Source organism: Pelophylax lessonae, assembly GCF_965119305.1.
Source record: "Pelophylax lessonae genome assembly, chromosome: 7".
Classification (NCBI taxonomy): Eukaryota; Metazoa; Chordata; class Amphibia; order Anura; family Ranidae; genus Pelophylax; species Pelophylax lessonae.
Window position 1 is genome coordinate 76,601,076 of NC_138774.1, and position 72,089 is coordinate 76,673,164.

At 45.1% G+C, this 72,089-nt stretch overlaps 1 protein-coding gene across 1 annotated transcript; it reads left to right on the plus strand.

Annotated features, from left to right (window-relative positions):
- Positions 1–17,254: 17,254 nt before the first annotated feature.
- PSMD8 (proteasome 26S subunit, non-ATPase 8) lies at positions 17,255–38,161 on the plus strand. Its single transcript, XM_082264680.1, has 7 exons — positions 17,255–17,417; positions 26,722–26,794; positions 30,248–30,350; positions 31,245–31,410; positions 31,529–31,629; positions 35,924–36,035; positions 37,725–38,161. The coding sequence occupies exons 1-7, from the start codon at positions 17,289–17,291 to the stop codon at positions 37,860–37,862; spliced, it is 822 nt and encodes a 273-aa protein (XP_082120806.1). The 5' UTR covers positions 17,255–17,288; the 3' UTR covers positions 37,863–38,161.
- The last annotated feature ends 33,928 nt before the right edge of the window (positions 38,162–72,089 follow it).

Genomic DNA, 72,089 nt, shown 5'->3' on the forward strand with positions numbered 1-72,089 from the left:
GTGGGGACACTACCTCAGACCACATGAATCACACACTGAGCACATTGAGCAGACCTAACTCACAGATCCTGCTCCCTGTTAAGCAGAGAGAATTTAGAATTTACCTGCTGCTCCTCCAATAGGCAGACAAAGCCAAAAACTACACTCGCCCCCCGACAAATGTCCTCACTGGCTGTGGAGCAGCTGCCCCCTACAAAAATTCTTCCTCCAACATTTTCTAAAGGAGTATCCCACAAACCTGGAAAAGGGGAAAAGGGAAAATGTACAGAGTAATAAGTTACATAGAAAAATATATATATTCACTGTATAAGTATTCACAAAGAGCATTTATACACATTAAGCGCATTAAACTCAATGCACCCCCCGCCAAACAAAAATCTGTTCAAGCAGTTAAAACATATCATTCTATATGACTAACTGAACACAGTAGTTACATTGTAAATTATGGGGGGCCTAGCCAGACCCGGATATCCAGTGCAAGCCTGCAAAGGAAAGAACAAAGGTTAAGCATATCACAAACATTTCTACCTGAACTGGTGAGACTGCCCTCTCCTCAGAGGCGACCTTTTCACTCAAAGTCCCTAACTACATACTTTGGTAGATATCACTTCTGACATACTTGACTCAGCGTTCAGCTGTTACTCCTGGACAGGTGATGACCAAACCCTATCAAGCTAGCTATCTACCTCACTTCCTGTGTCACAATTTCTTATGACTGAAATAGGCACAGTCCCATTAGCTCAAATCCACAAGTCCACAAGAGGACATGCAGAGTCCACCCGACTGATGCTCACCTGTAGCACCGAGGCAACATGTCTTCTTTTGGACAAGTCGTTTGCTGGAGCCTGAGCAAACTTGTCCGGCTTGTGGGGGTTATCGGTCTCTTCAGGGGCCCCTCACATTTGGGCACCCCCCCCCCCCTGCCAAAGAGTCCTCAAGCCACTACCTGCTCTCCTGAGGTAGCAACCTGCATAAAGTTCCTTTTAACTGGCCCACTGGCCCGAAAGAATCTTCACAAAGTGTCTTTTTCAGAAAAAGTCTCTCTGCAAAAAATCCTCCTCTATGGCCTGATGGCCCAAACTCCTTTGCAGAGTGTCCTTTTATCTCTGAGGTGGTGAGTGATACTGGCCCGATGGCCCAATGGATCTCCATTTTAGCAAAGTCATAGAGTTACTAGAGTCCTTCTTTAGCAAGAGTCTCTTTGTAAAGGGGTGGCAGTTTTGCAGACTACCCAATCCCTTTTGTAAGGATAGAAGGGAAAGGGGTATTGGGAATAGGGCATTGGCTCTAGCAACAAATTTAAATTCTGAACGGTAACTTTTTTCTTTAACTTTGGGCTTTCCAGCCCCTCTCTTTCTTCAAACAAGCTTTAGTACACAGTCTCTGAAGAAGGGTAACATCCTGCAGCCTCAGCAGTAGTAGTCGGAATGTGGGATCCGGACAACCTTCCCCTCTTGTCTCAGACGCTAATGGACCAAGCCTGGCCAGATCCGTTTGGGCAGTGGACCTCCACGCGGTCAATGTAGATAGTCCGCCCTAAGTTCCAATCGGCCTTAACAGACTAAAAGGTCTTCCACAGTTCAGGTTTAGACTGGTTGCGGTGAGTTTCAGGATGTAGAGAAAGTCCCACACACCCTCGTCACACCAAGCCTCTCTCCTGGCCTCTATCTCCAGCATTATCTCCCTAGGTGCATAAGGATAGTCATATCCGTATTGCAAGGCCACCTTTCTCTGTATCAGCTGTTGCAATCTGGAGAACCTGGGGAGGGTTTGTCTGTTGCCTCTCCCAGGCGGGGAATACATGGTCTCCTTCCTTGTGATGAGGGGGGCATAGGCCTCGTTTTGTTCCCAAGCCTGGGCGTAGGTTCAAGGTGGGGATAGGTCTGGGACCCGTGTAGCATAGGCCTCGCAGAACCCCAGATCCTTGGCACACTGACCATGTACCACTGAATCCCTGGTTTCCTCATCAGGAATGCTAGGACTGGCTGAACTGCTCCATTCATCCGCTCCCCAGTCCCACTCTGTCTTCTCTTCTGACTTCCAAACATCAATACCCTCCTCCAAGGATCCACAGCGATGTTGAAAGCTAGGAGACCCCACGTCAATGGCCCCGACCTCTTCCTCTCTACTCACACTCACAGTCTTTCCCACCACAGGCCATCGACTCCCCTCTGCCATTGTTGGAACGGTGCTGGTGTCTGCCACTGCAGTCTTCCGTTCATCAGGTGGCTGCTCCTCGGCCCTCACTAGCTGCATACATATTGCCTCTGTAGTGTGGGTCTCCCTTACTTGGCACACTGTAAGCAGGTGCTACTGGTCCCGGCCCTAGCAACATCTTGAGTACTCCTCTTCCTCTGCACACAGGGATTCCTGGCTCAGAAGCCGACAGGACTCGAGTGACCCCAGTCTCCCACAACACATTCAATCTTCTGGGCTGACTGTCACTCTTCTCCGCCCGCAGCAGCAGATTGCCACAATGCCCGCACTGGCCCCACACTTGCAGCCGCATGGTAACATTCAGACATTCAGACACTAATTACATACCAGGCCCAGATGTTTTACACCAGCTCCAGTAAACAGCGGCAGTCGTCCGTCAGGCACAAGTTGCACCCCAGTGTCCCACAGGGTCGGCATTCCAGTCCGCCCTGCAAGAACTCCACCGTGGGATAGCTTCCGCGTTCCGGCTCACTCCTGCACCCACCATCTTGCTCCTCCACACACATGTCTCCCTCTCAGCTACACCCAAGAGCGGAAGTAATTTGTAGGCTCCCTTCCTCCTTCCGGATTGGATGTTCGTGGGCAGCGACTCCGCCCACAACTCCAGATTAGCTGATTCTCTGGCGGTGGCTCCTCCTGCTAGGCAGATCCTTTCAGCGTGCGCTTTCCCGCGCGGTACTGTAACCTCTTCACTGCCGCTCCAACTCAGCTCGGCCAGCATGAAGATCACTGTACAGCAGATCGTGCTCCTCAATGCGCACGCATCCGCCATCCTTGTCTGTACCTGGGCCTTAGTTGCACCTCCATCTCGCCAGGCCAACTGATCTCCCTTGCTATTTTGGAAAATTGTCCCTACTGCCAGGCATTGTCGGCCGACATTTTTCTTGATAGCACATGTACAGACAACACTCTGCCCTTCTACGATGAAGTGAGCTGCCACCTAGATAAAGGTAAGCCTGTGGATGTGGTGTATCTGGACTTTGCAAAGGCCTTTGACACCGTTCCCCACAAACGCTTACTGTACAAACTAAGGAAGGTAGGTATGGACCATAAGGTGAGTACCTGGATAGAGAACTGGCTCCAGGGGAGAGTACAGAGGGTGGTGATTAATGGGGAGTACTCGGATTGGGCGGGTGTGGAAAGTGGGGTCCCCCAGGGTTCTGTCCTGGGACCAATCCTGTTTAATTTATTCATAAATGATCTAGAGGAGGGGATATCTAGTACAATCTCAGTATTTGCAGATGATACTAAATTAGGCATGCCAATATCTTCTATGCAGGATGTGGAAATCTTGCAAGCAGACCTGAACAAAATAACGGGGTGGGCAACTACATGGCAGATGAGATTTAATGTAGAAAAATGTAAAGTAATGCACTTGGGGGCCAGAAACCAGAAAGCAAGCTACTCACTAGGGGGGGAACCTCTGGGGGAGTCTAGGATGGAAAAAGACTTGGGGGTACTGGTAGACAACAGGCTTGGCAGTGGCATGCAATGCCAAGCAGCTGCAAGCAAAGCCAACAGAATACTGGGATGTATAAAAAAGGGGATTCACTCCAGAAATAAAGAGATTATTCTCCCGCTCTACAAGACTCTGGTCCGGCCACATCTAAAACTTGAGGAAAGGCGGTTTAACCTTAAAGTGCGTATCAGCGGGGAGCATTGATAGTTTCAAAAAACTATTGGATGGACACCTTAAAGACCACAACATACAGGGGTATACAATGTACGGTTAAAAGCAAACACACACACACATCATAGGTTGAACTGGATGGACTCATGTCTTTTTTCAACCTCACTAACTATGTAACTCGCCATACAGTCATGGAAAATTGTCCCGCTGTCATAAATTGCACGGTTAACATTTTTCCTCTACAGCATCTCCTCCAGTATCATTCTCCTCACTACTAATGAAAATTATATGACATAAATTGCACGGCCAACTATTCTCTTTACTGTACTGTATAGTGCATGTCAAGACGTGACCCCCGGCACATTTCCGTCCACACTTGAACCGATCACTGTAAAGCAGACACAGTCCTTTTGTACAGTATGATGCATCTCCTCTTCTCTAACTCTCCTGCACATTTCTTGAAAGAACAGTTTACATTTCTGACAAAAGTCCATCCATTGCTGTTGGCAACCATCACTGTGAACTTGATTCTTCATCCCACTCTCCCTAATCCCTGTAGAGCAGGCATCACTCTCTTCGATAACACTCCAGCACATTCCTTGAGAAAGCATGATGCTATTTTGCAAGATTTCTCAGCCGTTGCCATTAGCAACTGTTGCGGTAACCCAGGATGATATCCCAGGCGAGCCTCCAAATGTAGCACTTCCCCCTGGGGGCTGCTGGATTTTCACACTTTTAGGTCCCCCTGGGTTATCGGTAGCAATTGCATGCAGAATCTTAACACTTTACTTTCTTGGCTCAGTCAATGAACAGTCTAGGGGTTGTTGTTTTTCATTGTTTTATTTGATATGGGGATGGGAGAAGGGATGAGTGGGATACTCCAACACTTGAACTAATTCACAATGTTGAGGACTTCTATCTGAGAATGCAGAAAGGCCGCAGTTTCATCCTGCCACATGTTCTTGAGCACTTATCTTCAGGGCACTCGCCTAGTATCCCTTTTCTATCCACCAGCTGACACCCGTCCTCTCACTACTCTACTCTGGAGTGGCCCCCTTCCTGGTCAGGCCCTTGGACACGATCCCCTGTACTCATGATACTGCTTTCCAGGTTCTCCAGTGTCTCAACTCCTTCAGTCAGCTCTTCTGGACCTCTGGGTTCAGCTCATCACTTCTGGCTCACCAGGCCTGTGACCATACACCAACCACTGCAGAAGAGGAGGCAGCCACCACCCTCCTTTCGGGACTCTGCTCACCAGCCAAAGACCTGGCAGCACATGTGCTCTTGGCTTTTATACTACACCCCACAACGCACCAATACATTTGTCTGTGCCAATCCCTGGGGCTGTATCAAAGCATGTGTATTCATTGGCCAGGTTTTCTCCACTGTACAATGTGCCTTCCTTATTGGACCAGTGGGGACACTCCCTCAGACCACATGAATCACACGCTAAGCACATTGAGCAGACCTAACTCACAGATCCTGTTAAGCAGAGAGAATATAGAATTTACCTGCTGCTCCTCTGATAGGCAGACAGAGCCAAAAACTATACTCACTCTCTAGCACCTACCTAGGAGGGTGCTACAGAGTGATTCACCTTTTATATTTGTCCTGTTTACTGTTGTGACCAAAAGTAAAAGCAAATCCCAAATTCTGGATTTTCACCAGAACAGCAATAGAGGAGAAATCTTCCAATGGGGACACTAGTTCTGGTGACACTCCCTGTTTTGGATATGGGACAGGAAGTGAAGGGAAATCTCCCCAATGGGACACAAAGGGCACTAACTCCATTGCAGCCAAATGGGGACTGTCCCTTTAAAACAGGGGTGGGGGGCAGGATCAAGAATCCATGTATATACAGTCCAGTAAGGGTGCCAAATAATAGGGCCACTGATTTTTTTTCTTTTATGGGGGTTTCAGCATTGGGGACTGACTGGAAAAATATTAGGAGGTGTCCCCCCCCCCCTTCCTCAGTAATCCCCCTCCCTTTCCCTCCCTCCATAAAACGCATATACCAGACCTAGGGTTGCAACCTCATCCCTTTAAACCAGAACACATATTAATTACACAGGTTCTGGGGTGGATTAAGGTGGTAATTAAACTCACTTGGTGCCTTATCTGCATTAAATTAGCCTCAGAACCTGTGTAATTTATATGTGTTCGGGTTTAAAGGGATGAGGTGGCAACCCTAACCAGACCATGTGGCTGGAGACGGAGAACAGCAGCTCTGAACGGACAGGCTGCAGGAGCGGCTCCTGCTTTGGGTGCCCAGTGCAGCTGTCAGCACTAGTTGCTGCCCCATGCCAAAAACGCTCTGGGAAAGGGTTGGGCCCCCTTTTCCCCCCTTCTACCCCTGCAAAACAATTATCCAAGAGCTCAACTATTTTAATGATAACATTGGTTAATAGTAGAAAAAACATGCATTTCAGGGGCCAAACAGACTCCCCCTTCATTAGGGTTTAGGGAATTTGGCTGTGCTTGTATGGACTCAGATAAGCAGATACAAGTTAGATCTGACTTGTTTGATAGAACGGTTTCAGAAAACAGGTTATGCAAGTGCAGCAAAGGAGAACGATGTCCCCTTGTGGTGATTTTAATAGAAAAAATGGCGCTGAACGCTCTCTGTAAGGCTGTGGGCACCAGCTTGAGCTGTGCAGGATCAAAGCTTGCCTTTTCAGCTGGCTTTTTTTGGCTTGCTGTGTGGTGGTGGAGACTTGGGAGTGCAAATGGGGTCTCTTGCTTTCATGTGGATTTTTTTCCTTCCCATGCTGTTGGAGCTTGGTGCCAATATATGTCCTGGAGGTGCTCTGGGCTGGCCAAGCTTGGAGAACTGTGACCGTTTTCATCCCTGCTCAGCTACAGACTACTTCACCTTACATACACTTTTCAGTGTGAACAGTCTCTATTCCTTTTGTAAGCCAACCCATTTGTTAGAGGAAAAGACTATGTGTAAATGTGGTTAATGGGCACAAAATCAGACAAAAAACATGACACAACAAAACAAAACAAAAGAACAATAAAACCATGAGCAAAAACTAATTAGATCCAGTTTCCGACTAACGAGTAAGTCATGTGTCCTCCAGGACAGAGATCATAATTAAAACAATTCACACAACATTTTAAGGTTTCTCAACGAAATCTACTCTGGCCTGCCCCTTCCTTCGGCCTCTGGCCACAGGGTCTCTCAGCCTCTGGCCTGCCCCTTCCTTTCACCTCTGGCCTGCCCCTTCCTTCTGCCTCTGACCACAGGGTCCTTCAGACTCTTGCCTGCCCCTTCCTTCAGCATCTGGTCTGCCCCTTCCTTCCACCTCTGGCCTGCCCCTTCCTTCCGCCTCTGGCCTGCCCCTTCCTTCCGCCTCTGGCCTGCCCCTTCCTTCCGCCTCTGACCACAGGGTCCTTCAGCCTCTTGCCTGCCCCTTCCTTCAGCCTCTGGCCTGCCCCCTTCCTTTAGCCTCTGGTCACAGGGTCCTGCAGACCACTGGCCTGCCCTTTACTGTCTGGGAGCAGGAACCAGACTGCCTACTAACTATTTTATGAAAGTGATAAATCTCCAAAGCCAGCCATAGGGGGTTCGAATCTCGACTGGTGCAGCAAGACCGGCCGACAATTGAACCATGTATGGGCAGACTGAATAGACCCAAGATGATCGATCAATCAACTTGGGTACAAACAGCCTGTCAGATATTCCATGCGATTATTGCCAGCTGCAATAATCTCTGTGTGTCCTTCTGAACGGGACAGCTCCCCCCACTGGAAGAACACAGGGAAGGGATTCTCCCATCAACACTGTTAACAGTGTTAATAGGGGAATCTAGCAATTTTCGTTCCTGCAACCTGCGGTTGCAAGAAAGAAAATCAGATCATCTATGGACAGCCTTAAGCCAGACTTTTTCACTGTAGAACATATCTCCCAACTTTCTGACATTGGAATGAGGGACACCTATTAGCAGAAGTATGTAGGCATAGGACACACCCCCTGCTGTGACCCACCCCCCCTCAAAGGAAAATTATGCAAAAAAATTTTTTGGTTAAAACTACAAGTTCTTTTTTTGCCACTACTATTCCTTTATACTGGCTTTTGGAATTTACAAATGCAGCAATTTAGAAATTGGATGAAATGTTTAGCACTGGGAAACATTGTTGGATAGATAAGTAGTGCATTTTGTATACAATTATACAGATCATATAAGAGAAAAATAATATCGGCGCAGAAGGACAATAACAAATCGAAAAGCAGCTGCACTCCTCAGGTCAAAATACAATTCCTGTGTAAATAATGTGGTACAATAGGCAGCGCTAAAAAACACTAATAACAACATAAATCATAAGGGAGAAAAATCAGAGTCCATGCACAAAGCCCGTGATGAGAAGTGAACACACTTTCTGGCAGGATCAACAGGTGCTCTAAGTGTTAGAATCCACCACCGAGTGAAATGGCCTCTCACCTTAGGCTTATTGGATATAAGCATATGACTCAAAAACTCTTATAGCGATCTCCCCTTGGTGGATGGGATGTACTCCTTCTTGTACTTCACCTCCAAGAGACCTCACACTGAACAGAAGCAACACCACAAAGTTCCCAAAGCGGACTATGTTCTGCTCACAGATAGGCTTCAATCAGCAACTCCCCTTGAAACCATGGAATAGGGAAAAACACCGGGCAAGCCCATAGCGTGATACTGATAAACTGTTGTATGGTAGACTCAGAAATGGGGCTGAGGCATAAGCATAGTCAGGCAGACTGGGTCAGCAACAATTCTGGCAGAGGCACAAAATCTGGAACCGGAAGAAATGTCAAGGGCAGGCAGAGGTCATACACGGTCTAGCAGAGGAAAGCAGAATCATCGGGCGGAAGAATAGTCGATAAATCAGGCAGAAGTTCAAAACGCTGTTTGTGTGTATTTGTGCCCCAGGTGTCTGCCTTCCTGTGTGAACTGCTGAATGGCTGGTTTTGAACTTCTGCCTGATTTATCGACTATTCTTCCGCCCGATGATTCTGCTTTCCTCTGCTAGACCGTGTATGACCTCTGCCTGCCCTTGACATTTCTTCCGGTTCCAGATTTTGTGCCTCTGCCAGAATTGTTGCTGACCCAGTCTGCCTGACTATGCTTATGCCTCAGCCCCATTTCTGAGTCTACCATACAACAGTTTATCAGTATCACGCTATGGGCTTGCCCGGTGTTTTTCCCTATTCCATGGTTTCAAGGGGAGTTGCTGATTGAAGCCTATCTGTGAGCAGAACATAGTCCGCTTTGGGAACTTTGTGGTGTTGCTTCTGTTCAGTGTGAGGTCTCTTGGAGGTGAAGTACAAGAAGGAGTACATCCCATCCACCAAGGGGAGATCGCTATAAGAGTTTTTGAGTCATATGCTTATATCCAATAAGCCTAAGGTGAGAGGCCATTTCACTCGGTGGTGGATTCTAACACTTAGATCACCTGTTGATCCTGCCAGAAAGTGTGTTCACTTCTCATCACGGGCTTTGTGCATGGACTCTGATTTTTCTCCCTTATGATTTATGTTGTTATTAGTGTTTTTTAGCGCTGCCTATTGTACCACAATTATACAGATCAGCCCAAAATGAGGGAATAACAAGGAGGAAAGAGGGACAGAAGGACTTTGTTCTGAATGAGGGACAGTACCTCAAAATCAGGACAGTTGGGAGCTATGGTAGTAGCATGCAGGTCTTCAGGTACAGCCTCCTCTCCAGCAAGGAGAACAGCGAGAAGCACTGTAGGGACATCGCCACATTACTCTAAATTTCATGAGACTAGCAGTCAGGGGCACAGTGCCTTGGAGGATCTCACACTGCAGATTTGCAGCATTGAGGCTGGGCACAGGAACATTGCTATTTTTCAGGAGAAATTTCAAACGAAAAGGTACATTTTTCAGGGTACTGCTTAGGCAAAATAAACATTTCTGGGTGTTAACTATGAGATGCCCCTGTGCATCCTCCTTTTCCCAGGTGCCTTGTGTCATAGGGCCTGTCACTTCCCACACTTTCGGTAGTTGTTAACACACAAGAATATGCATAGCCCACTTTAAACGACTTTGGCAAGGGGCTCAGCAGCTTTGTTGATGATATCTCACTGAATTGGGGACAAGTGAATATAGCAATGCAATCAGACCTACCGTATGTGTTGTGATAACCTCCAGTAAATCTTTACTTTAAATGCAATCTCAATGCATTAGACCAGGGCTCTCCAAACTTTCTAAACAAGCGGCCAGTTTACTGTCCTTCAGACCTTAGAGGGGCTGCACTGTGGCCTGTGGGAGACAGACATACTCCAGTGTCAGTGGGAGTAAAAAAGATTACGTAGCACCTGTGGTCAGTAGGAGGAAGAATAGTACCCCATCATTGGCATCAGTGGAAGGAATAGTGTTCCGTTGTAAGTGCCAGTGGAAAGAATAGTGGCTCATCATCGGGGTCAGTGGGAGGAATAGTGCCTCATCATAGGTATTAGTGGGAAGGATAATGCCTCATTGTAAGTGTCACCGTGCGGACTAGTGCCCTATCTTTTGTATCAGTAAGAGGAATAGTTCCCCCCTAGTGTCAGTGGAAGGGATAGCGTCCCAATATTGGTATCAGTGGAAAATAAAATACCCTGTCGTTTCGTTATGGAAGGAACAATGCCTCAGTGTTGGTGTCAGTGAAAGGAATAATGCCTTATCATTGGTATCAGTGGAAGATAAAAGGCCCTGTCATTGGTGTTATGGAAGGAATAGTGCCCCATTGTTTGTGTCAGTGGAAGGAATAATGCATCATCATTGGTATCAGTGGAAGATAAAAGGCCCTGTTGTTGGTGTCACGGAAGGAATAGCGCCCCATTGTTGGTGTCAGTGAAAGGAATAATGCCTTATCATTGGTATCAGTGGAAGATAAAAGGCCCTGTCATTGGTGTTATGGAAGGAATAGTGCCCCATTGTTTGTGTCAGTGGAAGGAATAATGCATCATCATTGGTATCAGTGGAAGATAAAAGGCCCTGTTGTTGGTGTCACGGAAGGAATAGCGCCCCATTGTTGGTGTCAGTGAAAGGAATAATGCCTCATCATTGGTATCAGTGGAAGATAAAAGGCCCTGTCGTTGGTGTCACGGAAGGAATAGTGCCCCATTGTTAGGGCTCTTTCACATGGGCGGTCCGATCAGATCCGACTGTCAGTTTTTTAGGCGGATCTGATCGGATCCTCCATGCAGCTCTATGGGCAGCGGGTGTCAGCGGAGACACCTCCGCTGACACCCGCATCCGTTCCTGTGCTGAAATCTGGACAGATGGAAACCCTATTTTTCCATCCGTTCAGTAATTGGAGCGGAGCGGATCTGATGAGAGCGGACAAGCAGTCCGCTCTCCTCCGATCCCCCATAGAGGGCAGCGGGTGCTGAGACACCTCCCTCTCCGCTCTGCAAGCGGAGACGGAGCTGTCATCCGCCCGGCTCAGCGGGGATCGCGGATCGATCCCCGCTGAGCAACACGGATCCGCCTGCGGAGGCGGACCGTGTGAAAGAAGCCTTAGTGTCAGTGAAAGGAATAATGCCTCATCATTGGTAACAGTGGAAAATAAAAGGCCCTATCGTTGGTGTCATAGAAGGAATAGCACCCCATTGTTGGTGTCAGTGGAAGGAATAATGCCTTATCATTGGTATCATTAGCATAGGAAGACATAAACTTTAAAAAGTGCAAATTAAAAATGTCTGAAGGTCTATGTTGATCCTTGGAACTTTTCAGAACAATAAATATGTAAATACAAAAAGGAAAAGAAAAAAGATGAGGTTATATTATTCAGATCAGATCAGGATTCCTTACATGGTCTTTCCACCTTACAACACGTTCTTTATATTACATTATGGAAATTCACCCTCTCTACTAATCCTGTTTACCGTTTTCACCGAAAGTAAAAGAAAATTCCCAACCTTTTGAGGTATCACCAAAACATGAATAGAGGGAAAATCTTCCTTCACTTTGGGGGCAATTTCCTCTCACTTCCTGTTTGGCCAGGGGACAGGAAGTCAAGGTAATCTTCTCAATGGGCTACAGATGGCAAAAAAAAAAAATCTGACAGGGGTTACAACCCTCCTTTTATCTATCCGAAAAAAAAAAAAGTTTTGCCTATAGTTCTACTTCAAAGTGAAATGCTGAGATCAGGGCAATATACGATTTCAATTATTATTTTTTTTCTCTGGGGTTCCAGTTGTTTTTAAATACATTTTATAAACATTTTGCATCCATATTTTACACCTTGTATTTTTAACCACTTCAGTACCAGACACTTTTACACCCTTCCTGCCCAGGCCAATTTTCAGCTTTGAATGACAATTGTGCGGTCATGCAGCACTGCACCTATATGACATTTTTATCATTGTTTTCACAAAAATAGAGCTTTCTTTTGGTGGTATTTAATCACCACTGGATTTTTTATTATTTGCTAAATAAACAAAAAAGACTGAAAAGTTTGAAAAAAAATAAAAACTAAACTTTCTTTGTTTCTGTTCTAAATATTTGCAAATAAATAATTGTAGTTCATGAATTAAGGTCAAAATGCTACATTTCTTTGGTGAAAAAAAACCCAAATCAGTGTATATAATTTAGTCTGTAGGAAAGTTATACAGTCCACAAACTATAGTACATATATCTGAAAATTGATCAATCCTAAAGTATTGATGGCATATCTCATTTCTTAAGGCTCAAAAACACCAGGACAGTAAAAATATCCCCCAAATGATCCATTTTTGGAAAGTAGACAGTCCAAGATATTTCGTAAAAGGCATGGCGAGTTTTTTTAAGTTGCAATTTTTTGGAAAATTAACAAAATTTTAAAAACAATTTTTCACAATTTCTTGTTTTTACATACTGTCACCGGTGCAGTACAGTGTCATCATATAATGGGATTGGTGGTAATTAGGGACACTGACTAGTAGTAGTGACAGTATGTAAAGAATACAAATTTTAAAAAAATTCTAAAAAAAAATGTATCATTTTTTAAATATTTTTTTCTTTTTTTACATTTTACATTTAGACCAATCACAGACATCAATATAATGATTAGCATGAATTGAAGCCATCCATTGTGTACAATTGTCATGTGATCTGCACACCATACCGGCAGTGGCCCGGTACACTGATCTGTTATCTGTCCGGTGACAGATCCTGCCATGGTCTACCAAAGTGGTTGAGTGCAGGTGCTCAGCGTCATATCCAGAGGTTGTCTTTGGGAAATAGATGTATGAGTGCTGCCAGCATTGCTGCAGAGATTAAAGGGGTGTGGGGAGTCAGTCTGTCAGTGCTCAGACCATACGCCGCACACTGCATCAAATTGGTCTGCATGGCTGTCATCCCAGAAGGAAGCCACTTCTAAAGATGATGCACAAGAAAGCCTGCAAACAGTTTGCTGAAGATAAGCAGACTATGGACATGGATTACTGGATCCATGTCCTGTGGTCTGATGAGACCAAGATAAACTTATTCGGTTCAGATGGTGTCAAGCGTGTGTGATGGCAACCAGGTGAGCAGTACAAAGACAAGTGTCTTGCTTACAGTCAAGCATGGTAGTGGGAGTGTCATGGTCTGGGGCTCTATGAGTGCTGCCGACACTGGGGAGCTACACTTCATTGGGGGAACCATGAATGCCAACATGTACTGTGACATAGTGAAGCAGAGCATGATCCTCTCCTTTCGTAGACCCTCTCACCACTTCTAAAAGTGACCCAGCGGCAAATCTGCCACTCAGACCACTTTTATTGGTTAGCGAATCGCTGGTTGAAAAAAACAATACCAGGGTTACAGCCCATTCCTGCCGCCATAGCCCCGGTATTCCACTTCCGACCGAGGAGGTCTTTTGTCTATGGCCTGGTAAGCAAGTGGTAAACCGTTTTACGACCGCCCCATAGAAGATCTACTGCCACAGGGTGGCCGCTCTGCGCAGAATCACTTATATAAACATGATTCTGCACTTCTAGGTTTTGGGTGTGACTTAAAGCGGAGTTCCGGCCACGAAAATGTTTTTTCAATAAAAATACCCCCGGGACAGTCAGGGCTAGTACATTCCACAATGGATAGCCTCTGTACTGTCCCGGGTCGCACTTACCTTGAAAATTTCTTCTCCAGCGCTGCCATCTCGGATGTGGGCAGCTGAAGCCAGCGCGTCCTCTTCTCCCAGAATGCGCCTGCACCGGCCCCGCTCGTCATTTCCGGTGTGGGCGCGTCATTCCCTCAATAGCTTCAGGGCATGCCCAGAAGCTGTTTAGCAGGGAATGAGGCGCCGCACCGGAAGTGACGAGCGGGGCCGGTGTAGGCGCATTGATTCCTGGGAGCGATGACGTTCAGCTCCCAGGAATCAATGAGAATAGGAAGTGATGGCGCGGGCCGCGGGTGCAGAGGGAAGAAGTGGAAGAAAGGAGAGTATACTGTACTTTTCTTCAATAACAAGGTAAGTAAACAAAAAAAAAAATATTGTAACTATCCATTTCTTTTTCAGGTGATCAAAAGCAAGCAGATGGCCCAAAATAGATTATGTCGATTTTGTGGCTGGAACTCCGCTTTAACCCTTAGATCACCCCTGATATGGATTTTCCCGCATCCAATTTGCATGTCTGGAGACTGTGACAGGCTGTCAATGGAGCCGGTTCAGACAGCTCCGGGACGGCTGCGGAGCGGTTTGCACAAGAGTCCTGTGCGTCTTCTGGTCCGTTTCAGGTCCGAATCCAGCCAAAACATTGGGCCTGATTCATCCCTGAAACAGAGAACACGGATGCTCCAGGCCCCCTGCTGTGAGCAGCTCCGCACAGCGGTGTGAACCCAGCCTCAAGTAGTAAAAGCACCTCCCCCACAGTTAGTAAGCACTCCCAAGGCACACCCTTTGATTGCCCCTGATGTTAATCCCTTCCCTGCCAAGGACATTATTACAGTAACAGTGCATATTTTAAGCACCGATTACTGTAGTAATATCACTGGTCCCCAAAAAAGTGTCAGATTTGTCCCCTGTAAAATCGCAGTCCTGCTAGAAGTCTCTGATTTCCATTACTAGTAAAAAAAATGAAATAAAATAATCCCATAGTTTGTAGACGCTGTAACATTTGCGCAAACCAATTAATATACACGCAATAGGATTTTTTTTTTTACCAAAAACATGTAGCAGAATACATATTGACCTAAACTGATGTAGAAATGCGATTTTTTACATTTTTTTGGATGTGTTTTATAGCACAAAGTAAAAAATATATATATTTTTTTTTCAAAATTGTCAGTAGTTCTTTGCTTCTAGCGATAAAACATAAAAACCGCAGAGGTGATTTATCACCACCATAAGAAAGCTTTATTTGTGGAAAAAAAGGACATCATCTTATTTGGGAACAGTGTGGCACGACCGCGCAATTGTCAGTTAACCACTTGCCAACCGCTCACATTGAGGGTACTGCGGCAAAGTGGCTTGTTATCGTCCAACGACGTATACCTACGTTGCTGGATCCCGCCCCCTCCCCGCGGCGCGCGCGCCGCCGGAGGCTCTCTCCCGCTGTATTTAGTCACAGTGGGAGTCGGGCCAGGGGAGGAGAGGCGGTGATGACTGCCGCTCTTCCCCGATCGTCGGGATCGAGTGAGGAAATCCGCCCGCTTGTGTAAACCAAGCGGGCGGATCTCCTATGTGACAGGTAGGTACGGATTACATGATTCAGCATAGCTAAACCTGCGATCTGTGTCTGTGTCACACAATCACCTCCCCCCACACATGTCAGTAAGCATGAGGCATACATTTAACCCCTTGATCACTCACAGTGTTAACCCCTTCCCTGCCAGTGTCATTATTACAGTAACAGTGCATATGTATAGCACTGATTACTGTAGTAATGTCACTTGTCCCCCCAAAAGTGTCAAAAATGTCAGTTAGGGGTCCGATCTGTCCGCCGCAATGTCACAGTCCCGCAAAAAAAAACGCAGTTTGCCGCCATTACTAGTAAAAAAAATAAACAATAAAAATGACAAATCATTCCCGTAGTTAGTAAACGCAATAACTTTTGCGCAAACCAATCAAAATACGCTTATTGTGATTTTTTTTGCCAAAAATATGTAGCAGAAAACAAATTGGCCTAAAATGTTAAAAAATTTTAATTTTTAAATTTTTTTGGGGAATGTTATATATCAGAATGTAAAAAATATTGTTTTTTTTTTTTTTTTTCAAAATTGTCGCTCTTTTTTTCAAAAAGTAAAAATTGCAGAGGTGATCAAATACCACCAAAAGAAAGCTCTGTTTGTGGGGAAAAAAAGGACATTAACTTAATTTGGGTACAGCGTCGCATGACCGCGCAATTGTCCATTAAAATAACGCAGTGCCGAAACGCAAAATATGGCCTGGTCAGGAATGGGGTAAAATCTTTCAGTCTTAAAGCGGTTAAAAATACACTCATTGAGGATTTTTTTTGTCAAAGATATGCAGCGAAATACATTTTGGCCTAACTATATGACAAAAATTGAATATATTGGATATTTTTTAACTGTCAAAGTAGAAAATGTCAATTTTTTCGCAAAATTTTAGCTCTTTTTTTATTAATATCTCAAAAAATTAAAAGCGCACAGGTGATCAAATACCACCAAAAGAAAGCTCTGTTTGTGGGAAAAAAAGGACGTAAATTTAGTTTGGGTACAGCATCGCACGACCGCGCAATTGTCAGTTAAAGTCGCACAGCGCCGAATCGCAAAAAGTGGCCCAGACGTAAGACAGCAAAATCCTCCGGTGGTAAAGTGGTTAAAGTAATGCCGTGCTGTATCGCAAAAAAATGGCCAGATCATGAAGAGGGTATAAGAAGTAATGAGGTATAGCGGTGTAGCTGCCTTCACCCATTTATGTCTATGGACACACAGCACCGGGGGTTACCGGACAATAAAATAAGCTGTTTTTTTACACGGCACAGCGAAGGCGCCCATATTCATGAGCCGTAAATGACTGTTATTGCTTCTTCTTATTCAGCAATACAGTATACGGCCTCCACTCATTGTTCACACTGACAGTGAACTCAGTCCTCCTTGGTTCCAGTACCTGGCAACTAGCTGCTCCTCCCACGCAGATAACTCCTCCCACGCAGATAACTCCTCCCACGCAGATAACTCCTCCCCTCAGAAGTGTTCCGCTCATACAAACAACCAAGGCGGCCATCTTTGTTGAGGAAACCGTCAGCACCTCAACCTATGAGCTGATTAATGGCGGCAACCTGGTGGCTGAAAACAGAGCGAAGGTCTATTCTGTGCGGGATCATAAATCATTCGTTACGCTGGTTTTGCACTCTGCAGGCGTACCTGGCGGCATCCTTGTGAAGAACTGAGGCGTGTTTCCTCCGCTGCCCTTTCTCAAAATGGCCATGTCCGAGCCGGCGGACGTGACGCCAGGGCGTAGAGCGAGTACGGGATGACGCACGGTTGCGGCATGCCTTGTCCTGCAGTTGCCGATTCATTGTAGAGATGGCGGTGAACGGGGCGGACGGAGCAGGGATCAGACAGGTGGCCGCCATGTATGAACAGCTGAAGGCCGAGTGGAATAAGAAGAGCCCTAACCTGGGCAAGTGCGGAGATGTGCTGGGCAAGCTGAAGGTGAGCATGGAGGGCTGATTACCGGGGAGGGGGGGCAGCTGAGGCTGGGGAGCAGCTCAGTGCTTGTGTGGACACACATAGCAATAGTATGATGGGGGGAGGGGCCAGATACACATGTAAACAAAGCATTGTAGGTCTAGTAAACTAAACCCCCACCCTAAGGGGCTCATAGACATGAAGGGACACTCGGCTGGGTTGTACTGTGACCTCACGTCACCTCAGCACCCCCTACCCTTCCCAGCAGGGCCGTCTTACCAAATGGGCACACTGGGCAGTTGCCCGGAGGCCCCACTTACCCAGCCAAGTATTAGTCCCCATTCTCGTGTGCATCCTGCCGCCAAACTTAGCAGGAGGCAAGCGACTGTCGGCCCTGTGCTGCTGTCTGGCCACTTGGGCCGCGGGGGGGGGGGGGAGCCCACAACTGCAGGAATGCCTGTCAGGCACACACAGGACAGTCGAGTCTGACTCCCATCCGTGTGTGTGTTCACCGGACCCAACCACCCAACTTGGAAGCTGCCATTAGCCTGGCACTGCTGTACCAATAAATATCGCCTTATCAATAATTAGCATTTTTATTCTGGTGGGTGATTGTGAAGGCCGGGCCCCAGTGCACTGCATTTCCCGGGGCCCTTTAATGCACTTAAGATGGCACTGATTCCCAGTAATATGGAACATCAAACAGGCCAGGATTGCTGTCATTCCTGTAAAGGGGAGCGGATGGCGCTGCTCACCTCCCCTCCTCCGCCTCTATGAATGATCTGTGTTTCCTGCTCTGTCCCTTTTTACCTGGGCTATTACACCTGGGAAGGTCTGTCTGATCACATGACCAAGGTGATAGGCGGCCATCATGGTCACATGATCGGGCCTGCCGACACCTTGACAGCTTGGTTACTGCACTCTGTGTGCGCCTTCAGTACAGAAAGCTCAGCTACCCATCCACACCTATGTACAGTGTGTGGGTCTTAGAGCCCACCCTACTTAGGCCTCATGCACACGGGGCGTTAGAAAAAAGGAGGTGCAAAGCCAGTTCTGATGCCAGGAAAAAGCAGCTGTAAAAACGGCCTTTTAGAAGCACTTTGTATTGGCGTTAATGCACGTTTTAACCACGTTTAGCAGCCTTTCTCTGCCTTCTATTTTGCAACCCTCAAATCCAACGACTATGGCTTAAAAACGTCTGACGTGGCCAAACGCTGTATGCAGCTTTTAGCAGCGTCAGGCGTTTTTACAGCTCAATGCTGCTGCTCCACAACGCACGTGCCTGTTTTTTTTTTTTTGTACAGCTTAAAAATGCCTATGCCACTTACAGCTCCTAAAAGCCTGTGTGTGCGCTTGAGGCCATAGAATAACATGGAGGGGAGTTTTTCAGCTGCAAAAAAGTCTGACGCTCCTAAAAGCAGCCGTAAAAATGCCCTGTGGTGCTGTCTGCACTGATCCAAATCATTTGCTGGCGGGTGGATTATGGTGTGGGGTTGTTGGTTGTTGGGTTGAGCTTGGCTCCTTCGTTCCAGTGAAGGGAACTCTTAAAGCAGGGGTCCACCCAAAAGGGGAAGTTTCGCTTGTTCCCTCCCCCCCTCTCGCTGCCACATTTGGCCCCTTTTGGGGGGGCAGGTACCTGTTTTTAACAGGTACCCATCCCCACTTCCTAGTGACCTCACTATTGCGAGGTCACCTAGAAGTTAGCAAGGCTTCACTGCAGGTTTTCCTAAGGCCCCTTTCACACAGGCGGAACGTTCAGATCCGCCTGTCCGTTTCTTTGGCGGATCTGAACGGTCCCCCCATGCATTCCTATGGGGCATCAGATGTCAGCGGAGACATGTCCGCTGACATCCGATCCATCAAATCTGGACGGATGGAAACCCTATTTTCAACTCCTTACAAAGGAGACTGCAGACTGCAGAAGTGATGTCATGTGCTGGTTAACTTTCCTTGTCTTTTTTTTTTCTTTTCTGAGCATGCCCAGTCTTGCAAATCTGCTGTCTGTCGGCCGAAATATGTACTGACTGGCGAACAATCAGCCGTTCTGGTGTCGGCATACAAAAATTTTAATGCTTGCACGACAGATTCTGTTCGGCCGAAAGTGCGCTGTCGGAAGCATCGTACTAACAAGCCGAAAATCGGTCGTCGGCCGACTCTTTTCGGCCAACAATCTGCACGTGTGTACGGGCCTTTAGTGGTTAAAAACGCTTCCCAGATGCCAATTTTTTTTGGCTGTTGTGAACAAGACGTAACCCGCCGCAAACGTGTGCTGCCCCATTTATGGAGCGTTACCATAGACTTAAATGAAAGGAGTGGAGTTTTTTTAGGAAACGCAACATACATGTGTCATGTTATAATGTGCACAGCGCTGTATCCATATTATTACTTACAGACTACTTTTCTAGGAGTTTGAGGAGAGTTAAAAATGCACCTCAATCTCCTGCTTTGTAAGGAGTTGAAAAGTCAGAAGTTTGTTTTTTTTTTTTTATCTTAATGCATTCTTTGGATTAAGATAAAAAGCCTTCTGTGTGTAACAGCCACCCCATAAGGCCCCTTTCGCACAGGCGGACCGTTCAGATCCCCCTGACCGTTTTTTTTTTTTGGTGGATCTGAACGGTCCCCCCCCCCCCCCCCCCATGCATCTCTATGGGGGATCGGATGTCAGTGGAAACATGTCCGCTGACATTCGATCCGTCAAATCTGGGCTGATGGAAAACCTATTTTCCATGCGTCCAGCGGATCGGATGAGAACGGACTGATGGTCTGTTCCCATCAGATCTTCCCCCATAGAGATGCATGGGGAACTGACAGCTGTGTCCGACGGACGGATAGTGTGAAAGGGGCCTTATACTTACCTGAAGTCCTTATCTGTCCAGCGATGTCCACGAGGCCGTCAGGGACTCTCCCTCCTGATTGGCTGGGACACAGTTGCAGCGCCATCAGCTTCCAAGGCTGTCAATCACAACAGTTAGCCAATCGGGAGAGAGAGAGGGGCAAAACCAACTGCACAGAGGCGGTAAGTAATACATGTTTTTTTTTTTTTTTTTTTTAAACGCGTCTTTACAATCACTTTGATGCAAGTGTAAACAGAGCCTTATGCCCCGTACACACGTTCTGATAATCGCACGATAAAACTCGCTTTCGACCTGATCGCACGATAATCTGATCGTTGGTACACAGCTGTCGACAGCCAATCACGACAGTTGGTCCAACAAAATCTGAAGGGACAAACAGGAAAACTTCTGTCGTACGATAGCACCGCAAACGACAATCGTTTCATCAGTACACAATGCGTCCGCTAAAAATCGATCGACAAAGACCGCGCATGATCAGAAACACTAAAATAGCACGGAAAAAGCCTGGCTGCCATTGTTTTTGTTTTGCACCATCTGATACGTAGCTAAGCAACCAGGAAGCTTTTCCAGAATCGTACGACAAAAATCATACGGTTAGTACGCATTGTTGAATTCGATGTTAGTCTGATTATCTGAACGTGTGTACGGGGCTTTAAGCTGGATACACACTATACAATCTTCTTTAGTTTTTTTTTCCTTTAGATTTACCAAAACCATATAATATGTCAGACCTAAACACTTTTAATTTGTATGCAATCAGGCAGGCCCTTGCACTACATAGTTGAAGGTAAATCTAAAGGAAATCTACCAACAAAAGTTGTATAGTGTGTATCCAGCTTTACTCTCTCAAAATGGGGGAAAAAGTTTTGCCTTTAGTTCTACTACACATTGTGACAGTTGTGTATATGATAAGCTCAGTGTAGTATGGTGCCTCTTGGTGCTCTGCATTGAACCCCCACAATGTAAATAGGAAGGGTCATGACTACTTCTGCAGGAGAGGTTGATGGAAGAAGCCTCTTCTCCAGCCAGTGAACTATGTGACCTGTCATTGAAGTGTCCCAAGCTAGGTAATCCCTTGACGCTGACATAGCGCAAATATGTGGCCTTATACTTTTAGAGGTTGTATCGGGGTGATGCCTGCAGCTAGAGGTATCACCCCGGTACCGTATATGCTAGAGCCGACGGTCGGCTCTCTTGTAACAATAACCGGTTCGGCCAAGCAGCTGCTCTGCTTTTATTACAAGCAGCAGGAGGGTACGTCCCCCACCGCTCAGCCCAGGTCTCTTGTCCCACCTGGAGACCCAACCAGCACAAAGCCGGAATTTGCTTTGAATCGCCGCTTCTCCTTTGTAGGAACCCGGAAGTAATGGCACAACATCGCTTCTGGTTTACTGAAGTCTTAAATAGTATTCAAAATGCAGATTTTTTTTGGGCATTTTGAATCCTTTCAAGTGCAGAGGAGGAGTTTAGGGTCTTAAAGATCCCTCCATAAAGAGTACCTGTCACTGCCTATTGCTGTCACAAGGGAAGTTTACATTCCTTGTGACGTTAATAAAATCAATCCAAAAAATTAAAAGGACAGTGTAAAAATAAAAACTATGAAGTAAAATAAGAAAAAAAGCGCCCCCATCCCTCCGTGCGCAGAAGCGAAGGCATACGTAGGTCGCACCCGCAAATGTAAACAGTGTTCAAACCACATGTGAGGTATCGCTGCGATCGTTGGAGCGAGAGCAATAATTCTAGCACTAGACCTCCTCAGTACCTCTAAACTAGTAAACGTTAAAACTTTTTTAAGCACCGCCTATAGAGATTTTAAGGTACTGTAGTGTGTCGGCATTTCACGAGCATGCGCAGTTTAAAAGTATGACATGTTAGGTATGTATTGGAGCTGCACGATTTTGGATAAAATGAGAATCCCAATTTTTATGCTTAGAATAAAGATCACGATTCTTGGCGTATTAGTCTTTGCTAAAAAAAATATATATATGTTTGGGGGTTCAAAGTAATTTTCCAGACAAAAAAAAAAAAATTTTAACTTGTAAGCAACAAGTGTCAGAAAAGGCTTGGCCTTTAACCACTTCCCACCCGAAGACATGACTGTAAATCCTTGGGTTTTAGTGGTTATACCAGGATAATGCCTGCATCTACAGGCATTATCCAGGTACCATTATTTTCAGCCGGCGATTCTTTACAAAGCCACAAATTAAAGCGGTTGTAAACCCGAAAATGAAAAAAAAAACCTGCAAGACAAAGCCATAATGAGCTAGTATGCATCGCATACTAGCTCATTATGCATTACTTACCTTAGAACGAAGCCCCGACGCGGGCCCCCGGACATCGCTGCGGGCGCCGCCATGATCCGGAAGCGTCTCTTCCGGGTTCGGCGGCTCCAGCTCTGTGATTGGCCGGAGCCGCGATGACGTCACTCCCGCGCATGATTTTCCGGCAAGCTGCCGGCTAGGAAAACTGAAGGTCCCCCCGGACCTTCAGAGCGCATGCACTGCAAATATCTCCTAAACCGTGCCGGTTTAGGAGATATTAATTATACCTACAGGTAAGCCTTATTATAGGCTTACCTGTAGGTAAGTGTCAAAAAGCGGGATACTACCGCTTTAACCACTCGATCACTTCCGTGGATGGCGGAAGGGGGTCCCACCCCCCTCCTGCTGCTGCCTCTCCCGGTCTCTCCGGTCCCATTGCGCAGGCTTGAAGCGATGCGGCGATGGCTACATGGGACAGAGAGAGAGGAACTGACGTCCACCCCCCCCCCCCCCCCCGGAAACTGGGAGCGACAAGTATTTCACTTCCTGTTCCAACCCCTTGTTTACATGGCCACCAGCGGGCAGAGAAGCAGCCAATCGGACCGATCTTGGTCCGATTGGCTGCATGAGGGGCCAATGTTTGGTTAGTGGTGCCTCTTGCTTAGGTGTTGCAGCCTCTGGGGCCTTTCAAAAAAGGTATGTATATGTAAAGACCGATCATGTGACACTTTGATTGCACACAGGTGGACATCATTTCACTAATTATGTGGCTTCTGAAGGTAATTGGTTGCACCAGAGCTTTTTATGGGCTTCATAACAAAGGGGGTGAATGACTATTGTGTTCTAATCCATCACATAAAATTCAGATTAACAAAACATTGAACTTCAGGCTGAGTGGGAGTAAATACTTTTTACAAGGCACTGTATAGGGTCTCTGCTATATATATATATATATATATATATATATATATATATATATATATATATATAATTTTATAGCAAAAAAAAAGTAGATTTTCACATGTAGGAGCGAAGTGTCAGAATAATATTTTTTTCAATAAAAATAAACATGTTTTACTTCTGTGCAGTTGGTTTTGCACAGAGCAGCCTGGATCTTCCTCTTTTCAGGTCCCTCTTCGGCTCTCCCGGCCTCTCTCTTTCTTTAAGTGCCCCCACAACAAGCAACTTTCTATGGGAGCACCAGCGCCAAATCACAGGTGTATTCATTCACACAGAGCTGTTGTCTGGCCCCACCCCCCCCCCCCTTTCCTGATTGGCTAGCTGACTTTGACAGCAGCAGGAGCCAATGGCGCCGCTGCTGTCTTAGCCAATGAGTCTTGAAAGACCACTGCGTAAATACAGTGTGACCTAAAATAATGCCACGACCACCATTTTATTCTCTAGGGTCTCTGCTTAAAAAAAAATTGTGGGTTCGAAGTAATTTTCTTGCAAAAAATAATCATTTTAACATGTCAGAAAAAGGCTTTGTCTCCCAAGGGGCTAAGCAGCATCTTGGAGGATCCTCTTGCAGCGTCCTGAACATATTTAGGGCCATGTCACATTGGCAGCGCATTGCCAGTGATAGAATAAGTTGACTGCAACTGATACATTCCCTAAGACACCTGATTGCGGGTGGAATCGACAATTCTGCCCATGATTTCAAATTGCTGCAAAACGCAGGACTCGTTTGCGACGTCACTACTTCTTAAGGGCACCCTAATCATGCCGCAATTTGCACTGCAATTGCAACGCTCGTGGCTCAGAAAAGGAACATGAGCTTCTTTTGGGCGACAGCATTGCGTTTTTTGCCGCAATTGGCTGTGAATAGAGCCTAAAGCTGAATACACACCATACAACTTTTGTGTTTTTGATTTCCCTTAGATTTACCTTCAACTATGTAGTGCAAGGGCCTGCCTGATTGCGTACAAATTTAAAGTGTTTAGGTTTGACCTCATATTATATGGTTTTGGTAAATCTAAACAAAAAAAATCTAAAGAAAATTGTATAGGGTGTATCCAGCTTCTAGGACATCTTTCCCTCAATGGTTGAAATGCTGTAAAGTTTCATTGAGGGAGCAATGATATGATGCTGGTTTGCTGGAACCTACGCCTGGTTTACACCTATGTTTTTTTGTTTTGTGCATTTTCAGTTGTGTGAAAACACACTACAGTCCTTTTTTCCATCATGTTCACATCCGTGCGGTTTTTGTAAAGGGTCAGGGACTTTTTTTTTTTTTTTTTTTTTCATAGCAGGTTGCGTTTTTGGGTTCCATAGACCTTAATCGCAATACATCAAAAATGCAGTGCTTGCAGTTTTTATGCATGTCTGCTGGGTTTTTGCTGGTTTCTCCTGCAAGACAACAGATCCAAAAATGCATAAAAATACATTGAAAACATGTGAAAAAAATGCAAAATGCCCTGGGAAAGTGCATTAACCGCAGCCTGCTTAAATGTGATACATGTGCATGGGGCAGGCTGCAAGTGGTTAAAGTGGTTGTTTACCCCGCTTTGTGTGTTTTTTTTTTTTTTTTACCTACAGGTAAGCTTACCTGTAGGTAAAATGAATATCTCCTTAATGTGCATTGTTTAGGAGATATTCACCCTGAATGCAGCTGCTGATGTCAGCGGCGCATGCGCTCTGAAGGTCTGGCATATCGTGCTGCAGCCGAGGGCTCTCGCGCACATAAGCAGGAGTGATGTCATCGTGGCTCCGGCCACTCCGTTCAGTGAACCTGGAAGAAACGCCGGGGGAACATGTCAGCCACTGCCGGGGGCTTTGTTTGAAGGTATTTCTTAATGTGCTAGTATGCAATGCATGCTAGCACAGTGTGCCATTTTCTTGCATGATTTTTATTTTTTTGGGGGGTATACAACCGCTTTAACCAATAAACTACAAGCAGGCAGCTCTTTATGGTAGAAGAGGCATGCAATGTCTCTTTTGCAATAACCAAACTCTTTTCCTCATACTCTTCTGTTGAATGCGCACTGCGGGTGCAGCCACTGTTCTTGTCAGTCCTGTTTTCAGTGAGCGATGATGTCATTATGTCCCTACTCACTGTAGTGGGTGGACCCGGGAGTCTTAAGCCGGCTAAAGACAGTGCAATTTTATTTGGTTGCAGGAAAGAAAATCGCTTGATGTTTCCCCCCCCCCCCCCCATCAACACAGTGTTGATGGGGGAATCCCTCCCACAAAGCTGTTTTCTCACGGCTGTCGAGATTTGAATAATCTATGGCTGGCTTTGGACTCCTGTTCTTAAAACCACACTGGAAATTCCTGGTCTGTCCCATCTCCTAGTGTGACTGGTGGGCCAGGGGTGTGATGGTCTGCCACGGCCCTCTTTTGCAGTTGGCAGGCTATGCAAATAACTCCCTTCAATACCTATGGTATAAAACTGTAGTGTCTATTGGCCGATTTGAGAGAAGAACAGATGTGATACGTCCTCCTCCATTATACTTCTTCTTCCGAGTGCTCAGCTGAAGCGTTTTTTTATGGAATTGCAGCGATGACGTCACTGGAATAGACGGGTTGTTTAGTAACTTATTAGCAGCATTTGTAACTATAGCTGGTGCTACTGTTAGGTGAAATTTACTTACATCCCATAGTTCAGCTCCAGGTTCCACATTTTTAATCAGTAATGCTAAATGAATGTTTCCTTTATTGAGGCACAACTTTGAAGCTGTTGTAAACCCTTTTTTTTCCCCTAAAATAAATAGGTTTATACTCAGTTGCTCTGGGCAATGTTATTGCACAGTGCAGCCCCAAACCACCTCCTCTTAGGTCACCTGCTGGGACACTTGGCTCCTCCTTCTGTGAATGCTCCCATAGCAAGCCACTTGCTATTGGAGCACTCGTACCGGCGTGCTCCCAAGCCAGGTTGTGTATATCCATTGACACACACAGCGTGGCTTGCTCCTGCCCCTCGCTCTCTCCTCATTGGTTTTCCTCACTCTCTCCTCACTGGTTTTGACTGACAGCAGCAGCAGCCTATGGCTGCCATCGGAGTCTCCTGGGAGATCAGGAAGCGGAGAGAAGAACTGCAGCAAACAGGCACACCGCTGGATCGAGAATAGGTAAGTGTTTAGGGGGGGGGGGGAGCTGCTAGTAAATACACTTTAGAACCTCTTTAAGAAATAAGTGCATCCCCAGAAAACCGAATGGATCCAGTTATTGGTATACAGACCTCCTAATGTTTTTAATTTCCTCTTGTTACAGCTGTCTCTCCTGGAGCAAAATTTCTTACCGACTACAGACACCAAGTTGACCAAACAGCAGCTTGTCTTGGCTAGTAAGTACACTCAGCCTTAAGGCCTCATTTACACGGGGGAATTCTGGATGGTGCACTCATGAAGGGCTGCATTTTACCTGCAGGAGGATGCACAGATTTGCAGGCGGTCACACTGATGTCAGTTGAGACCCAGTGGCTGCATGGACACGGATGATGCTGCTGCCAATCTGACTTTAATGTGGGTGCACTGCCCTGAAGGCAAACGGATGTCAGATTGGTAGCAGCATCTTTCTTTACAGGCTGCGTCCAAATCGATATCATGCGTGAAACACCTGTGCATTCCGGTGTGGGTAAACACAGCCTTCCACAGGCGTTTGCTTTATGCCCAGCAAACCTTCCTTTTTTTTTTTTTTTTTTCTTTACCAAAACTTCTTGAAAGGTGATGGTGATAACATTTGTACATCAAATATAATTTATTGTAGTCTTTTAACTTGGTTGATTTCATTTAGGTAAAGGGCAGTTGCAGTAACCTGCAGTAGCCAATCAAAATTCATCTTTTACTGTTAAGACAGCAGGAAGTAAACCTGGTTGGAGTTGGCCACTGTTTTAATCTTTCCTTTTTGCACTATTTTTTTAATGATTTCCCAGAGTATCTGTTGTGAAAAACATCCCAGCACCTGTTATGCGCACATATATTATAATTTTTTTGTAATTAAAATTTTTATTAAACAGGGTGTTTTTTATACAATTTCTATATACACAAAAAAGAACAAACAGCTTATTGTCCCACATTAAAAAAAAAAAAAAAAAAAGTAAAAGGAAGACCAAACCCCTCAAAACATTGCTATATATGTTTCAAATACATTAAAACAAAAGGTGTGTGCAAAGTCTTGCGGTTTTCTTTTATTAAGAAAGTAACCACAGCTGGCATAGAAAGCCTGCTTTCCCCAGTCATCTTCCAGGATAGCCCCCGAGAGATGGAGCATCTCCTACTGGGACGGGAAACTCATTACCTCCAGCTATTTCAAAGGCAGTCCTACAGGAATGTGGCCAGTCATTGGTGTTTCCTCCGGACAAGGGAAGCACATTGCCTGAAGGAACCATCTTTTTGCAGGAGGGTCTCCATGTCTCAGGAGCTGCCTGGAGACAATCCCTTACCTGTGCTCGTTTTCTTTGTGGCCTGGATTCCTTCCACAGTGTTAGGAGTGTACCCGCTCTCACCTCTTTCCAGTGCCTGGCGAAGAAGTTGGACAGAGTGCCGTCCATCCTTGGCCGCACTGCATCTGGTAGCGGTGAAGTCTGTGGGCGCGTTCGCTCAGGGCCCATGTTCCTTTTGCAGTATGGCGGAAGGCTGGCCGCATTCTCATCTGTGTTCTGGATGCAGTTAATTTCCCACTGCTGTGTCAGACCTGTAGTTCCACTGTCGGCAAAACTCGTGCAATTGCATAGTAAGTTCATGGTCCCATTCGATTGGATAGCTTAAGTTCTGACTCAGTAGGTGGGGTAGGGGGTGCAGAAAGAACACAATTTCCACACAGAGAGCTAGGATCCTTATTCTCATCATGCTAGCATAGGACAGGTTTTCTAATTTAAGAAAAGTACAGCCAAAGCTTGTTTGGCTGTACTACTCCTGTGGATCACAGGAGTGCAGATTTTCCTGCTTTACGTCCAGGCCACTTTTTGCAACTTGGCACAGTGCGACTTTAACTGACAATTGCGCAGTTGTGCAACGCTGTACCCAAATTAAATTTACGTCCTATTTTTCCCCACAAGCAGAGCTTTCTTTAGGTGGTATTTGATCACCTCTGCGCTTTTCATTTTTTGCGATATTAATAAAAAAAGAGCGACCATTTTGGAAAAAATAACTATTTTCACTTTTTTTATATGAAATTTCCCCCCCCCCCCCCCCCCCCCCCAAGAAAATGTAAAAATCTAAATTTTTTTTAACATTTTAGGCCAATTTTTTTCTGATTCATATGTTTGGTAAAAAAAATCGCAATAAGCGTGTTTTGATTGGTTTGCGCAAAAGTTATCGCAGTTGCTAACTACGGGAAAGATTTCTGTCATTTTTATTGTTTTTTTCTTTTTAACGAGTAATTGCGGTGATCTGCGAGTAATTTTTTTTTTTTTTTTTGCGGCGGAAAGCTTGGACCCTTGACTGACATTTTTGACACTTTTGGGGGGACCAGTGACATTACTACAGTAATCAGTGCTATACATATGCACTGTTACTGTAATAATGACACTGGCAGGGAAGGGGTTAAATTTATTGGTGATCAAGGGGTTAAATGTATGCCTGGTGCTTACTGATGTGTGTGGGGGGAGGGGACTGTGTGACACAGGCACAGATCGTAGGTTCAGCTATGCTGAATCCTGTAATCTGTCCCTGCCTGTCACATAGGAGATCCGTCCGCTTTGTTTACACAAGCGGGCGGATTTCCTCACTCGATCCCCGACGATCGGGGGAAGAGCGGTGGTGATCACCACCTCTCCTCCCCTGGCCCGACTCCCGCTGTGTCTGAATACAGCGGCACGCGCGACGGGGACGTCGCTGGACGGAATCGAGCCACTTTGCCACAGTACGCTCAATGTGAGCGGTCGGCAAGTGGTTAAGGTGGTATTAAAGCAATTGCTTTTCTATATTCAATACAAATCACACACACACACACACACACACACACACACACACACACACACACACACACACACACACACACACTTGATGGTAAGTGTTTTTTTTTTTTTTTTCTTCTTGATTCTAAATAGGCCCCAGGCAGCGCTCTTACTTTACTGTTGTGTGCCCACTGTGTACCACTGGAACTTATGGAATCCTGCAGGAGTCTTTTTCACGCTTTCAACAACTGTACATCCAGAGTGCCACACACACACAGGCTGCAGGAGAGGGACACAGTGCTGCTGTGGAGAGGCGCGGCTTTTGCTCTGTGTTCCTCTTGCGCTGGCTGTGTGTGCAACACTCTGAACAGTTGTAGTTCAAAGCAGGAGTGCAAACCTTGAGAAGACTACTACAGAATACTATAGGTCCCTGCAGTACGTGGGGCACACATAACCACCGCAATGTAGCAGAGCGGCTAGTGGTCAATTTCAAAAGGAATCTCCAAGGAGGAAATTTTATTAACTTAACATAGATTTGATTTTTTTTTTTTTTTTTTTTTTATATTTTAATACCAGGAAGAGAACTTTGCACATATAATAAAAGTTTAGTTTTAGTTTAGCTGTAAATTATGGTAGGTGGGAGAAATTATTATAGTGTCACTAGACAGCTGTGATCCTATAGTAATAACCTGAAGTTAATCAGTTTAATTCCAGATGGGTGCTGATCATTTTATGACTGCCACTGATGATCTGAACCCTGCCAATCTGATGTTGATTGACAATAGGAGTTGTTGCTCTCCACACAGAAATTTTATTTTAGATTTTGTCAATTTATTGTCCTAATCCGCTGAGATTATTCATGCTGTTTTTATGCATCCAGTTCTACCATTTTGTTTACAGGAGATGTTTTGGAGATTGGCGCACAGTGGAGTATTCTTAAGAAGGACATCCCATCATTTGAAAGATACATGGCACAGCTGAAGTGTTACTACTTTGATTACAAGTAAGAATAGGTTGCCACATCCAAAATGGGGTGAGAAAGCAAGCATGTAAGCCTGACTCTGTACATCAGGCACCTTAAAAATGAGCTCCAGGCTCCACAAACAAATTAAGTCAGCAGCTACAAATACTGTAGCTGCTGACTTTTGATATAAGGACTCTTACCTGTCCAGGAATACAGTTCTCACCCGTGCCGATTCTTTAATCGGCTTCAGGTACAGGCATCTTCGGTAAGGGAATCTGGCAGTTAAGCCTTCCAGCTTCACAGCCGGTTTCCTACTGTGTTATTTGCAAGCCGTGCTGCGCTTTGTGAATGGTCTCGCAGATTTCTGGGACCTGTAATGTGTACCAGAAGGCTGGGGGGGGGCAGCAAACATCCGCACAGATTCCGACAGCGGTCTGACTGGAAGTGGGAGCGGGTACCTGTCAAACCGTGGCAGGGGGGAGGATGCAAAGTAGTGTAACTTTCCTTTTTGGGTTAATGTGCCACATGCACCTCAGGGCTTCTATTACATAGAAAGAATGTCAGTAAAACATACCTGAAGTACATCTTACTCCATAGGGACACGGCACATGAGGGGGGGGGGGGGGTCTGCGCACCTGAATGGGACAGGAAGGGACAATTATACATTTTGGCTCCTCCTCTAAAACTCCAAAGAAAAAACAAAGTGCCTATCTGCTGCCCCTACTTCCTCTCATTTTGTTTGGCTTAATACAATGTCCATATATATTGCAATGCAATATTTGTCCAAGAGAAATTGGCATGTCTCTTCTTTTTTTAGTCTTTTATCTTTACAGATATCTTGTAATATGATAAAGCTAAAGTATCCATTGTTCTTTATTAACCAGAGCACTGTGTTTCTTTAAAATGTTGGTTGTTCTGTTTTTGCTGTTGTAGGGACGAGCTTCCAGAATCTGCATATAAACACCAGCTGCTCGGATTGAACCTCCTATTCCTATTATCACAGAACAGAGTGGCTGAGTTTCACACAGAGCTGGAACGGTTACCTGCTAAAGATATCCAGGCCAATGTGTACATAAAGCACCCAGTGTCTCTAGAGCAGGTATCCCTGTTATTACCCTCTCTCCTAATAAACTATAGCAGTCATCTCTGCATGTGAGACTGTACCTTGTACCCAGCAGCATCATCGCACTTATAACCCATCTCTTCCTGTTCTTCAGTACTTGATGGAGGGAAGTTATAACAAAGTGTTTCTGGCCAAAGGAAACATTCCTGCAGAGAGCTACACATTCTTCATTGACATCCTGCTGGACACCATAAGGTTAGTTGAGTATCTGGATTGCACTGCAATCAGCCCTATTTGAAATAATTACTGCAACTTTAAAGCTGAGCTCCAGGCAAATAGGACACAGATCAATGTGGCTTTACAAGTAAAGTACCTGAATTTGACCTGGAATTTGCCTCTTACAGTCCTCGTACAGCAGAGCTCAGAGTGGGAGAGAAGCAGTGTGAGGAGCCAATCAGTACTTTGCAGTGCCCTTGTGCCAACAAAGAACATATCACTAAGGCTCCTTTCACACTATCCGTCCGTCTGACGGATGCCGTTTTTCTCAGTGAGGGATCGAGCCGCCGATCCCCCGCTGAGCAGGAGGATGACAGCTGTGTCTCCGAGCTGTGTGCGGAGACACAGCTGTCAGTTCCCCATGCATCTCTATGGGGGAAATCGGATGGGAACGGACCGTCGGTCCGTTCTCATCTGATCCCATCCGCTGGACAGATGGAAAATAGGGTTTCCGTCCAGATTTGACGGGTCGGGTCGGATGTCAGCGGACATGTCTCCGCTGCCATCCGATGCGCCATAGGAATGCATGGGGGGACCGTTCAACCGTTGAACGGTCCGCCTGTGTGAAAGGGGCCTAAAAGAAGAGAGTAGAGTGACAAAGAGATGAGCTCATCAGTAAGCTGCTGCTCCTTCACTGTCCAGCCACAAGTTGGGGGAGGAAAAAGACCTGTAAGTGTTAACTGCAGCAGATCAAAAGTGGGACGGTGCGATCAAAAGTGGGACGGTGCTATGTGGCAGTGCCGTGTAAATCGCAGAACTGGATCCTAAGACATGCAAATCTTTTGGCAGGAACAGGTATGATGTGTAAATATATTTAGTGGTTTGCCTAGAGTTCTGCTTTAAAATAAATGTGTGTGTGTGTGTATATGTGTGTGTGTGTATATATATATAATTACAATTTTTTTTTTTTTTTTTTTACCGTATCATAAATATGGAACTGTCTGTAAGAGCCCCTATGTTCCTTCTAATTACCCATTAAAAAAAACAGCAGTGCCTCTTTAGCCATTGAGGTGGTGTGATAGTGGTGGCTAAGCAGAGATATAGAAGGCATGCTGTCACTGAGAGGGCACAGGAATGAACCACAAGTGCTAGGCAGTCCTATAAGGTTGATATCCCAAGTATTTTTCTGAAAGAATAGTGGATGCCTGGAGCAGACTTCAGCATAGGTAGTGAGCTAATCAATTGTAAGTGAATTTAAATTCTTGGGAAATATTTAGGCCTGTTCTCAGACCAAAAAAACACTGCTTTAAACACCTGTTTTTTTCTGTTGTCAGACTTCTATGTTTCTTTGGTAACTTTTTTAAAGTTTAGCTTGCTTGCTAGCTTACGTATTTGTAATTTGCATTCATTTTATTTCTTCTTAGCTGTTGTGTTCCTAACTATATGTAACGTAAAACCAAGCTATTGAAATCTTTTGTAATTCTACCTAGTCACCTACCGGTGATGATTTTGACTGTCTGACAGTAATCCGTTGGGGGTCTGCTATTGTAAAAATGTTAAAGTGTTTGGAAAGGCTATTTTTTAAAAAAAATAACAAACATGTTATACTTGCCTGCTCTGTGCAACAGTATTGCACAGAGTTGCCTGACCTCCACTTTGGGGGTCCCTGCTGGTAATCTTGGCTCTCCCTCTTTTCTCTTTGTACCACCATATGAGGAAGCTGCTTCCTATGGTGGCACACATGTGGGCTTGCTCTCGAGCCAGGCTATGTACATCTATAGCTGCACAGCTCGAGCCTGCCATCTGCTCTCTTATAGGATTTGATTGATAGCAGCAGGAGCCAATAGCCCCCACTGCTGTCTCTAGCTCTGGTTCTCTCTCCTCTTTCACAGGCTCAAACAAAACCAAAGAAATTCTCAGCTCGATTTACAGACCAGCCTGCTAACCTACCAAATTGTCATGTCTAACATTGTCATGTGTATGCGTTAAAGCAGGGGTTTAGTCTGTACACATTTGCAAACGCATGCATAAGTTACAGAGCCCCCGTCAAGGCACCCCGTTATTTTCTGTAGACCTAACTCTGAATTTTGAGAGCCTCCACAACGGAAGCACATGCATTATAATTGATAGGAAGAGGGCAGGTTGAGCCTTGAGGGAGCCCACCCTTCCTTAAAGGCACAGAGGCACACTAAACACTATATAGCAACCTTGGCAGCAAAGATGTCCAGTACATCCCCTCACCAGTATTCCAACAGTACAAACAAATGGCCACTGCCCTTGCCTATAACTGGCCTTTGCAGCAAGGCACACATGAAGGGCGCTGCGCATGAGGGGTTCTTTAGAATTTAGAGTTAGTACTACAGAAAATACTGGGGTGCCTTGGCGGGGCTCTGTAGCTTGCGCATGTGCAAACGAAATACCTGTTTTTAATGCATACTGTTAGACAGGACAATTCAGTTGGTTAGTAGGCTGGTCAGTAAGTTTGTGCTTTTGAAATTTCTTTGTTTTTGTTTTGCATGAGCTCCTTGCTGCGAAGACGGTTATTGGTGAGGGCAGTGGCCGTTTGTACTGTAGCGAACAAGAGCTGCTGCAGATGGGCACAGGCCTATAGCGATACAGAATCTATACTGGATCGATTAGGCAGGGTAGTGGGGGGGGGGGGGGGGGGCGGAGAAACTAGTTTTTTTTTTTTTTTTTTTTTCACCTTAATGCAGGCATTGCTTTTTAAATGGTAAAAACCTTTTGGCTTTAGAACCATTTTCACCCTTTTTTAAATCCTAATTAGAAGTTTTAAGCCCTATAAAGTCGAAATTTGGGTTAGTGCTCACAGGCTTTGTATTGACTCTTCGATTATTGTTTAGGTAAATATAATGCTGCGCCTTGGTCACAGTAGTCTGTAAGTGGACCAGATTTCAACAGATTACATAAAATGACCATAAAATCTGTGTAAGGGCTTCCTAGGACTTTCATTACATTGAGAGAAAGAATTGTGCTACATATTCTTTGTATTGTCATTTGGTTGTTTTTGTAGTTTGGTGCACTGACCTGTTAAAATATACCTAAAGGCAAAACTTTCTCTTTTTTGTTTTAGATGGCGTGTAGAAGGATTAGATCCCCTGTCCAGGTTTTTATTGCCGTCTGTGCCCCCATTAGGGAGATTCACCCTCTCGTTTTTTTAATTTTTATCCAAATTTAAAAGGAAAGAAAAATCCCAAATGTTCGGTTGTCACCATAACGGTAGTAGCAGGGAGATATTCCAGTGGGGACACTGGTTCTGTGACCCTGATGTTAACTGGTGAAGTGATTTCCTATCACTTCCTGTATTGGCTATGGAATAAGAACTGAAGGGTAATCTTCCCCAATGGGACACAAATGGCAAAAGAAACCTCATGGGGTTATAACTAGTGATCGACCAATATCGTTTTTTTTTTTTATTACCGATATTTTGATCATCGTATATCAGTAACGCCCGATATTTGCTGATATTTTCGGACATTTAAAAATACATTTTTTATTTACACAGGTACTCCTTGAGGAGGGATCGGGGGGGGGGGGGGGTCTAGAAGACCCCAAACCCCTCCTCTGCACTTAAAAGCATTCAACACGCCAAGTTTGGCTGTTTCGAATACTGTCTTTTTTTTTAATCTGGCACCGAGTACCCGGAAGTGATGTCATGACACTTCGGGTTTTTACATGAAGACCCGGTCAGAGCCGAAATGCGGCTTTGATCGGGTCTTCGACATCCGTGCAGGATGGTTGCCCGGGTCTCCCAGTGGGACGGGCGAGCCGTGTAAAGTGGCAGGAAGTGCGCTATGTAATGACAGCTGAGTGGCTTCTCAGCCGCATTGGTTGTCACTACAAGACAGCCGACCCTCGGTTATGGACGCCGGTACCAGGGTGATGCCTCTAGCTGCAGACATCACCCCGGTACAGAACTTTCCCGAAATATCGGTAACCTCAGGGGCCAAATCTGATATATTGGGGAAAGTGCAGATCGGCCCTCAATATATCGGCTTTGCCGATAATCGGTCGATCCCTAGTTATAACCCTCCCTTCCTTTCTCAATGAAAAATGGAAAATTTAAGTTTTGCCTTTAGTTCTACTTTTAGCTAAAATCAACTTTACAAAAGACATTCACTGCTTATTTAGGGTAAAGTGACCAATTCTCTAATCTTCCCCCCCCCCCAGTACTCTTCTTCCCTGTGCTCTTCTGCCACCCCTTTCCTATATTGAAGGAAGTCCTTATTTCAGCCTTTTCTCCAATGGTTTTGTTTCTCGAGTCTAGGCTTTCTTTGGAATTTATATAGTGATGTGATGACTGTTCATGTTTCAGGGATGAGATTGCGGGCTGCATTGAGAAGGCCTATGAGAAGATCCTGTTTAATGAAGCCACCAGAATATTATTTTTCAACACTCCTAAGAAAATGACAGATTACGCAAAAAAGGTATTTATAACATTACTTGACCTCCTGGATCTTTCCAACTCTAGGTGATCAAAATATCTAATGTAATTGCATAGAACCAGGGGATTTTGCAGTATTGAGATCATGTGTGATGCATAAACAATCGTCTAGGAGCTCAGTATTACTAGCCAGATACACGCAGTATGTATGAGTTTCACAAATTTTACATACGGACTTTGCTATCTTGTATTAAATGAAGATTACCTACTAGAGACAGAGCAAGTGGGCTACTGCAATGACTTTTGTGATAAAATATCCACCACATAGGGATTGCATTGTTTTTCAATTATTTGGTTGACCCAGATTTGATAAAGCATTAAAGTACAAACGCTGTTGCAATGCAAAGAAGAGCTGAATATGTAATGAGCAAATGTTTCTGGTTTATGTACAAACACTACATTATACCTAAACGGCATACATCCAACCCTTAAGATTGCTCCGACTCCACAGCTATGCTCTGATGAATAAATGAGCCATACCGGAAACTGGAGTCCATTAGTTAAATAGAGGTTTATTCAAGAAGGCACATGTACCACTGTTTATGTTCAAAGGCTAGGTTCATTAAAAAAAAAAAAATTAGCATTTATTTTTCTCAGGAGCCTGCAAAGCAATGCATCTGATCGGTGGATCGGGGGTGCAATGTTAGGCACCTGCAAATTCCTCTCCGGCTCTCTGCCGATACCTTTTGTACGTGTTTTCAGTTGAAGTTGTATAAAGATTCATTGAGCTACGAGTGTGCTAATTAACACACTCGTAGTTCATTGGGAATGCCAAGTCTGTCTGCTGTGGAAGACAGGACTTGCAGTTCATTTATTCACTAATTCCTGTTAATTGTAACAGCGGCCACAGGGTAGAAGGACCCCCAACCACTGTCCCAGGTTTGAGGGTGGGAGAATTGGCATTTGCACCATGTTACCCCTAAAGACAGATGCAAAAGGTGAACTTTAGCTTTAAAGGCCAGTCACACTGGTTCATAACCTGTTCTCCCTCCGCCTACAAATTTATCGCCACTATGCAAACTATGTCCTTGGCAATGTCTTCAGTCCAGTCATGTGATGTTAAGATCTTTGACTTCTGGTGGATTGATCCTAAATGCTACATAGAGCAACACCACGTAATTATGTGGCTGCTCTTTTTTCAGTAATCTCCTGACCAGAATGAGAGGCAGAGCCTTCATACCGTGGGCTTCATGTTAGGTGGGTTGAATCACTGTGCGTGTCTTTCAACTCGGAAGCATATCAGCACAGTATTGCTGGTGCAGTGAAGAGGACTGCATCAGCGGTAAGCATAGCATCTGGACCTGTTTTGTGTGTTTTCTTTATACAAGAGGCTGGGACTGCTTTTTTTTGCCCGAACTTGGTTTGGGCTTTGTAATGCACATTGATTGGCATAAAATGGTCTCATTTGCTTTGAAAAATACTATACAATCCCTGTTTAAATAAGGAAAGCTGTATTATTACAATACAGTGCAGATCTCCCACTAGTGGCTAATCCACAGATCTCTACGGTAACTATGTGGAAGAACAAGCATAGATGTGTTCACTGAAATTGTTGTGTTTTTTGCAATCCGGTTTTTATTTGAACACAGCTGGTATAGGGCTAGTGCTTGATATCTCAAACAAAAACCATTTTACCTCCCATTTGTAAAAAAAAAATTTTTGTTGTCTACAGCGCGGCTGGGTATTGAGCCCAAACAACTACTACAGTTTCAGCAGCCAACAGCAGAATCCGGAGGAGGCCACAATCCCTTCCACAGAACTAGCCAAGCAAGTGATTGAGTACGCTCGCCAGCTGGAGATGATCGTATAAAGACAGGAAGTCAGCGCAGCCAACTTCCCACTTGTGTTCTCTTTTCTGGTCTCTCTGCTCACTCACCGGTTTTATTCGTATTTTATAGACAATTTAGGTTGGGGCAGGAGAGCTTTTCTAAAATAATGCGGAAACCCCCTTCAACAGGCCTGACTGATGGAGAACTTACCTTTTCACCGTGACTTTAAAACCTATCTTCATTTGTGAGGAACCTGGTGCACACAGGAGGAATTATTCTGTTTCTAAAGCGATAACAATGTATTTGTTACTTTGCTCAGTAAAGGAGCCAAAATATAAACCGTTTGTATTATTTGTTTTACATTTACAGGTTGCTAAAGTGGGTAAAAAGGTAGGTGCACTAGTAATGTGCAGAGGTTTTATGCATTACCCAATCTAAATGGTCATTAGAAATAACGCTAGTGTAAAGGGGAGCTGTTATAGATGAGTGGTCATTGTTAATATAGTTTCTAAAGAGACACTGGTGCCAGACCATTATTTTCAACCATTTTCTCATAAAATCATATTTGCATTTAATGTGTTTTTTAATGCACATTTGTTTTACCTCTCTTGTGTAGACATCCAGAAGCCCTGGGGCTTCTGTAGAACGCCACTATGTAATTTCGGCAGACTCTGAGCTGTCACTCGTGACATTCTATACCAGGGGTAGGCAACCTTGACATCCAGCTGTGGTGGTTAAACTAGAAATCCTATTCTGCGTCTGGGTGTCATGCCCGTGACTGTCAATTTTGCAATGTCTCATGTGCCATGGTTGCCTACCCCTGGTCTATACTATTCCCTCTTCACTCCTCCCCTGGCAACTACATGAACATTTTATGTAGGGAAAGGTGGGTGAGTTTGGTCAGCACAGAAAGTAAAGTGTTTGTAAAGGCAGAAGGTTAGAATGCAGTAAAAAAACAAAACAAAAACCTTCTTTATGCAGCCCCACCCACTCCTAATTACATACCTGAGCTGATCTCGATCCAGCTATGTGCACGAGAGCCAAGGCTCTCTCTCTTCATTGGCTCAGATACAGCAGTAGGTCAATCGGAGCCAGTGACCTAGGGGGCGGGGCCAAGGGTTCAGGAGCAAGCATGCACTTGGCGGGAGGGAGGAGCCAGGGGTGCTGCTCTGCAAAATGAACAGGTACGTTTTAGGAAAAAAAGAAACAAAGCTTTAAGCTTTACAGTTGATTAACTACACTCCCAAAAGAGAAGAGGTATACGACATAACGGGAGGGAAAACTGGGGCTTTGCTCTTTCTGAAGTGTTTAAATTCCTCAAGGTTCGAAGGCACATCACAGATGAATAAAAGGTAATTTATTGAAAGAAAAAATAATACAAGTATTTTTTTTTAAAACCCGATTTCTTTCGTTCATTGATGGACACAGCTCCAGGTATTCAGAACCATTGGGTTATACTACCCCCTACAGGAGTAGGTAGCACAATAGACAGAATAACTAGATCCAGTGGTCACCCCAGTCTGGCCAGCGCGCGCAGACCTCTGCTCCGTGCTAGAACGGCCGCGACTTAGCCCCACTGGACAAGGACTGGCCTGTGAATTAAACGCCTCGCGAGGTAGCAAACGACCGGGTCTTGGCCCGAGTTGCAGCATTCCTCCTGGCCGACGCCCCCCCCCCCTCCCCCCACATTTTGATGGAGAAGGGTTCTGTCTGGAGTGGTGCCTGTCTGGTTCCTAGTATGGTGAGTAGCTGACCCCCCCCCCCTCCCCCAGAGGGTTTTGGGGTGGATGTGGGCCCCTCCTTGGAACGGTCAGATCCCCAAATTCCCCTCTTCCTGCAGGCACCCCCCCCCCCCATATACTCTGGGGATGCTTGGGTGGTCTGGCCACTTTCCTGGGATGGGGGCAGGGCGCTGCCTGGCGATGTGGCGCCAACGATCGACTGGGGGGGGGGGGGTTGTACCTAGCAGGGGCTCCTGCCAGGGCCCCCTGGCCTGCCTGGATCTGTCCTTGAGGCCTAGTCTCCCAATCCTGGGTCCCTGTATGTCTCGTGGTGCTGCTATTTTGTTGTAGCCTGTGTTCTATACACGGTGGCCATGTCTGTGTAGTCCGGCGGCCATTTTGCTGTGGTTTGCCATTGAAAATAGCAGCGAACATGACAGTGGAGCCCTGTGGGCGCTGATTTTGGCAGTGGAAGCCTCTCCTCATCCCCTGTTTCTGACTTTTGGATCATTTTACTTCCTGATTGCTGCACGTGTAGTGCAGATTATCCTGGTGGCTACAGGTGCTTGTCTCAATGGGATCCCTCTCTGCTGAGGATCGCTTGGTGATTTGTGCCTGGCCACTGGGTGGTGCTGTCAGCGTGGTGGGGGTTGTCCCTTAGCAGTGTGTTGCACTTTTGTATAGGGTCCCCCTGGTAACTCATGGAGTCTTTGGAGCACATTTCCCCACCTGATCCCCTTTAAAGGCTACAGGGCCCTCCGGGTCCCAACCATCCATCCATGCACTGACGGCTGTCCTGGAGTCCCTTGTGCCCCGGGAGGAGGTGGCTTGCCTCGTCTGTCTCATCAGATCTGATTCGGTCGCCGTGGGCAGACTTCTGCTGGGTCTGCAACCACGTGCCTGGAATCCTCGAGTAGTGAACATGATTCTTCCATGTCTGCTACGTGCACAAAAAGGCACTGGTGGATGCATTGCTTGTTTATGTGCGTGAGACCCTGAAGATGGAGGACACAGCTGAAGCTGCAATGGAGGCGCAGGAACCCTTTGGCACTCACAAGCCATCCAGAGCTGCAAAGGGGTTTCCTTTCCCTGCTTTTTTTGACAGAATTGTCGCTAAAGAGTGGGGACAACCAAAGCATCCCCGTGGGTTCCCTAAGCGCTTTTCTAGACGTTACCCCCTATGAGAGGTCGCTTCTTAAGTAGATTGTGCCATCGGTAGTGGACCCTCTTGTTTCCAGAATAAAGGCAGCCATGATTCCGGTTGAAGAGTCCCCGGCCTTTAAGGATCTTGCTGACCAGAGGCTGTGGCCCGCCATATGTACACTCTGGCTGGTTCGGCAATGAGGTCGGTATTCACCATTGCCCTAGTGTCGCAAACTCTGAGTGGGCTAAGCTCTTAAACTGTGACCTGAAAGGGGAACAGCTCCCCTCTGCCTTTGCTGAGCTAGGGGACCAGCTTGTCCAGAGGCTGCAGTTTATCTGTGATGCCTCTTTGAATACTGCTCCCCTGTTTTGGCGGTGGTCCTTGGTGTGTCTTTTGGCTCAAATGCTGGTCTGCGGATCAGACTTAAAAAAAGGCTTTGACTGAACTTTCCTTTCCAAGGAGATCCCCTGTTTGGAGCTACCCTGGATGCCATCATAAAAGGTCTCACGGAGGGGAGAGAGTACTTTTCGGTGGTGGCATCCCTGCATCAGGGGGATTTCCTCGCCTTTATCAATATCACGAATGCCTACCTTCACTTTTTAATAAGTGCCAGTCACCAGCGTTTTCTCCACTTTGCTGTGGGAGAGGATCATTCTCAGTTTGTGGCGTTACCCTTTTGGTTTTAGCCTCTGCTATGCCAACGGGAGATCGTGATACTGGGCTACTTGGACGATCTCCTTCTGCGAGCGGAGTCTCCCTCTGCTCTGGTTAACGGGGCCTGACTCTGGACTCGGCCTTAGCCAGAGTGCTCCTTCCTCTGGACAAACTCCAAAAACTGCAGGCTGCAATTCGGCTCCTGCTGTGCAACAGATGGCCGTCCCTCCGGACTTGCCTGATGGTGTCTACCTTTTTTGGGGGTGGTTCAGTTTGCGCAGTTCCATACGAGCTTCCTGCAAAGGGAGATTCTAACCAAATGGAACAAGACTCCCCAGTCTCTGGAAAATCAGATCCGGCTGAGTCGGGGAACGAGGGAGTCCTTAACCACTTCTCGACAACCCGCCACCTTTTTACTGCGGCAGGGTGGCTCTCCTGCTCAAGCCAACGTAGGTCTACGTCGACCGTGTGCGGGAAGCTAGGGGACGAGCTCCCGCCCCCACTCGGCATCAGGGAAGATGGTGCAGGGGTCAGGCAGTTCCTGACACCCGCAATCGCTCCCCGCTGAGAGAGGACGGTCGACTGTTACAAACACAGCCGACCGTCCTCCCTGAAATGATCAGAGCTCATGTGATCCTTCTATATAGGATTACATGTCTTTCTGGTCATTTCACAAGCCACGTTTCCACCCCCCCCACAGTTAGAATCTCACTCCCCTAGGCTCACATTTAACCCATAGATTACCTATAGGATTAAACCCTTCCCTGCCAGTGTCATTATTACAGTAACAGTGCATATTTTTAGCACTGATTACTGTAGTAATGTCACTGGTACTCCCAAAAGCATAAAATGTTAGGGGTCCTATGTGTCCGCTGCAATGTCGCAGTCCCGCAAAAAATCGCAGATCGCCGCCATTACTAGTAGTTAGTAGTAACTTTTTTGCGCAAACCAATCAAAATACGCTTATTGCGATATTTTTTTTTTTTTGAGAATGTCATATAGCAGAATACGTGTTTATGTTTTTTTTTTTTTTTTTTTTTATTTATTTATCAAGTGATGTGTTGGCATCTGTGGATGCTTCCTTCCTTTGGCCGCAAGGTTTTGCAGGCTGCTGTTTAAGAGGACCTGATCCTCTTTGAGGGTGTATTTTTTTTTTTTTTTTTTTCTGGTGGGCTCCGGTTGTTTGGTTGAGCCCCAGTTGCCTGGTTGGCTAATGTTTAGCCTTGGGGAATTTTTTGGGTTGTTCCCACTTAAGTTTTAACACTGCTTTTGGATGTCCCAACGTTATGAATACCAGGAGTTGTCCGTTAGTGAACGAAAGAGAAAATGGGATTTTTGACTTGTCGTTAAATCCATTTCTCTGATGTTCATTGACGGGCAAAGTACCCACCCCTCCTGTGGAGTTATTCTGACACTGCTTGTTACAAAACTGAGTGGCTATAGCAGAGAGAGTATACCCCCTGGGACTGCCCATGGGTGTAGCCTGGATTTTTTTTCTACCCAGTGTCCTACTCCTGTAGGGGACAGTATAACCCACTGGGTATGAATACCAGGAGCTGTGCCTGTCGAACATCAGAGAAATGGATTTTACGGTAAGTCAAAAATCCAATTTTTCTGTGCTTTTTTTTTTATTTATTTTTTGGATACAGTGGAGGGGGATTAAGACACCTACCAGTTTTTATTGCTGTCTGTCCCTGTTGAGATACACCCTCTCTATTTGTCCTGTTTACCATTATTATTATTATAAGTAAAAGAAAATCCCACATTTTGGGTTGTCCTCAGAAAAATAAGAGGGGGAAATCTTCCAATGGGGACACTTGATTTACAGATTTTCTCTCACTTCCTGTTTCTCCATGAGTGAGGAAGGGAAATCTCTGCAATAGGAGTCAGATGGTGAAAAAAAATAAATAAATCTGACGGGTTATAACTCTCCCTTACGCTATCCAAAATTTAAAACGTTTTGCCTATAATTCTACTTTAAGGTTTGTGACAAGGTCCCTTGAAAAGTGCACGTTATGAGCTGTTGCCCCTAGTTCAGTCCTTACAGATCTTGAGTCAAGTAAGCTTATCAGTAGTCCTGGTTTCACACACCTCATGCTTTTCCTGGGTCAGTAACTCAAATAGAGTAGCAAGAACGAGGCTGAATGCTCAGAGCTTTTTTACCTTTAAAAACCAAGGCAAAAGCTAACCGCTCTAAAGTTTTCTTTCTAGGGTGACATTTCCGAGCAGGCCTTAGTGTGATCCTATACAAATTTTGGAAAAAAATATTAAAACTCATTGTGATCTACAGAAATGTCAGATTTCCATACATCTGGATCTGATGACACAGGACTTTTTTTCCACTCCACTGAAATTATTTTTCCTAGAGGTAATCAGATTAATTTGCGGTTTGCCTTTACCAACAGGTTGGAGACCCACTTTTTGAACAGTCAAAACTTGATGTACGTTTAATTGAGAGTAAGTGGTGCGACGTGTTTTTACAGTTTTTGTTATCTGACAAACCTTCACATGCATGTTCTACGAAGCATGCAAATAATGTTCCACATGTACAAAATTAGATTTACCCACAAGTTGCAAATCCATTTGTTCTCTAAATGTCACATTCAGACCCATTTGCTGTTTCCCATTCTCTGATCTTCATTTTACATAAGTGTGACAAAGGATCTTTGTGTACTCCCCAGTTTTAAAGAGAACCTGTCAGCCCTTTTTGATCTTTTCAAAAATGGAATCCCTGCCTTTTAGAGCAGGTACCGCACAGTGCCTAAAATTACCTTTTCTCTTTTGTTCATTGATGGACACAGCTGCAGGTCTTCTTGACCCTTGGGTTTATGCTGCCCCCTACAGGAGTAGGACACTAGGTGGGAAAAAGTTTGACTAACCCTATAGGGCAGTCGTACTTCCTACTATAGATCTTCAGTTTTTTTTTTTTTTTCCCCTGCTTAGTCAGGAGTAAGGACCTAGTTCTTTGCTGGGATCTTTGGCCCTAGCATTTTTTCCTTTTTTAAACATAATTTTTTATTTTCTGTTCCTGTGAGAACTACAATCAACTGCCGGACTAGATCTCCTAGATCCTTATGGTCTTCCCAGTCTGGCCAGTGAGCAGAACCCGACCTTAGCTCCGTGCTGGGTTGGCTTTGACATAGCCCCACTGGATGGGGGCTGGCCAGTGAGCTAAACACCTCGCGAGGGCGCATAGCCCTGGTCCAAACCTGATTTGCAGCGTGGCTCTGGCCTGCAGCACCCCCATTCCAAGATAGTGCGGTGGGTTTTCCTGGAGCGTTGCCCACCCTGTCCCAAAGTGTGGTGAGTAGTGGTGTCGTCTACCCCCCCCCCCCCCTTCTGGTGGTTTTTCAGGATACATGTGGGCCCCTCCCTGGGTTGGTTGGACCCCCGAGTGCCCTTCCTTTTCTCACGTCACTCCCCCTCACTATTGGGGTCCCTCTGCGGACCGCTCCCCCTCACTGGGGCAGCCATGCCTATTTTTCTGTTTGGGGGTGTCAAGCCAGTGCCGCCGGCTGCGCAAAACGTGTTTTTTGGAGGGGGGGCAATGTGATCCTGGTGGGGTCCCTCCTTACTGTCCAATTGTACCTGGGGGTCCCGGGAGCCGTGTAGCTGCCATTTTGCCATGTATAATCGGCTGCCATGTTTGTGTAATCTGGTGGCCATTTTCTTGTACTTTCCCATTGCTATCACATAGGCAGCCATGTTTGTGAAGCCTATGGAGTGGTGAATCGGCAGTGGGTCTCTAGTGGCAGTTCCTGAACTACCTCTTCCTCTTTGATTGCCGCACGGAGTGCAGCCTGGCTCTGCATCTGAGGAGGGGGTGGTGAGTCCCTGTGGGTGCTAAACAGCTCCTTCTTTCTGCTATAGCGGTCTTTTGTGTGCTGGGACTTGTGGTGCTGCTGGTGCAGCGGTGGGGGAACTTTTAACAGCAATTTTTATACTTCTTGCTGGCAGTACCCAGATTAACCATGGAGTCCTTGGAGCACGTGTCACCACCTGAACCCCCCCTCTCAGAAGCTGCGGTGTCCCAGTCTGCTATGATGGTGGTCCCGCAGTCACTGGTGTCAAAGTAGATATAGCCCTCCAAAATAGGACGAGCAAAAAGCATCCTCTGCCTTCACCTGCATCCTCTGTCTCCTTAGATTCTGAGGTTGATTTGGCCATCGTGGATGCGAGTCACCCTACTGGGTCTGCGTCCACGCACCTGGAGTGCTCTCATCATGAGGATGATTCCTCTTCCACTACAGCCGCGCATGAAAAAGCATTAGTGGATGTGCTGATTGTATCAGTGCGGGAAACTTTGAATTTGGAGGACGCAGTTGCAATTTGGTACCGCAGAGCCTCCAAAGCAGCAAATGTGTTCCACTTTCCCGCCTATTTCGACAACATTGTCGTGAGTCAGTGGGGTTCCCCCAAACGCACTGTTGGGGTCCCTAAGCGCTTTGCTAGAAGGTATGCTTTTGAAGAGTCCCTGTTAAAGCAACTGACAATACCACCTGTGGTGGACTCACAGGTTTCCAGGTTCAATAATACCACCCTTCTCCTGGTGGGGGACTCTCCATTCAAGGACCCTTTTGACAAGAGAGCTAAATCTCTGGTCTGATACCTTTTTTTTTTTTTTTTACCATGGCCAGTTCCATAGTGCGTCTGGTTTTTGCCATAACCTTCGTTTCCCAGGACTTAATGGAATGTGCTAAGCTCTTGCACTCTGATTTGGACGGTGGGCAGTCCCCTCCTGACCAGGCAGACCAGTTGGTCCAGGGGTCCTGTATATCTGTGATGCCTCTCTGCATGCGGCCCCCCTTAGCATGTAGGGAGTCCGTGACAGTGGTGACTCTTTGCCTCATAATATGGTTGAAATACTGGTCTGTGGACCAGGCTTCCAAGATAGTATTGACCTTCCTTTTGTAGGAGACCGCTTGTTCGGAGCTTCCATGGTAGAGATCATTAAGGGTCTTATTGGAGGTAAGAGTACTCTGCTTCCACAGACTACAAGGAGCAAAGAGTGTCGTCGCAAACGGGTTTTCTTTAAACTGATTTACTGTTCCCAGGAAGGAGGGCAAGGGTGTGTCAAATTCTGGACCTCAGGGTCTTGAACCATTTTGTGCGGGTTCAGAAATTTTCAAATGGAGTCCATTCGCACGTTCGTGGCATCCCTTCATCCAGGGATTTCCTAGCCTCTATCGATACCTTCATATCCCAAAATGTCTGGCATCAGCACTATCAATTCGTGGCATTACTTTGGTCTCGCCTCAGCTCCTCAAGTGTTCACAAAAGTTTTGGCCCAATGTTAGCATTGCTAAGGCAGAAGGGGATTGCGGTACTGTTGTACTTGGACGACCTCCTTCTGCGAACAGAGTCTCCAAATGCTTTAAGACAGTCTGGACATTTTGGTGCAAACTCTCCAAGAGTTTGGATGGAAACTGAATTTCCAAATATCTGTTCTGGTCCCGTTCACCAGGCTGGACTATCTGGGCCTGACCCTGGACACCTCAGCCTGGGCGTTTCTTCCGGAGGGGAAACTCCAGAAGTTGCAGGATGCGATACGGCTCCTGTTGTCCAGCCAGTAGTCATCTCTCCGGACTTGTATGCAAGTGCTGGGCTTTATGGTCTTCACCTTCAAGGTGGTTCTGTTTGCTTTGTTCCATACCAAATCTCTGCAAAAGGAGATTCTTTCCAAATGGAACATGAACCCACAATCTGATCCTGTTGAGCCGGGGTATGAGGGGATCCCTGATCTGGTGGCTCTGCTCTCCGGCAGGGAAAATCCTTTCTCCCCCTGTACTGGATGGTGGTCAGCATGGATGCCAGCCTGTCCGGGTGGGGGGGGGGGGGCATAGATTGTGCTCAGTGTTTGGACTCTGAAGGAGTCCAGCCTGCCGATCAATATGCTGGAAATTCGGGTGATCAGGCTTTGCCTGACCCAATGGACAGTTTGTCTGCAGGGGCACCCGGTTAGGATTCAATTGGACAATGCCACAGCTGTGGCATATGTCAATCATCAAGGGGGCACCAAAAGTGTCCTAGCAGCCTGGCAAGTAGCCGGCATTCTAAGGTGGGCAGAACGGTTCGTTCCAGCCATCTCTGCTGTGCATATTCCAGGGGTAGAAAATCTGCCAACTGACTACCTCAGTTGGCAGACGTTTGATCAGGGAGAATGGTCTCTCCACCATCGACTGTGTCTCCGGTGGGAGACTCCTGAGGTATCGTCTGATGTACGCATTTCCCCCGATAACTCTTCTGCCAAGACTCCTGTGAAGAATTGAGGCAGAAGCGAAGAGTCGGTCATCCTAGCGCAGGGATCTCCAAACTACGGCCCTCCAGCTGTTGCGGAACTACACATCACATGAGGCATTGTAAAACTTGGACAGTCAGACATGACTAGGCATGATGGGAATTCTAGTTCCTGAACAACTGGAGGGCCATAGTGTGGTGACCCCTGACCAAATGGCTCCCGACTGGCCTCGCAGGTCATGGTATACAGACCTAGTACGGCTGGTCATTGATGTTCCTTTGAGACTCCCTCTCAGAAGATCTGTTAGCTCAAGGTCTTCACAAAAGAATCGGGGAGGCTACACTAACCCAGCTTGTAAGGCCAAACTAAACGACACACCTCAGGAAAAAACGCCATGGCTAACAGAAGATAGACTTAGAACTAAACTAGAGAAACTTAACATAAATAAATCACCGGGACTGGATGGCTTGCACCCGAGGGTTCTTAAAGAGCTCAGCCAGGTGCTTGCCATTATTCTTGATCTTCAAGGATAGTTTACAGATGTGTATGGTGCCAGCTGATTGGAAAAAAGCCAACGTGGTACCAATATTTAAAAAGGGGCCGAGATATATCCCGGGTAACTATAGGCCGGTCAGCCTAACATCAGTACTATGCAAGATTTTGGAGGGGATGTTAAGGGACCACATACAAGACTTTAGTAATGAAAACGGTATTATAGTAGTAATCAGATTGGTTTGGCAAGAACGATTTTTCATGAATCCATGCTATTAACCTTCTACGATGAAGTGAGCTGCCACCTAGATAAAGGTAAGCCTGTGTATGTGGTGTACCTGGACTTCGCAAAGGCCTTTGAAACCGTTCCCCACAAACGCTTACTGTTCAAACTAAGGAAGGTAGGTATGGTACCATAAGGTGAGTACCTGGATAGAGAACTGGCTCCAGGGGAGGTTGCAAAGGGTGGTGATTAATGGGGAGTACTCAGATTGGGCGGGTGTGGAAAGCGGGGTCCCCCAGGGTTCTGTCCTGGGGCCAATCCTGTTTAATTTATTCATAAATGATCTAGAGGAGGGGATATCGAGCAAAATCTCAGTACTTGCGGATGATACTAAACTAAGCATGCCAATATCTTCTGGGCAGGATGTGGAAACCCTACAAGCGGACCTGAACAAAATAATAATAATAAAACCAGAAAGCAAGCTACTCACTGGGGGGGGGGGGACCTCTGGGTGAGTCTAGGATGGAAAAGGACCTGGGGGTACTGGTAGACAACAGGCTTGGCAGTGGCATGCAATGCCAAGCCGCTGCAAGCAAAGCCAACAGAATACTGGGATGTATAAAAAAAGGGGATTCACTCCAGAAATAAAGAGATTATTCTTCCACTCTACAAGACTCTGGTCCGGCCACATCTGGAGTATGCTGTCCAATCCTGGGCACCGGTCCTCAGGAAGGATGTGCTGGAACTGGAGAAAGTCCAGAGAAGGCCAACAAAAAGAATTAGGGGAATGGAGGACATCAGCTATGTGTAAAGACTACAAGCTCTGAACTTATTCTCTCTGGAGAAGAGACGATTGAGGGGGGATATATCAATGTACAAATATTGTACTGGAAACCCTAGCATATGGAAAAACCTATTCAGAGAAAGGAAATACATAAGACGCGTGGCCACTCACTAAAACTAGAGGAAAGGCGGTTTAACCTTAAAATACACAGGGGGTTCTTCACTGTAAGAGCAGTAAGGAGGTGGAATTCTCTTCCGCAAACAGTCGTATCAGCAGGGAGCATTGATAGTTTCAAAAAACTATTAGATGGGCACCTTAAAGACCACAACATACAGGGGTATACAATGTGTGGTTAACAGTAGACACACACACACGTTGAACTGGATGGACTGATGTCTTTTTTCAACCTCACTAACTATGTAACTATGACCGATCTTCCATCCTGCTTTATAGTGGCTGGCTTTAATGGCTTGACTGTTGAAAGCCAGGTGCTGAAGGATAGAGGGGGTGTCTGAATCGGTGATTCCTGCGCAGTTAAAAGCTAGAAAATCTACTTCTAGGAAGATTGATCATCAAGTCTGGAGGGAGTATATTGCTTGGTGGGAGTCTCGAAGGGGGGGGGGGGTCTCCCCCCGTTCCTTTTCGGTGTCTCCTGTTTTGGAGTTTCTTCATAGAGGTGTAGATCAGCGTTTGGCCTTGGGTATCATCATAGGCCAGATTTCGGCCTTGGCGATTTTCTTTCAGCGCCCGTTGGCCACTAATTCCTTGGTTCACACCTTTGTTCGGGGGTCTGCCAACTTGCTCTCCCTGTGAGATCTCCTTTACCTCCGTGGGACCTCAATTTGGTGCTGTCGGTTCTTCAGAAACTGCCTTGAAACTCACATGATTGGAAAGCTCCCAATCGAAAGTATGTATCAAGAGCTTTCTGGTCTCTGCCAGTGACTGTGCTGGGGGCATGCACAGGTCTGTGTTAAAGTCCACCTGCTGTGAGATTGCATATAGGTGTATGGCCGGCGGGAAGAGGTTAAGGTAATGTACCTCTTCTGCCTTAGGGCAAAATGACTCTTGCCTTTTTTAAAAAAAAAAAAAAAAGTAATTATTTTATTTCGGCTTCTTCAATCAACTCCGTACTGTCTTCATAATACAACAGAAGCAGTGTACCAGAATTAATGAAACCCTGGGAGCTGTGTTCGAGCCACAAACCACATTTGGCAGCGGCACCCTTAGGGCTCGTTCACATGTAAGGTGAGGGTGGTAAAACCCTGTTGTTGAGTTGCAGTTTTACTGTCCCTGATCCCTACCCCCCCAAAGGTGTACACATGCTGCAGCAGGATTCAAGCCCCCTGTTGCTTTTGGTGGAGGCTGCCACCTGCCAATCTCGGCCCATTCAAGTAAATGGGGCCACTACCAGCGCCCTGTAGAAGCATGCTGTCCAAGGGGTTAAATCAGTTGGTGAGAAAGCAACAACACTGCCTGCTTTTACCCCTTGTTGTACTGCACAAGGATGCAGGGCACTTGCAGAGCGACCTCAGTCACTTTAATGGGTCATGCTTGGCAGGTGCTACATCCACCAACCATGACCAGGCATATAACTCCTGCTGCAGCATTATGTACCTCCCTGGCCACTGCAGCTAAAGGGGGTGCGGTTAGGTGGGGGTGGTAAAAATGCATCTTAACTATGGGGGGTTTACCAACCCTCAAACTGCAAATGTAAAGTCATTCTTACTGTTCTGAGCCCCCCCCCCCCCCATAAGGCTGATTTCACACTAATGTACTGCAATTTACCTGCACCTTGGGGGCAGTGCAGTGCATCTGTGACTCTCCTGGGTTAGCTATGCTTTGCCAAAGATTTATATTCTATCCTGCAGGTGTGGTGCACTTTCTGAAAGCACACCAAATCTCCTGCATTCAGAAAGTGCACCAAGCCTACAGGATTTAATAGAAGTCTATGGCTGATTGCAGTAAACCCGCAAGAAAGCTGTAGGTACAGTGCACTGCACTTGCGGTGTGAAAGCAGCCCTATACTATTATGCCCAGTGTATTGCTTCAGGCTGACCTGAAGAGTTCTTCTTTCCTGCTGCTGAAAACCACCCTGGAGACTGTTAGCCACGATAAGAGGTGGAGTGCAGTTGGTCCATATGGGACAGGAGCCAGCATTACAGAGGAGGCATTGGCTTATGGGGGTCTTGCGCTCCCTACTTCAGCTCCAACTTTACAAGTTTGTCCCTCTAAATTGCACCCTGATACTCTGGAAAGGTGGGTCAGCAAGACCAGACTGCGATCTGCCAATCACCTGTCTGTGAGCTACTGGTTGCTGACCTTGCTTTACTGCATATACAGACTGATTTTACTGTTGTGGGTATAGTAACACTTTAATAATGTCATGTTTCGGTGTTAATTACCCCTTTATGCTGCATTAGTGACCAGTGGCAGTGTTTTAATCACCTCCTTTTGCTGCAGCATAAAGGAGTTAATCAACACTGACACTAGTGCCACTAATGTAGGATGAAGGGGTTAATATGCTGCTACTGGTCACTGGTGCATTAGTGACCATTGGCAGGTAATTAACCCCTTTTGTGCTGCATTGTGGCACCAGGGTCAGTGTTAAATTTATGCTGCAGCATAAGGGGGAATTAAACGTTGCCACTGGTCACTAATGCAGCATAAAGGGGTACATAACACTGGTGTCACTCATACAGCCCAAAGAAGGTAATTACTGCCACTGCCCCCCAATAGGGGGGGGGGGGGAGTTTGAAATAACACTACCATTGACCATCAGTGCCGAAAGGCATCAGAGGGCGATGAGCGGGGGGCTTCGCCTGCCTGAAAAAAAAAAAAAACAATACTGGATGATGCCTGTAGCTGCAGGCATCATCCCGGTATACCACTTTAAACTGGCAAACTAAATGTACGTTGGTCATCAAGTAGAATTTCAGCCTAAACCAAACTAGCCTTTAAAATTCCCCTTCCCCTCCTAACACCTATGTTGAACCTATTTTCAGGGCACTCCAATCCGGTCAGGTGTGTGAGCCAGTGGCGTATTTAGGGGAGAGGAGGGAATGCAAACAACAGCTGGGACCTGGGCACCTATGGGTGACGAGACTTGGTTTGATAAGCTGTTGTCAAGCGCTGTTTCCTTTGTGTTGGCTGACAAAAAGTGTAGTTGCTGACTTTTAATAAACACACACTCACCTGTCCCGCGGTCCAGCGATGCGGCCACCCGAAGCCTCGATCGTCTCCCTCTGGTCTCGGTGGCGCCGGCATCACTGGTGTGGGCACCCGGCTGTGACCGCTTGCGGCTTCACAGCCGGGTACGCACTGCGCATGCGTGTCTTGATTGGCCGCCAATCTTCTGGGACCTCTGACATGTCCCAGAAGATTGCAGGGAGGAAGGGGGAGAGGAGAACTTCCGCTCAGGGTGCTGCGGCGCTCCGAGCGGAAGTGGGAGCGGGTACCTGTTAAAACTAGGTACCTGCTCCCCCCCCCCCCCAAAAAAAAAAAAAATGACATGCCAAATGTTGCATATCAGGGGGTTAGGACTACCTAAAGCGGAAGTTCCACTTTTGGGTGGAACAACACTTTAAGTGCAAAAATCCCGTACCTGTACGTGACTCCACCTGTCCGCTCTGCGGCGTGTGCTCCCCCCCGTGATTGGACACAACAGGAGCTGGCGGCAGCTCCTGGCAGCGGGAGCAGTGGGTCTGGCGGCAGCGATAGCCGCCGGGAGCTGCCGAACGTTCATAGGAGAGAAAGAACGGCGGTCTGCCTATGTAAACAAGGCAAACCGCTGTTCTGTCACAGAGGGAGAGTGAGGTCTGATGTCTCTCTTCCTCAGGTCAGTCCATACTTTAGCAGTAAAAAAAATATAAAAAATATTGTTTTTTTTAAAATGGTCTGTATTTTTTTGTTTATAGTGCAAAAAAAAAAATAAAAACAGCAGTGGTGGTCAAATACCACCAAAAGAAAGCTCTATTTGTGGGAGCAAAAGGAGATTAAATTTTTTTTGGGTACAGCATCGCACAACCGCGCAGTTGTCAGTTAAAGCAACGCAGAGCTGTATTGCAAAAAAATGGCCTGGTCAGGAAGGGAGTAAAACCTTCTGGAGCTGAAAGGGTTAAGCCCACTTCAGGCAATGCCGGGGTAATCTTCCTGTAAAGCCGGATACAAATCACATCAATTAAAGTGGTTGTAAACTCACTTGGTAAAAATCACGCAATCCCCTGGCTTTCATAATACCAAATGTCCTGTATGTGTGCTTTATTTAAAAAAATGTGTTTTATAACTGATTTAATAGCTCCGCTCTGCGTTTACGTGACCGGCCGGCTCTCCCGATCTGACCGAATCAGTGTGAGGGGCCGAGAATCCCCTGCTGACATCAGTCGGCAGGAGGAGAGAGCCAGCTGGTTACGTGACCACCGAGTTGCGCTATCAAATCGGGTATAGAACGGTTTTTATTTTTTTAATAAAGTACACATACAAAACACTTAGTATTATGAAAGCCAGGGGATTGCGTGATTTTTTTTTTTTTTTTAACTAAGTTATGACAGCAGCAGGAGTGGCCCTGCTACAGAGCTGGCAGGCAGAGAGGGGGAGGAGGACACAGGAGAGTTGCAGATGTCGGAGGCATGTAAACTGACCACAGTGTCGGGGCTCAGCAGCCATGATATACTGGGGGGGGGGGGGGGCAGAAACTGGCAGGATCAGCCAGATTTTTTAGGTGTCACAGGGACAAATTACACAGCACAAGCACTGTGCTGTATAAAATGTTTTAGACCCCGTTCACACTGGGGTGACCGGTCAGGCGAAGGAGAAAAACGTACCTATTTTCAAAATTTTAACACGAACAAAGAAAAAAAAATTTTTTTTTCTTCAAAATATATTGGGTATAATAATATAAAATATTTTGTTTAGCAAAAAAAAAAATCAGGTGATCAAATACCACCAAAAGAAAGCTCTATTTGTGAAAGCAGGAAATTGGTCTGGGCAGGAAGGAGGTGAAAGTGGGCAGGATAAGTGGTTTAAGGAGGGTTTGTCGAACAAAAAAAAAAAAAAAGTGCTTATCCTTAACCACTTAAGCCCCGGAGGATTTGGCTGCTAAAAGACCAGGGTTTTTTTTACTGCGTAACTTTAACGGACAATTGCGCGGTCGTGCTACGCTGTACCTAAACGAATTTGACGTCCTTTTTTTCCCACAAACAGAGCTTTCTTTTGGTGGTATTTGATCACCTGTGCGATTTTTTTTTTTTTTTTTTTTTTTTTTTTGATCATGCGCTATAAACAAAAAAAAGAGCGTCAATTTTGCAAAAATAATATTTTTCACATTTTTTTTATATGAAATTCCCCAAAAAATATGTAAAAATCAAAATTTTTTAATATTTTCAGCCAATTTGTTTTATGCTACATATGTTTGGTAAAAAAAAAAAAAAAAAAAATTGCAAAAAGCGTATTTTGATTGGTTTGCGCAAAAGTTATCGCGTTTACTAACAAAGGGAAAGATTTTTGTCATTTTTGGTGTTTTTTTTTAACGCGTAATGGCGGCGATCTGCGATTTTTTTTTTCGGTACTGCGACTTTGCGGCAGACAGATCGGACCCTTGACTGACATTTTTGACACTTGGGGTTACCAGTGACATTACTACAGTAATCAGTGCTATACATATGCACTGTTACTGCAAAAATGACACTGGCAGGGAAGGGATTAACTTTATTGGACAGGGAGGGGTTAAGTGTGTCCTAGGGGCGTTCTTCTAACTGTGCAGGGACATTGCTATTGGTGTAAAAACAAAGATCAACGGTCCTACATAGTAGAACCGTCTGATCTTCATTTTTACACCAGGGAGAATGACGGGCGGCTTGTTTACATAAGCCGCTCCGCCTTTCTCCCTTCACAGGAGCGATCGTAGTGTGACCGGCGGACTCCTCAGGGGATCTCCCAACGTGCTGACTCTCTCCCTCTGTCCCCACACTTGCTTCCATGCATCCAGTAAAGAATTCCTCCATGTGTTGTAGAGGGTCCCTCCAGAACATAAGCCTCAGGTCCAAGGTCACCCCCCCCCCCCATCCCCAGACTAGGGGGCACCATCAAGGGGCACTGAACAAGCCCATTTTGCTGGGGATTGGCTGGGGCCCTCCAAGCAGCTCCTCTTAGACTCCACTCTTTACTTTTAGAAGCTTCTCCAAGGTTCCAGGGAGCGGGAGGAATTACCAGAGTCGCTGCTTGCTGAGTCATCCAGCCTTCCTGAGTCAATCAACCCTGACCCTGATTCAACCCAGGCCTGGCTCTCAGCCAGACCACATTTACCTACGTTAACCCGATTGCAAATAAAATACAAACATTCAAATAGAACATTTTCCATTTTCTGCCAGTAGTGCTTATTACATTGGCGTCTGGCTCAACATTGTCAACTTTAACAATACAGGAGAGACATAGCAGAACGATAAACACACAGAGCATAGAGGGTTCTGTAACACTGGAGACATTGGCGATGCCCCTGAAACATCCGAACACCCCCAGTGGGAACTATCTGTGTCCAGGTGGGAGCAAGACCAACCCTCCCCACCAGTTCTTAATGAGTAGTTATTCATGCGAATGTTATAATCTCCCGTCGCTATATTGTATTATGTATAAAAAGATGAACTCCTAAGGCAGTAAACAAATGCGGAGGCGAGAAGCCTATATCTGTTATCAGACTGTAAAAATGTTACAAACAGTTTGACCCTGGATATGCTGAATCGTTTAGCTTCAGCCCGAGAAATCTATCCAAGGCCCAAAAAGGAAGACAAGAGGGGTAAAAAAACAAAATATAATAGACTTCAATATGTCCATTTAGAGACCAATAAAAGGGAGAAACATTATCTCATAATTGTGACCCGTGAGCAGTAGTAGTCTCTACGTGTTTGCTGCCGGCTATAGTCAACCAAGAAGGAAAAGCTGAAAGGAAAGGAAAGAAAAGGAAGGACTAAGAATAGGGGAGTAATATTAAGAGATCTAAAGGTTGAAATTGATGAGAGGATGAAGAAAGGAAAAGGATAGAGAAAGACCCCACCCTGGGGGGCTCAAGGCCACTCCTGCCCATCCAAGCAGGATCCTCGCATACAATTCCAGAAAGTGGGACGGTGGGCCCATTTTTGGGAACTGGTCCAACCAAGGTTGCCAAATCTTCCTAAATTTGTCTTTGGTGTCCGTGAGTATCGCAGGTAATTTTCCGTTCGTCAAGGTACCATGCACCCATCGCTTCACCTCCTCAAAATAGAGGAGGGGCATTTTTCACGATTTTGCTATGGTTTGTTTCGTGGCCATAAAGATATGTGTTGCCAAGATACGTTCTCGCCTGGATAGTTAAAGAATTGGTTTATGAAGTAATGCTTCCCAGGGGTCTTTGCGTATGTTGGAATGAAGGAGCGTTTTGACCAGTGCATACACCCGAATCCACAACCTTTTAACTTTAGGGCATGACCACCATATATGTTTCATGTCGCCCGGTCCAAGCAGCCCCGAAAGCATAGAGCAGAATATGTCGGGAGGTATTTTGCAATTCTCACTGGAGTGTAATGCCATCTAGACATAACCTTGAAGGAATTTTCTAATGCTATAACATTTCGAGAGGACTGAAAGAGGGCCTCCCACATCTTTGACCATTCCTCTCTTGATGAAGAGGTTCCAAGATCCACCTCCCATCTTGTGCAGTAGTTAGGGGTCTGGGTATTACAGGCTCCCAGTATAGAGGAATAGAGCAGTGAAACTAAGCCGCTAGTAGGCAACTGGGTACGACATCTGGTTTCAAATGCAGTTGATGGTCACGAACTATCATAATTTCTAACCAATGGGTCTAAAAAATGGTGAATTTGAAGGTATCGATACCCCCTCTAGCTGGGGCTTAATTTTTTTTTTAATGGGAGGCCAAAGTTCTACTTTAGGAACAGTTGCAGCGATTGGATATCGCTACCAATTTATTGAATGGATTATTTTTTATGTATAAATGCTGTTTAATCTGCTACACAACTCTGACTACAATTTATTATATTGAAAAATGAATAATAAAATGTGAACTGTATGAAGAAAAGGCTATTTACATAAAGCAAGTTGCTGCAAAGTTTATTTGTCAGAAGAGATCCTCTTTGAGTTCCTCTGGTTATCCTTTAGGTATCCTCTGGGCCTAAGCAGAACAGTTGTCAAGCAAAGATATGTGGTCCCTGCAACTAGGGATGAAGCAAGTTTCAGGCTGGGTTCACACTGATGCAAAATTAATTTGCATGACAGGAGAGTGTGACTGGCTCTCACACCTCCAGGGCGGCCCTTGAGCGCACTGGAAAAGGGTCCTATGCGTCTTTGGCTCAGTTTCAGGTCCGAATACAGGCATAAATTCTGACCTGATTCACACCTGAAATGGTGAACAGGGACCCCAGGCACGAACCGGCGGCTGCGTGGTTGTCCACGCTGGTTCTGACAACTTGTTTTCTGATACCGATAACCTGTGGATTAAATTATACAGTGGTGATCGAAAGTTTGGGCACCCCAGGAAAAAATTTGTATTAATGTGCAACAAGAAGCCAAGGAAAGATGGAAAAAATCTCCAAAAGGCATCAAATTACAGATTAGACATTCTTATAAAATGTCAACAAAAGTTAGATTTTATTTCCATCATTGACACTTTCGAAATTACAGAAAACAAAAAAATGGTTTCTGCAAAAGTTTGGGCACCCTGCATAAATTATAGCATGCACTTCCCCCTTTGCAAGGCTGAGACCTGCCAGTGTCATGGATTGTTCTCAATCATCGTCTGGGAAGACCAGGTGATGTCAATCTCAAAGGTTTTAAATGCCCAAACTCATCTGACCTTGCCCCAACAATCAGCACCATGGGATCTTCTAAGCAGTTGTCTAGAAAACTGAAAATAGTTGACATTAGAGAAATTGAACTACCCACCAAGCGCCATCATCCAAAACTAGAAAGAAAAAACAAATTTTGTGAGAGTTCATGCGTCTGGAAACCCAAACTACATTGAATTCTCACAGAAACAAATGACTGGACTTTCTAAGGCACATCATAGAATGAATCAGAATGACTCTTGTGTTAAAAATTATATCATTTTATTAATTGGATGCAGAAAACTAAAAAATGAGGGCAAAAGACACAGGGATTGTCCTCATCAAGAAATACAGAACATGTAACAATCAACATGGATTATCTAAAATCGCATAGCCTAAGACAATTTTTACCCAGATAAACCCGAGGGTGGCTGGGAAAATTGTGTAGGTTATGATGCATTCATAATGTGTTCACAACAATTTTTTAGCAACTATATAATCATATCTGATCTTTGGGTCTACGCGTTTCGCAGCGTGCTTCTTCAGGACCACATATTTGCATCAGATAAATCTTTAGGGTGTAACCAATGTCTCCCGGGCGGACATAGAGGACGCGATTAAGGATGGTCAGGGCAGAGCTCCCGATCTTGACGGTAATTATTAGGATATCTGTTTTTCAAGCCACATATGTGTATTCAATATGTATTGACAGTAACAGGAATACAGCAGAAGGTATATCCCAGGATTGGTAAATCCTGATCTCAGGCCACAACCTCAAGTAAATATCCGTGGTAACGGATATGGTGGTATGTAAAGCCACCTAAATATTACTTCTATGATCCAGAACCACAGGGAAAATAAAGCCAGAATCTTGTTAATCCAACAAACAGGAGTGTTAACCCCTGAGGGGAACTTTCCTAGTCAGTGCAACAGATCCAACAATGTCGCAGAGCTGTCGGTCCCAGAGGGCCGATTGCATGAATTAATGCTTTTCTTTGCTCAATGGTATACTTTGGGGGGGTTGTATCTACCCACGAAAATTGGATCTAGCCGGCTGATGGTTTTGCTCCCTGGATATAGGACTGGAGATTCTGGCCTCCTTGGTATGTCATTTGTGATATTTTTATATATTTTTAATATTTTTAATATCTTTGGAATTTAACTAGTCCTTCTCATCCAGCATCATTTTGGCTCAAGAGTGACATAAATATCACAACCACCTGCATAAAGCTCTTCCACCTCCTTTCTTATACAATTTTTTAATAAAAAAAAATTTTTATGCACTTTAGCTTTCTCATCCAGCATCACATTCCAAAAATCACCCAATCTTTGCTTATCACTTTTACACCTCTCCATTAACTTTGGTCTTGCTAATAATTTTTTTCTTCATCACTATCTAATATAGTATATTTTTGTCCCAATGCATTTAGGGATTATTTTCGTTTTTTTTGGTTTTTGTGTCATTTTTCCCGATACACATATGTTTTTTAAGTATAAGAATCCTCCCAATCCCAAACTTTTTCACACACCAATTTCTCTCTTCTTATATGGAGTTCCACATATCGGTCAAAAAATCCATGCTGCATATGACTCCTTTTTTTATTTTTTATTTTGTATTATTATATATTTTTTGATTGTCACGAGATTTCTCTCCAAAACAGCAATCTCTATTAATTGGGGTTGTTTTTAAGATTTGGTTTTAAGATTTGTTGATATTAATAACATTTTTGGTTTTAAAAACATGTTTGGTAAATATGATCGCATCACACTCGGTTACAGCTATCGATCGGATATGATGAGAGTATGGCCGTTCCCCTGCACATCCTTAAATTGAAGCCAGTGGAGGAGCAATATGGCTTCCGGAGAGGGAGCAACAAGATGGCGGCGCTGGCCCATCCCCTCCGTTGCTTGGATACGGGCGGCTATAATAAGTCCGGGAGTACGCTCAGTTGACGTCCCTCTGACGAAACGCGTAGGACGGAGTCTAGAACGTGCAACGTCACTTCCGGTTGTCGGCCGTGGAACGCGGAAGCATCCCGGCGCGGACTGTTTTTTCACTCTGATCCTGATCACCGTAACCTAACAGTGAGTGTACTGCGCCTTTTTGCCGCTATTGTATGGATTATCTATTCACTATGGGGCCTTCTCTCGTTATGAGCATTTAGGGCGCCAGACCACCGGCTCGAAATTGCTCCCCCATCACGGAGAAGAGATCCCCCCATACAGCTGCACAGGTTGTATTGCAGACGCCACCTAGTGGCCAACTTGGACTCTGCACAGCAGCACTTATTTACTTTTATCACATGTGTGGCACATATATCAGGAAATTATATACCTGATATAACACTTGTGGTTGTGGCCAACTTGGACTCTGCACAGTAGCACTTATTTACTTTTATCACATGTGTGGCATATATATCAGGAAAGTGTATACCTGATATAACACTTGTGGTTGTGGGAACCCCCCCTTTTTTCTTTTCACGTTTATCACTATTGTATATAATGTAATATGCACACGCATCACTATATCAGTTATTTATTTGATATTTGTTTCATTCAATAAACACACGGGTTGTTTATTTATTTCACTTATTTCTTATGGAGTTCACTCAAAAAACAATTTGGTGACACTTTTATATTATTTTCACCCACATTTTGGGCAGGTCACTTTTATATACTATACAGGCAAAAAATTTGGGGGAGCATACCCATGTATTTCCAAAGCTGCTGCAGCTATGAACCAAAAGACATGTATATTAAAAAAGAATAGCGCGCAAATGCAAAAGAAATTACTACCAAATCTGAAGAGAGTCCATAAATAAAAATGGGGATTTGGTCCCACCATATGGCCATATCGTGCTCAAGCCCACTACTGCGTCAAAGTACCCCATTATCAGTGGGTCCTACACCATCCATGAAAAAGAGATGAATCCAGCCCTTCTAACCCTTGGAGACAACACTCCTTGCTGGGAAAAATGTGCAAATGCACCACAGGGGACTCCTCCTATATCCATTTGATGGTGGACACTGATTGAGTACAGGTGTATGTGGGGGGTGGGGAGGGCTGCTCAACCTCGATAGTCTGGTCAGACCGAATACATAATTTCTTTTGCATTTGCGCGCTATTCTTTTTTAATATACATGTCTTTTGGTTCATAGCTGCAGCAGCTTTGGAAATACATGGGTATGCTCCCCCAAATTTTTTGCCTGTTTATTATGTATTCGGTCTGACCAGACTATCGAGGTTGAGCAGCCCTCCCCACCCCCCACATACACCTGTACTCAATCAGTGTCCACCATCAAATGGATATAGGAGGAGTCCCCTGTGGTGCATTTGCACATTTTTCCCAGCAAGGAGTGTTGTCTCCAAGGGTTAGAAGGGCTGGATTCATCTCTTTTTCATGGATAGTGTAGGACCCACTGATAATGGGGTACTTTGACGCAGTAGTGGGCTTGAGCACGATATGGCCATATGGTGGGACCAGACCCCCATTTTTATTTATGGACTCTCTTCAGATTTGGTAGTAATTTCTTTTGCATTTGCGCGCTATTCTTTTTTAATACACTTTTATATACTGCAAGGTAGCGCCGATACCAATCGCCACATATTATATTACACTTTCACCCTTGCACTTAAGGGTTGATTGGTGGCAGCTTACACCTTTAATTTATTTATTTATTTGCTCCCTCATATATCTTTAGTCCATAGCGCTGGTCACCTTCTCTTTACTATACAGCTTTGTTAACCATCCTTGGTGGTATACAACCAGACCTAGCAGCAATGGATATATTTAAGTATATGACTGGGAGAAAGGTTAATGTAGAGGAGATCTTTGATCAAGTAACGATAATACAAAGACAGGACATGGAGGGCTCGTTTAAGCAATTAAAACAAAATATGGAGAAACAGTTGAGGGTATGGTGGGATATCGCCACCTTAGAAAAATACAGCCGGGAAAGTATAACACCCAGGAGACTAAGGTGGGATATATCTCCTAATGATCACATAACGGATACCACCTTGTTAGAGGAATGGTATAATTTCTTCAATAAATGTGAGAAAGAGTTATTAGGCATCATTATTAAAAGGAGACAATATAAATTAAAGAAAATTGAAGCCACCATTATTCAGTTGAAGGAACAATTAGCCCCCCATGCCGAAACTACTGAGTATAAAAATAAGGAAAAGAGTCTACAGGAATCCATACTGAAATATGATAAGACCATCCAGGCCAAAAAACAAAAGAAATACAAAAGAGACATTTTGGACTATAGGAACCAAAACGTTTATAAATGGCAACTGGATGAACTATATAATGGTCAAGGCAGCAGTGTGGATCCCATCGATTTAACATCCAGAGAACCCTCTGAGATGGGAGACGATGAAAATGATCCTTGGTTAGAGATTGGAACCCCAAGAACACCCAGAACACCAGGAACTGAAATTGAGGACAACATGGATACAGATTGGGAACCAGAACCTTCCACTTCCCATCCTAGGACCAATACACATGCAAATACCAGAGCCAACGGAACTCCAGCGTTTAACCCAGCTCGTGTCAGCACATCCAATAGATTCTCCCCGTTGGGCTACCAACAGGTAGTCAGGTATGAGGATCAAGGCCCCCCTAGACATGGGAATTTTTTTCCAAGAGGCAACAGGGGAAGACCCCCAAGAGGAGGGGCCCCACCGAGATATTACAACGAATGGAGGAACAACGGTTGGCAACGAGAACAAGGAAGACACAACGGGTGGCAGCAGGAACGTGGAAGGAACAACGGATGGCAACAGCCATGGAGACGAGATACACAACGAGGAGGACAGAGGGGATACCAGAGACCACCCAATGGTCATCACACTCCTTGGAGAGAAGATCGGAGAGACCCAAGGTCCCAAATGGATCGCGGAGAAACTATGAGAGCATAATGGTGGCGGACTCGTGGCAGAGCTGTAGCACAGGCCAGAACCTCCAGTCCTATATCCAGGGAGCAAAACCATCAGCCGGCTAGATCCAATTTTCGTGGGTAGATACAACACCCCAAGTATACCATTGAGCAAAGAAAAGCATTAATTCATGCAATCGGCCCTCTGGGACCGACGGCTCTGCGACATCGTTGGATCTGTTACACTGACTAGGAAAGTTCCCCTCAGGGGTTAACACTCCTGTTTGTTGGATTAACAAGATTCTGGCTTTATTTTCCCTGTGGTTCTGGATCATAGAAGTAATATTTAGGTGGCTTTACATACCACCATATCCGTTACCACGGATATTTACTTGAGGTTGTGGCCTGAGATCAGGATTTACCAATCCTGGGATATACCTTCTGCTGTATTCCTGTTACTGTCAATACATATTGAATACACATATGTGGCTTGAAAAACAGATATCCTAATAATTACCGTCAAGATCGGGAGCTCTGCCCTGACCATCCTTAATCGCGTCCTCTATGTCCGCCCGGGAGACATTGGTTACACCCTAAAGATTTATCTGATGCAAATATGTGGTCCTGAAGAAGCACGCTGCAAAACACGTAGACCCAAAGATCAGATATGATTATATAGTTGCTAAAAAATTGTTGTGAACGCATTATGAATGCATCATAACCTACACAATTTTCCCAGCCACCCTCGGGTTTATCTGGGTAAAAATTGTCTTAGGCTATGCGATTTTAGATAATCCATGTTGATTGTTACATGTTCTGTATTTCTTGATGAGGACAATCCCTGTGTCTTTTGCCCTCATTTTTTAGTTTTCTGCATCCAATTAATAAAATGATATAATTTTTAATACAAGAGTCATTCTGATTAATTCTATGATGTGCCTTAGAAAGTCCAGTCATTTGTTTCTGTGAGAATTCAATGTAGTTTGGGTTTCCAGACGCATGAACTTTCACAAAATTTGTTTTTTTCTGAAAATAGTTGACCCTCACAAAGCTGGAGAAGGCTATAAAAAGATAGCAAAGTGTTTTCAGATGTCAATATCCTCTGTTCGGAATGTAATTTAGAAATGGCAGTCATCAGGAACAGTGGAAGTTAAAGATCCCTCCAGAAAGATCTGGCAGACACTGGAGTTGTGGTACACTATTCCACTATAAAAAGAGATACTTGTACAAATATGGTCTTCATGGAAGAGTCATCAGAAGAAAACCTCTTCTACGTCCTCACCACAAAAATCAGCGTTTGAACTTTGCAAATGAACATATAGACAAGCCTGATGCATTTTGGAAACAAGTTCTGTGGACCGATGAGGTTCAATTTGAACTTTTTGGCTGGAATGAGCAAAGGTACGTTCGGAGAAGAAGGTGCACAGAATTTAATGAAAAGAACCTCTGTCCAACTGTTAAGCATGGGGGTGGATCAATCATGCTTTGGGGTTGTATTGCAGCCAGTGGCACAGGGAACATCTCACAAGTAGAAGGAAAAATGGATTCAATAAAATTTCAGCAAATTTTGGATGGTAACTCGATGCCATCTGTGAAAAAGCTGAATTTAACCGCTTGCCGACCGCCGCAGGTAGATTTACTGCGGCGGTCAGCCCCTGCCAGGCAGAGTGACGTTAATTAACGTCACTAGCCTGGGAGGGTCTGGGGAGCGAGCGCGCGCCCGCGGAGGCGCGCTCCCGCGCGGTCACGGACCCCCCCGCGCGTGTGACCAGCGGACCCGATGTCCGCCGGCCACTCGGCGATCGTCGGGGGAGAGGGAGAATGTCAGGCAGCTTGTGTAAACAAGCTGCCTGTCATTCTCCTCGCTGTAAAGACACTGATCACATGGATCTACAGCTAGATTACTGTAGATTACTAGATTACAGCTAGAGCCACAGCCAATCACAGTAAGAATCACGCCCCTAGGGACACACACAGCCCCTCCCTCCCAAATAAAGTTAACCCCTTCACTGCCAGTGTATTTTTACAGTAACAGTGCATATGTATAGCACTGATTACTGTAGAAATGTCACTGGTAACCCCAAAAGTGTCAAAAATGTCAGTCAAGGGTCCGATCTGTCCGCCGCAATGTCGCAGTACCGCAAAAAAAATTGCAGATCGCCGCCATTACGCGTTAAAAAAAAAAATGACAAAAATCTTTCCCTTTGTTAGTAAACGCGATAACTTTTGCGCAAACCAATCAAAATACGCTTTTTGCGATTTTTTTTACCAAACATAGGTAGGATAAAACAAATTGGCCAAAAATGTTAAAAAATTTTGATTTTTACATTTTTTTTTTGGGGAATTTCATATAAAAAAATGTGAAAAATATTGCTATTTTTGCAAAATTGTCGCTCTTTTTTTGTTTATAGCGCGAGATCAAAAAATCGCACAGGTGATCAAATACCACCAAAAGAAAGCTCTGTTTGTGGGAAAAAAAGGAAGTCAAATTCGTTTAGGTACAGCGTCGCACGACCGCGCAATTGTCCGTTAAAGTCACGCAGTGCCGAATCGCAAAATACCCCCTGGTCTTTTAGCAGGAAAATCCTCCGGGGCTTAAGTGGTTAAAGAGAGGATGGCTTCTACAAATGGATAATGATCCTAAACACACCTCGAAATCCACGGGGGAATACATCAAGAGGCGTAAACTGAAGGTTTTGCCATGGCCTTCACAATCTCCTGACCTCAACATAATTGAAAATCTATGGATAGACCTCTAAAGAGCACTGCGTGACAGACAGCCCAAAAATCTCAAAGAACTGGAAGACTTTTGTAAGGAAGAATGGGCAAAGATACCTCAAACAAGAATTGAAAGACTCTTGGCTGGCTACAAAAAGCGTTTACAAGCTGTGATACTTGCCAAAGGGGGCAGTACAAGATATTAACTCTGCAGGGTGCCCAAACTTTTGCAGATGCCATTTTTTTGTTTTCTGTTATTTTGAAAGTGTAAATGATGGAAATAAAATCTAACTTTTGTTGACATATTATAAGAATGTCTGTTTTGCACATTAATACAAATTTTTACCTGGGGTGCCCAAACATTCGATCACCACTGTAAAGAGGAATGTAATGGCCAATCAAAGAATTGTATAACAATCCAGTAACTAGTATTAAACTTCACTATGTATACTTTTGACATATTGGTACAAATGGCCTGGCTAAAAGGGAACCTTTCAGACAAGTTTTATGTTTGGTGCCCCTAAAAAGGGATATCCCAGTACGAATGACTGTACTCAATACACCAAATAAACGCATTTATTTCAGAATTTTTGTAGAAACAAATGTTGATCTGTGATTATCTTTATACAATGTTGATTTTTGTGAATATTGCTGTATTGAGGAAACTCATTTATACTGGGAAGTTCCTCCTTTGGGACACAAGTAAGTCTGTTTTACAATAGATGAAGGGAACTTATTTAGTGCATGACAGTTTTTATATATGTATTTTTTAAATAATTTACTGAATCATTACTTAACACAAACCCAGGCCCCATTTATTGCAATAATCAGTTGCAGGGCTGCTAATAAGGGGGTACCACCAGTCCTTCTGTACGGGGCCCAGGCACACAAGGGGGCCCGGGCAAAAGGGGGGATCAGATGTGGGCAGAACAGGGAGGGTGACCGGTGCTGCGGGGTGCAATTACATGTTCTGGATGGAGAGCTGGGTAAGGGGCCAGTAAATCTATCATTTAACAGCCCCTTCCTTTCTGAATGAACACAGCGAGTGATCAGTACTGTGTTCATTCATAAATGAAGCATAGTAAACTGTGTTCACACTCACTACTTTATTTATTTAAATAATAATATTTTATCATTTAGATTTATCAGGAATTTTGTAAATTATGTTATGTGTGTCCCTGCTAATAATGATTTTAGTGTATTTTAAGTGAAAATATTGGTTTGATATTTTCAGGGGGGCCTGTCAAGTAGGCTGTATGGGGGCCCCATGGTTTTTTACAGCAGCCCTGACCAGATGCCATTGCCAACATGTTTTTCAAGGTGCAAGCCCAAAAGCTGTCATCTCTAGTACTTAGTGAACCACTGACCCTGAACAAGGACATGGTGTCTGTATAATTGTTTTGTATTTTTTTTTTTGTATGTCAAGCCAGTGTTACATAGTTACATAGTTAGTCAGGTTGAAAAAAGACCATCTGTCTCAACCAATAAAAAACAAAAAAACAGTAAAGAAAACCCAACCATACAATCCCATGCACACAATCCTATACCTGCAGTTGATCCAGAGGAAGACGAAAAACCCCAGCAAGGTATGATCCAATTTGTTACAGCAGAGGGAAATAGTCCCTTCCTGATCCCCCCCCAGAGGCAATCGGATATTCCCTGGATCAACTTTACCTATAAATATTAGTATCCATTTATATAATTGTGGGGATTCGCTCAGTGGTAGGCGTGGATGACCCCTTTGGGGGGTGCGTTTACACATTAAGATAGCCGAGAAGTTGTTGCAAACAACAGTTTGGTTTATTCATGCAATTTTCTTCACCAGACTGCATGCAGCAAAAACATCCAAAATAAAATAAAACACAAAATAAATCCTTGCCACTGTGGGCAGCTACCTTCACACACAGGAACCTACCTAAGAGTCTGTCCCCAACCTACTGTTGGGCAGACTTGCTGATCCTACAGCGGACACTCAATAGTCCATGTTTTATCTTCCCACAACAAATGTCCATTGAACATGTCCCTTTACTCTTCACATTGAGAATGTCCCTTTGCTTGTCTCTTCACATGGCAAACATTCCTTTATTTCTTCCACATAGAAATAGTTTGTTTTCTCACCTTGAGAAGTCTTCACCACTGTTTACCCTCCTTAGCGCACATCACTTCAGGGGGTCTTCTCCCATGCTCACACAGCTTGTCGGGAGGCACACATCTGACTGTCCTCCTCTCCCAGCCCACACGGCGACAGGAGGCAGCAGTCCTTCTCCCATGCCCACACGGCGTCGGGAGGCACACGTCTGACTGTCCTCCTCTTCCCAGCTCACACAGCGACAGGAGGCAGCAATCCTTAGACTTCCTTTGGACAAATTATAGAGGCCTTCATTTCCTCATTCTGAACAGATGAATGGTTTTCAACTTCCTGCTGGCTCTCTCTGCAGCCGACACCCTATAGTAATTGGTGAACTTTCCAAACCAGGTGGGAATGTATCTCCTGTCTGTGACTACATCCACAGATTTACCTGACTTCCCGTCACAATAATGTACACCTAGGAAAGAATCCAGGCCTTTTTTAAAGCAATCTAGTGAGCTGGCCAGAACCACCTCTGGAGGGAGTCTATTCCACATTTTCACAGCTCTTACCGTGAAGAAACCTTTCCATATTTGGAAACTAAATCTGTTTCACTCTAAACGTAAAGAGCGCCCCCTCGTCCTCTGTGTTGACCTTAAAGTGAAAAACTCAATACCAAGTTCACTATATGGACCCCTTATGTATTTATACATGTTGATCATATCCCCCTTAACCACTTTAGGACTGCTCACGTTGCCGCTAATGCTGCAAGGTGGCAGCCCTGGGTCTAGCCATGTAGACTTACGTCGCTGGTTTCCCTCCCGCCGGAGGCTCGCTCCCGCTGTGTTTAGACACAGCGGGAGTCGGGCCAGGGGAGGAGAGACAGCGATCACCGTCTCTCTTCCCTGATCATCGGGGAAAGACTGAGAAAATCTGCCCGCTTGTGTAAACAAAGCAGGCGGATCTTCTCTGTGACAGACAGGGACAGATTACAGGATTCAGCATAGCTGAACCTGCGATCTCTGTCTGTGTCACGCAGCCCCCTCCCCCCACACACGTCAGTAAGCATGAGGCACACATTTAACCCCTTGATCACCAACAGTGTTAACCCCTTCCCTGCCAGTGTCATTATTACAGTAACAGTGCATATTTTTAGCACTGATTACTGTAGTAATGTCACTAGTCCCCCCAAAAGTGTCAAAAATGTCAGTTAGGGGTCCGATCTGTCCGCCACAATGTCGCAGTCCCGCAGAAAATCACAGATCCCCGCCATTACTAGTAAAAAAAAAAGACAATGAAAATGACATAAATCTTTCCCGTAGTTTGTAACTTTTGCCCAAACCAATCAAAATACGCTTATTGCGATTTTTTTTTTACCAAATATATGTAGCAGAAAACAAATTGGCCTAAAATGTTAAAACATTTTTATTTGTACATTTTTTTTTTTGGGAATGTTATATATCAGAATGTGAAAAATATTGTTTTTTTTTTCAAAATTGTCGCTCTTTTTTTCAAAAATTAAAAATCGCACAGGTGATCAAAAACCACCAAAAGAAAGCTCTATTTGTGGGGGGAAAAAAGAACATAAATTTCATTTGGGTACAGCGTCGCACGACCACGCAATTGTCCGTTAAAGTAACGCAGTGCCAAATCGCAAAATATGGCCTGGTCAGGAAGGGGGTAAAATCTTCCGGTCTTAAAGTGGTTAAAAATACGTTCCTTGAGAATTTTTTTTGTCAAAGACATGTAGCTAAATACATTTTAGCCTAAATATATAATAACAATTGAATATATTTGATATTTTTTAACTGTCAAAGTTGAAAATGTACATTTTTTGCAAAATTTTCGCTCTTTTCTTATTTATATCGCAAAAAATAAAAAGTGCAGAGGTGATCAAATACCACCAAAAGGAAGCTCTGTTTGTGGGGAAAAAAGGACGTAAATTTTGTTCAGGTACAGCATTGCTTGACCGCGCAATTGTCAGTTAAACTCGGAGTCCATGTTAATAAAAGAAAGGACTTTGCTTGCTTTGGAAACCGCAGCTTGGCATTGCATGCTATTATTAAGCCAGTTTTCTATCCATTTACAAACTGATCTTTCCAAGCCTGTAGACTTTACCTTACACATTAGCCGTGTGTGGGGAACTGTGTCAAACGCTTTTGCAAAATCCAAGGTTTTACTTACCTCCTCATAAAAAGATTTTTTAGATCAGATTTGTTTGACAACTTCTGTCTTTCATGAATCCATGCTGTCTGTTGCTAAAGTATTTTTTTCCAGCAAGAACTTATCTATGTGGTCTGTTATTTGACTCTCCAGTATCTTCCCGACTATAGAAATTACACTAACAGATCTATAGTTACTTGGCAAAGACTTTGATCCCTTTTTAACTACTTGCCTTCTGTGCACTTAAACACCCTTCCCATCCAGGCCAATTTTCAGCTTTCAGCGCTGTCACACTTTGAATGACAATTGCGCGGTCATGCTACACTGTACCCATTTGAAATTTTTATCATTTTTTTCACACAAATAGAGCTTTCTTTTGGTGGTATTTAATCATCTCTGGGTTTTTTATTTTTTACAAAAAAAAAAGAATAAAGACAAAAAATTTTGAAAAAAAAAAAAAGTTTTTCTTATTTTCTGCGAGTAAATTTTGATAATAAATTTTTCTCCTTCACTGATGTGCGCTGATGAGGCGGCACTGATGGGCACTGATAGGCTGCACTGATGGGCACTGATGAGGTGGCACTTATGGGCACTGATGAGGAGGTACTAATATGCCGCACTGATGAGCACTGATAGGCGGCACTGATAGGCGGCACTGATGAGCACTGATAGGCGGCACTGCTGGGCACTGATAGGCGGCACTGCTGGGCACTGAGAGGCGGCACTGCTGGGCACTGAGAGGTGGCACTGCTGGGCACTGACAGGTGGCACTGCTGGGCACTGAGAGGCGGCACTGATGGGCACTGATAGGCGGCACTGATGGGCACTGGCGGATGGCACTGGACACTGACGGGTGGCACTGATGAGCGGCACTGATGGGCAGCACCATCAGTGCCCACACTCAGTGCCCATAGTGCTGCCAGTCAGTGCTCATCAGTGCCTAGATGAGCAGGCACTGATGGGCACTGACTAGCAGCACTATGGGCACTGATTGTGGGCATTGATGGGGGGCACTGATGGCGGGCACTGTGGGCACTGATGGGGGGCACTGTGTGTGTTTTTTTACCTTGTGTAATCAGGGCACTGGTGATCGGTGCCCTGATTACATTCTCCTGTGTCCCCGGCGCTGTGAGGCTCCCCCTCCTTCCTCACACTGCAGGCTCCGTGTGAGGAAGGAGCGCCGGCGATGAGAGATGATCTCATATGTTTACATATGAGATCATCGCTCATTGGACGGCCAGATCACGTGGTGAATGGCCGCTGTGATTGGCCATTCACCACGATCTGTGATCGGCCGTGTCCAAGGGACACGGCCGACACAGATTTTCCCCGCAGCGCGCTCGCGGGAGCGCGCTGGGGGCGTGTCACTGGGAGGCCGTTTAAAAACGGCCTCCCGAAAATTCGAGTCCGCGCTGCAGCCGTATATAGGCTGTAGCGCGGATGGGTAGTGGTTAAATATAGGCACCACATTGGCCCTACGCCAATCCAGCGGTACTATTCCAGTCCTTAACCACTTAAGCCCCAGCCCTATTTCGGACACTTTTTGTTTACAAGTTAAAATCAGTATTTTTTCCTAGAAAACTACTTAGAACCCCCAAACATTATATATATATATTTTTTAGCAAAGACTCTGGAGAATAAAATGTTGGTCATTGCAATATTTTTTGTCACGCAGTATTTGCGTAGAGGTCTTTAAAACGCCATTTTTTTGGAAAAATTTTGAAAAATCACATTTCACTGCATTTAAAAAATACTAATCAGTAAAGTTAGCCCATTTTTTTCATATATTGTGAAAGATGATGTCACGCCGAGTAAATAGATACCCAACATGTTACGGTTTAAAATTGCGCACACCCGTGGGATGGCGACAAACTGCGGTCAATAGAGATCTCAATAGGCGACACTTTAAATTTTTTTAACGTTTTTTTTTAATTATTGCTCACGCTCTGGCGATCGCGGCGATACCTCACATGTGTGGTTTACGTCATCGGAGACCCGATCAAAGCCCCCCCGGCGGACGTCACGTCGCCGTAGACGGAAGCCGGGGCTTGCAGACGATCGAGAGAGAGCTCCGCCGCCGCATACCGCTCGCAGTCTTCGCTGGATCCCGGAGAAAAGGTAAGTAAAACCTCTTCCAGCATCCAGCGATCTTCTTAGCGCTACCCCGAGTGTGACTCGGGGTTACCGCTTTTGGCACTAAAATCTTACCCCGAGTCACACTCGGGAATACCGCTAGGAAGGTTAAAGGAAAATACTGTATCATGGCAACTAGCTGGAGCTAACAATCAAAGGAAATAAGCATAGGTGAAATACAGGGATAATTTGTAACAACTGTGTGACTGCTTGAGATACTCACACAATGAATATTTTAT

What these genes read in the sequence shown, in the direction of transcription:
- PSMD8 (XM_082264680.1), top strand. Translation starts at nt 17,289, where the DNA reads ATGGCGGTGAACGGGGCGGACGGAGCAGGGATCAGACAGGTGGCCGCC. An exon ending in ATGTGCTGGGCAAGCTGAAG is followed by an intron (nt 17,418 to 26,721) that starts GTGAGCATGGAG and finishes CTCTTGTTACAG; the next exon opens with CTGTCTCTCCTGGAGCAAAA. An exon ending in ACCCAGTGTCTCTAGAGCAG is followed by an intron (nt 31,411 to 31,528) that starts GTATCCCTGTTA and finishes CCTGTTCTTCAG; the next exon opens with TACTTGATGGAGGGAAGTTA.